Source organism: Cupressus sempervirens, chromosome 10 (genome assembly GCF_028749045.1).
Source record: "Cupressus sempervirens isolate cs-2001-9-10 chromosome 10, ASM2874904v1, whole genome shotgun sequence".
Taxonomy (NCBI): Eukaryota; Viridiplantae; Streptophyta; class Pinopsida; order Cupressales; family Cupressaceae; genus Cupressus; species Cupressus sempervirens.
The window spans coordinates 367,052,238-367,124,326 of record NC_143127.1 but is presented as its reverse complement, the minus strand read 5'-3'; the positions used below and the strand labels follow the sequence as shown (position 1 = coordinate 367,124,326).

The window sequence follows — 72,089 nt, the reverse complement described above, 5'->3', positions numbered from 1 at the left end:
ATTATTTAAATTAGTAAGCATGGTTATTAGGAGTTAGTAATTTTTATTGATAAATTAATATGTTATTATTTTAATAATTTAAGAATTATTATTTTAATTTTTTTACTAAAAGATTGGTTACAAGGTTATCCTTAAAATTCAAAAATATAATAACATTTTTAATTAGAGAATTTGAACAGATATTGGTGTTATTAAATTTATAGTTTTTTTTTTTAATAAAATGGGGTGTCATATTTAAACGACTTTACCTGACCATGGTGATGTGTCACATGTTTTCTATGATGAGATTTGATATGTTGGTTGTTAATGCTTTCCAGTTGCTTGTATATAACTGAGGTGATAATTGGAACTTCTTGTTGAAACCTTTGAGTTTTTTATCGGTTATCTTCTAGTGCTTTCTAGTTGCTTGTATAGGACTAAGGTGATTATTGTGATTTGTCTTGTGGTGTTTTCTAGTTGCTTGCAAATAACTGAGGTGAATGTTATGATTGGTCTGTAGGCGCTTTCTAGTTGCTTGTAAAGGACTGAGGTGAATACTTTGTTTTATCTATACGTGCTTTCCAATTGCTTGTAAAGGAATGAGGTGAAAATTGTGATTTTATGATTTGTACTTTTTATGAGCATAGGGTAGGTACTCTATGTGTACGTTGGGAAGTGACTTGCAATGGAGGCTAGAGCCCTAAGTGGCTGCCAGGGTAACCCATTGTAAGTTGTTTTAATAAGTGATAACATTTCATTAAATGGGAATAAAATAAATTAATAAGAGTCAGTGTTTTTCCTTGCTCATGCCTTGAGTGCTAGTACAGGCTAGGATGGGATCGTTAGTATGTCTTGTCTATACGAAAGGATACTAGTGTCACATAGAAACACTAGGGAGGCAGATTCTAGAGAGGCTACTAGTGTAACCTTAGAGTTGGATCATGCAATGACACTTGTCCACTTACATAGTAGATTTCCTATGTGCCTTTGTTGCCTCTAGGATTAGATGATACTTGTGTTCTTGGTACCCTTTGAGATAGTTTACTTTCAGGTGCTTCCTTGACCTAGATGTTGGTTATGACTTGTGTTTTGATATCTATTTGAGACTTAAGACAATCTCCTCATCACGGTGGGATCAGACCATTTAGGTTCCACGAGGTCATGTGGTAGTGCATTTTTCTTATATCATTGAGACTCGACAATTGGATGTCATTGTTGGATGTCCTTGTGCAGATGATCCTCTCTTTTTTATCTTGTATTAATCTAATGGATGATTAAACTTTGTAGTACTGTACTTGATTATCAAAGATCTTATGACATGATTTATTTATTTATGATGTATATTCTTTGAGCTTTTCATACCCCGTGACTTGTACAATGGATGATTATGCATTTTGATTAGGCCAATTGGCATCCTATGTAATTGTATATTATTTATATGGATTCACACTTGTAGTTATTCTTTGATGTGGATTTTTTATCTTTTGGATTTAGTATTAATAAAACTTAAATGTGATTCAATGTCATGGAACCCTTAGGAGATGTAATTTGTTTTTGATGGTTGTATGTATGTGAGCTATTTCTTCTACTATATTATATCTGTTGTTGTTATTAACTTTAAAAAATTGTTTGACAAACTTAGTGAAACTTAAGATTAATTTATTTTGGGTTCCTTGGTAGGGTGTTACAACTGGCTATTCATGTTCTACATCAAATAAGAAATCAATGAGCTTGGCAAGATGGAAGAGATGGGGAGGCCTGATCAAGGCATGTTTCAATGATCAATAACCTTTTTTTTGTTTCTTTTTGGAAAATAAAATGGTGAACATGATGGTTATGATGGGGTGGTTCAAAGACATCAATGAGAAGGGGGTTTTTTTAATGAATGTTGTGATGAATGATCGATGCTGGTTATGTGCAGTTTCAGTAGAAAGACAACTTTATAGCCCTATATAGGAAGATAAAACAATGTCTATTTTGGAGAAGGTGAGGTGCCTAGCAATTAAGGACCGAGGATGGGTTTTTTGGGGTATCAGCATGACAAAATTGGAGCGAGGATGAAAAATATTATCGATGGATGATGTAACACTATTAGATTTACTTTATAGTGATTTCGTATTAGGGTAAATAGTTAGTCTTAATGTGTTAAATTATGCAATGTGAAATTTTTGATATAACCAAGTATAAAATGGCTAAGGATATTATATTGATAGAAATGGATGACGCTATTAGGATGTTCTTATATTGATGTTGCATGTATTATTTTATAGATATTAATAAAATATAACTATTACTGACCAAAAAAAGAAAACTATCTTGCATGCATTTGATTGAAGTTGGCATCTCCATACCTCTTCCCAAGGACATGGTTCTCATAGTTATGGATGGGCCTTGGACTTAATCATTGGATAATGAGGGTCTCCCATTTTGGTGTTGTTTATGCTTCAATATTGTTCACTTGGCCACATATTGTTCCCTTGCATCATAAATGCTCTACTACCTAGTGGAAGTATACTAATGGTGATCACTTAACTATCCTAGATTTTGATTCTTCATTTGATGACTTTACAAGCTAATTTTGATTCCTCTTAGAATTAATTTTTTGCCTCCTACTAGTGGTATGCCCTCCTCATGCTCCATGAATCTTACTTTACCTCTTATAGCTAGTGTATCACCCTCTGGCTTAGTGGACCCTTCTCCACAAGTTTCTCCTTCTCTTCTCCAACCTTTAGCTCTTGGCATGTCACCTTATCAGCATTCTACTCCTTGTGATGATAATCTTAGTAGTGTAATAAAATTGCACCTTATTTACATTTTCATTTTGTGATTCTCCTACCTTATCCAAAAAATAATCTATATAATTTTACATCTCCTTTATCCTCTTTACCAATATTCTTAACCAAGGAACTTGGTCACCATAGTACATATGTGCATTGTGGAGATGTTTGTGTATTGTGCACTCATCCCAAAAATTTGCAAACATGTAGTGAGCTATTGAAATGTTAAATCTTCCACCCCTATAATTTTAGTGCCTCTTATCATTATCCACAAATGTTGAGAATTTTCCTACCAATTTTTTATTTTATTTTTTTTAAAATCTTTATTTCACTTGCTTCCACACATTTTTACTCTCTCTTCACAACTTGATTCTCTTCTACTACATTTTTACATTTCCATAAGCCCGTGTTTGCTTCCTCAGACAAATATTTTGTAGTATCTTGGTATTTACAATACACGAATTTCTCACCATACTCAGTTTTCCTTTACTCCATTGAGCTCCAACTACATGGCTTTCAAGGGGCGTCCCTCACTACATTTCAATCCATTGATTTTAGCATATCATACAATCTTAATCACTTTCTTGTTTTTTTATTTTCTATTACTTTTTAATTGTATTTTTTTTTTATCTGTCACTAATTAATTGTCTATCTACTTTTTTTGTAGGTGAAAACACCAAAGGAGAGACTTGACTAAGGCAAGTCTTTAAACAATGCCAACTTTTTAACATTTTTCGTGTGTGTGCATTTCAGAAAAGAAGAAACAAGAGGAGCTATTGGGAGTCTTCAGCCTCCTTCATTGCAATATTATTCATTTTTTTGAATATTTTTTAATTTGCATTGCTTTCTACCATATAAAGTTTGCATTTCTTACTTCCATTTACTAGTGTAGCTTGTTTTGTTAATATTAGTTCTTATCTCATTTTTTTGTCTTGTTCCCTATGCATTGTCTATATAGAATAAAATGGTGTTGTTTAGATGTCCTACATTCACTTTTCCATCCCGAACTTGTGGAGGTGTCCAAGGAAGTTATCTTGCAAAGTTTGGCAGTTAATCTTGATAGTTGTCTCTCTAATTTTTTTTTAAAATTGATCTGTTATACTTATTTGGTTAAAAAAAATTGTGATTCACTTATTATTTCATTTAAACCTTAAAACTCATCTTACGTCAATTTATGTGTCTGTCACTATATCTCACTAGAGCACTAGTAGAAATAAGGTGGCATTAGAATCAAATTTTCTCATTGCGGATTTCTATCAATTTCAAGGATGTTGAACCCCTTCTCCACATTTTGGTGGCCCTGATGTGAACTAGGGTCTTCTACATCATCCTTATTGTTGATTGATGGTGCCTTCATCAAAATGGTGATGATCATTACCATATTGCCACCTAATCTGAGTGTATGTACTAAGAACATAATATTCAGTCATCTTGATGCCCCTTATAGCAAAGAATATTCTCTTGTATATATCCTAGTGTTAGTCAGCAGGATTTTTGTTAGGGGTGTGAAGGTTAATCCTACTGTTGTATGGATCTTATCAAAGAGGGTACTTTTTGTAAACAGGTTGCATCATGTACAATATGATGGGTTCTTGGAAACCAATAGAACTCAAGAAAGACTATTATTTCCTTCTTTAGGGTCAAACACCTTTATGATTTAGGTGAGATCCATATGAAAAATTAATCTTCATTATCATATGTAAGTTTGATCTCTTTCATGTCAAGCTAGGAATCCCTTAGATAGTCTCCATAGGAATCATTTTCAATGTATAACATAAGTGCCTTAATATTTCTCATGGAGGTATCATACATATGATCTAGGACATTGGTTATCAACCCCTAGTATCTCATGGGAGATTCTTATTGAATCACTTATGGTCTACTCTAATCGGGTCTCTTCATTCTCACCAAAAAAAGATATTTCTTACTTACAATAAGTACAATGTAAAGGAATTTTCTTTCAAATTTATAGCATGTATCCCCCATCTTGTGTTTGTTCCTTTCATTCAACCCTCTCAGTTGGCTCTTTATACTATGTTTTTTATCCCTATTTTTAAGGGGCACAAGGAAAACTCGTGTCTCAAGAAAAGTCTCCTTTACCACCATGTATTTTGTAGCCTCCACTTATGTCTTGTGTTCATTCATATGTTCCTAGCATAGATGAATAAAAGACACCCATGTAGTCCAAGTCTAAGGTCCACCCTGATTGCCCATTCCTTATCCTCATATACATTCCTTTCCCTATCGTTTAGGGTAGGGGTAAGAGATCAATAAAGACTTATCCATCTCCTTTATCCTTCAAGGTATCCCTCTATTTCTCCTTCTACTGGCAAGGAAAAAAGGGGGAGGTTGCCCATGGTTGACCTCATAGTCTCTTCTTTGATGACACCTCATGTTGTCTCAATAGGCCCTCTTATTTTCTAATTATGACATCTATTTTCGATGGGCTAGGGCTCTAGAGCATAATACCACTACAAAGGCAGAGACTAAGTCTTTTGTTTTAGTTCATTCATTTATCCTATTCAAGAGCCTACCCCATATCTTACTACTCTAATCTCTCAACTGGCCACTTCCTTTATCTCTCTTCCTACTACTCTAAGAGTAACTATTGTACCCCACACCAAGTGGGTCCAATTTTTCACTTTCCTTTCTCGAGAACATCTTCTAAACACTTATTTTCTCAATAATCCACCATTTCCTAGACCTCTAAACATGTTGCATAGAAAAATCAAGGCTAGTGTGGTTATGTCTACTGATCCTGCACCATATGTTAATTACCATCATGAAATTTTTGGGATGTTTGGGCCAATTATAATGGATCAAAGGGTCTCCCCTCCTTCCTTTATAAGGAAGTTTAAGAAAGGCCACATGTCTAAGTTTTTATATACAATTTCACAACAGAAAATGCCCATTTTGTTTAGTTTATTATAGTGAAGAATGTTCCAACTTCTCTTGATTTCATCAATGCCCCTTTTACTATGGTTGGAAATGCACTTTCTTCATTGTTGTCTTAAATTGAATTTCATGTGTTCTATTAGGTATGTCCATTTCACTTGCTTGAGATTTTTTTTGCATTAATGATGATCTTTATAAGATCCCTCAAACTTTCATTGGTTGGGCTATTAGATAAGGATGTTGAAGGGGTGTCATCCTTAGCCTTGGTTGTGAGTGAGATTCCTAGCGCTATCATAACAATTGTACCATTATGTTCTCGACCTTCCTTCATGTATGATCAATATTGAGAGGACAATAATTTATTAGTTGAAAAATTATGGATGTAGTACCCACTTCAATATTTTCACATTTATGTTCCCTCATGCTTGTCTTTTAATGTTCTTCCTCTCTAAATGAACCTTGTATTGTCTTGGTGTACTTGGAAACAAATCTCCTAGTTATCTATCATAAAACTTATTCTATTTTTCATCATGTTTTGTTATTTTTTGTCTATTAACTTTTGATATTTGATAACAATGCAAAGTGTTGGGGGAATTTAGGCCATATTAACCCAAAAAAAAACTCTTTGCCTTCTTATGCACTTCTTCGGATCTAAAACATGTCAACCCTGAGAAATACCCAAAAGAATTCTTATATCATTTACCTTTTTCACTCTTGTGGGTTATAATGTTAAACAATCAAATTTCCTTATTTTTACTTTCTTGTTTGGATTTTTGGATATCATGTGTCACCTATTGTGGAGTGACATTTATTTGAAAATTCACATATTAACATTAACAAGATATAATATATTAGAATGTCTTGTGTTCCCCTTTGATAAACATGGTCCATTCTCGGAGGGGTATAGTGCCTTATTATTTGATTGTCTCTATATTATAAGTTTTCTAAAAATTTCAAAAATTTGATCTATTTGTTTTCCTTTGTAGGGTCTCCTCCACTTATAAAATATTTTCACCCTATAGTGTACAACCATATAGATAGTCTACTTGTACTGATGTACATTTCACCCTTTTGTTTGACTATGTAGTAATACTACTTGTACTTGCATTATCATCATTTATCTCCCTATCATATGACTATTTAGCATTTTCTACTCATACTAGTATGATCAAGTTTTTCCTATCATACAACTATCTATCTTGTACTACTTGTATCAGTGCATGTCTAAAGTTACCCTATCTTGTGACTATCCAGCTTTTAGTTTCTCATATTGGCACATGAGTAAATTTGTCCTATCATGCAACTATCTAGATTTTGTTACTCACATTGATGCACTTAAAATTTCCCTTTCATATGGCTATACAACATAACAAGACTTCCTCCTCATATTTGCATGTTATTTGTAACCTTTCTATGTCTCTTATAAGTATATCTCTTTCATATAGCATTCATGTCTACAACATACAATTTAGATATGATCTCACAATAATTTAGGGTTTCTCTTGGTGGACACATTATGTGGATGAAAGACTCTAAGGTGAGTGTTCTCTATTTTTTTCTTTCTTCTTCGATTATGGTATCCTTGCTAAAGTGGGTGGGGGGGTTCAAGGTCTTAAACTTGCACCATGAGTAATTTTTCATTTTGTGATGCTCCTACAACTTGCAAGTTAGATGTGGTTTCACAATAATTTATGGATTTCCCTTTAGGAGAGATCTTATGTGAATGAGAGACCTTTAGGTAATTGTTCTCTACTTTAGTTCTATCCTTAGATTATGATATGCTTGCTAAATTAGGTGGAAATTCTAGTGTCCTAAAAGTGTACCCTGAGTAATTTTCCATTATGTGATGCACATACCTTATTAAAAAAATTCTACATAAGTTTGTACATCCTTTCATCTCCCTTGTCATTTTTTGAAAAGATTATTGACCCATCCCTTGGTCGAGACAACAATTGTCCCACAGATATACAAACATGTAATGAGTTGTTGAGATGTTACAACTCCCACCCTTGTGGTCCACCCACCGACACCAAGAGCATCCTACCATTTTAGAATTATATCTTTTTTCTTCAATTGGCCTACTTCTACATATTTTCAATCTCTCTTGACAAATTTTTTCCCTTCTCTAGCATTTCTACATTTTCTTGAGCTAACATTTGCATCATGAGACAAATGTTTGACAACTTTCTGGTTTTGATAACACATTGGCTTTGTGTCGTCATCATTTTTCCTTTTACTCCATTGAGGTTCAGCTTTATGGCTTTGAAGGGGAGCCTCTCACTACATTTCACTCCATTATTTTTAGCATATCATACTATCTTAATCATTTTCTTGTTATTTTTATTTACAATTATTCATCTATTATCTTTTTTATTAGCTACCAATAGTTATTTATCTATTTGGTTGTTGTGGAGGTGGACACACTAAAGAAAGGACTTGACTGAGGCAAGACTCAAAACATCCCCAATATTTTTCCTTTTTTCATGTATGTAGGTTTTGAAGAAGAAAAGAGAGGAGTTCTTGGGATTCTTCTACCTCCTTTATTACTATATCATTTCTTCCATCCTTTTTTAATTTTGGTTTTCTCATATAAAAACAATTCTTACTTCCAATTACTAGCATAACATGTTTTATGTTATATTAGTTATTATCTCATTTTTTGTCTTGTTCCATGTACTCTATTAGTATAGAAAGAAAGTGCATCGTATATATATCATACATCTTTGTTGTAATCCTAGATGTACATGGGTGTTCGAGGTAGTGAACCCTCATTTTTTGGTAATTAATCTTGATAGATATCTCTTCATATTTATATGTTAGTCGTGTTTAGTTATTATAGCTCTTGTAATTCATGTAGTATTTTATTTAGATCTTAAAGAACATCTCGCGTCATTCTAGTCATCTTAATCAAAAGATATTTCATATTTAGGAGGATGAGCTCATTTGATCCATTAGAAGGTTGGTGTGAAATGATGGAATAATGGACATTTGCATGATAATGAGGTTAACAATATCTTCTTTTTCTTCTTTTCATTTTTAGGTCACATTCGAGAAGGACAAGTGAAGCTCTTGTATTCTTTCTTTTTGTTTCAAATTTTTTAATGTGGATTAAAATAACATAAAGCCTTAAAATGAATCTGGCTATGTTTGAATTTCATTGGAGGGTGTTGTAGACCCCTCATATTGTTGTTCAAGATCTTAGTGTTTTAATGTAGTCAAGATTTTAAGTTGTGATTTTTCAAGGCATTCTTGGTATGAATTAGCATGACTTGTCAAGGCTTGTAATTGTGATGTAACAATTTTTTTATGCATTTATGTGTGTACTTTCCTAGGGAAGGATATTTAGAGGTGGGTGAGCTCATTGTGCATATCCCCATCTTCTACATGTTCTTTTATTTAGAGGTGGGTGAGGTCAATATGCATCTCCACATTCTCTTTATAGTATCATGGTTGAGCGTAAAATCATCATGTGGGAAAAAATAAAAGGGAAAAGTGTTAAGGTGTGGGTAGATTTCAAATCAAAATATTCTATTATTAATCATGGTGTTACTATTAGATTGTTGGTTGAAAAAATATGAAATATTCAAGTTGATAAGACCCTTTACTGTTTTGTAGAATTTAAAAAGGCCTTTGACACAGCACCACACAAAAAAAATTGGGATAGAATGGAAGAAATGAAAATCCCTATTGAGATTAAAGTTGTGGTATATAGGCTTTATGAGCAAGTCGAGGCTAAAAAAGAGTCATACATGGGGTGTAAAGTGCTTTTGTAGTGATATTGGTGTTGAACAAGGGTGCTCTCTTTCGCCAACTTTATTTGAGCTATTTATTGATAAGTTAGGAGAATGGTTGTTCAAGCCTACCAGTGAGGGAGTTCAATTAGCTAAATATGTGATAAAGCTACTTCTCTATGTGGATTGCTATAAATGGTTGATGGATTAAGGGAACACTTCAATGTGCTTGAAACCTTTTTGTTCATGAGGTGGAGATGCAAGTGGATATCAGAAAAACCAAGGTGGTGACTTTCTCTTTGAAAAGAAATAAGATGTAAAATAGTTTTCTATTCAAAGCCAACTCTTTAATGATAGTGAAGGAAAAAATATATATTGAGATCATTTTTTACAACAAGCGCATTTGGGAAGTATTTAAAACAAAAAATAATTTAGGGAGACTAAAAAGAGTTATATTGCTTGCCAAATAAATGCTAAAATGTTAGATAAGAGATGGAGGCAAGTACAAAGAATTCAAAACATATCATCATCAACAATCTCAAAAACAAAATTTTTGTTCCTTATGAGATCTTATTGGTGGAAATAGGCATCTTCCCTTTAGAGGCTTTGACAATGGTTTGATTGTTAAGCTTCCTAGAGAAAACTCAAAATATGGAAAAATATTATTGGTCTAAGTTGAACATGTAGAAAAAACTAGATGGAAAAAGAGCATGTGGATGAAGTAAAATGACAAATGGATTAAAAAATGATATGCTAATATACAATAATGTTTGGATAACAATGAAGAAATAAAGGAATTTTTAGGGAAAAAAATTAGGAGTATCATATGGTCAAAACAAAATGGACATTAAATTTTTTTGATGCTCTGCAACCCGTTACTGCTCAGATTTTAATTTTGAATTTGTTCATGGCGGGCCCTAGGCCTCCGGATCCTCCTTCCTGCCCGGATCTACAAATGGTGCTAGCATTACACAGGGATTTGGAGGACATGACGGATGGAGGTGGGTCCATGGGTGAAGCTGGAAAAACATTTTCCAACACTGTGGTTTTGGGTAGTGGGGGACCTACTAGTTGTCCACTGGAATGTGGTCAAAAGTTAAAAGATGGGACCCTGAGAGGTTGGAAGAATGCACTAGTGGGTTCTTCAGTGGCTAATGTTTCAACAGAGGATCCCAAGATTACTCATGGCATAGATGGGCTAGTTATCTCCCTCCTCGATACTTTGGTGGATAGTGTTACCTCTGGCCTTAAACTTTCTGTTGTGGGCAAATTCATTGCCTTCAAACCTATAATCGAGATGGTTCGTAAATGAGTGAGTCAGAAACAAAAAATTAGGGGTAGTGTGGGTGTTTTAGCAATGCCAAGTGGCCTCTTCTATTTTAAATTCACGTTAGAGGAGGATATCAACCTCATACTTTTGGAAACTTGGTACTATGGGAAGCATTGTCTTGCCTTAACAAGGTGGCACTTGGGCTTTGATGCTAGTGCAAAGCTAGAAAAGCTAGCTCCAGTCTGGGTAAGGTTACCTAGACTACCCTTTGAATTTTGGGATGAGAAGATCCTAAGATGGGTGGGGAATTCTTTTGGACACTTTGTTACTATGGACAAAGTGACTATGCAAACATCATGACTAGTATACGTCAAATTCTGTGTGAATGTGACATTGAACCGAGCCATCACGACTGTGGTCACACTCAAAACCAAATGGGGAGAGAAAGTTCAACCCATTGAATATGAGAATGTGGGCCTATTCTATCATAAATGTGGTCAATTTGGACACCTTATTGTAGACTGTAAGGCCCAAGTGGAGAAGGATATACAAAAGGAAGGTTCCCCAAGAATTGTAATGGAAGCTATGGGGGAACCCTCGGAAGCCCCAAGATTGGAGAATACTAATGCACACAAAATGGAGGATAATCTGGTGCAGACCACCCCGAAGTAAAGGACCAAGGGGGCATATTGATCTTGAGGAGGGGGAAACTTTGGAGGATAAGAAGAAAATGGATGATTATCCCTTTAGACGTGAGCTAGAGGAACTATTGTGTTCACCAATGGGGGAACTTAAGGAAGGAGAAATGATGGAGGAAGGCGAAATAGTGGCTAGCCACACTCTTCCTCACTCTACATTAAAATAGGGAGGAGAGGACCTCCAAGAACTAATGGCCACTGAAGGTGCTACCCAAGAGAAGGTATGTACCCCCATAAGGATGATAAATGCCTCTCCGGCGGAGATAGCAGCTAAAGTAATGGAAAGCATTGAAAAGGCTAAAAAAGAACTAAGCCCCACTTCACCAAAAGAGGGGGATAATGGAGAATGGGAGGTTCAAAAAAGGAAGAAAAGGGGGGGGGGGGAACCATATGTAGGGGCATGTGGGACAGTTGGAAGACCGACTAGTAGAGCAACCAGGACCAAGCAAGCAGCAAGGGACGTGGCCAGCTTACACTGGAGACTGTAACTAGAGGTAAGAAATGAAATTCCTCTATTGGAATCTAAGGGGATTAAATAATCCCTAGAAGCAATATGCTCTAAAACAGTGCATATTTCAGGAAAAGATAGATTATGTGTTAATACAAGAAACTAAAATGTCTAAAGCTAATTTTGATAGAATTGCTAGTCATGTTTGGTCGAGTGCTACTTACATGCATATGGATGTTGAAGGAGCCTCGGGGGGCATTGCTACCCTATGGAACTCGTGCTCTATGACGGGGGTTGAAGTATGGAAGGATAGAAATTTCTTAATAACAGAATTCCAAACTAGTATTCAACATTGGGGGTTTATAAATATATATGCTTCTAATAGTAAGGTAGGGAGAAAGGAAACATATGACAAGTTGGTAAAGATTCTGGAAAATATGAAAGATAAACAATTAATGTGTATGGGAGTTTTTAATACCCCCCTTTTTCACTTGGAGAAATTAGGAGGAAACAGAGATTTCCTTGAAAGTTTGCAACATCTTAATGATTTTATGAGAAAAATGGATTTTATTGATGTGGAATTGAAAGGGAACCCATTTACTTGGACCAATAATAGAAAAGGGAGTGATCTTATCTAGGTTAGACTAGATAGGCTGATGGTGACAAGGAACTGGAATCGACTAGACAATTCCTTGTTGGAGAACCTTACTAGAACTATTTCAGATCATTCCCCTTTAATCTTTCAGTGGGAGGATGGTTTAAAAGATGGACCGAAACCTTTCAGGTATGAAATTATGTGGCAATCTCACCTAGAATTCAAAGATCGAATTCAGAAATTATGGAATATAAGGTTAGATGGCACTGCAATGTATAGACTGACCCAAAAGCTTGATAATATAAGGAGAAATGTTAAGGGTTGGGCTAAAAGTCCCTTTGGAGACTTGTTCAAAATCAAAGGAGAAGTCAAGGAAAAACTTAAAAAGCTCCAAGGGGAGATTGCTGAAGGAAATAACCTTGAAAGTGCAACTCAGGAAGAAGAGGAATATTAAAAAAAATGGAAGGATATTATGTTGAGGGAGGAATTTTTTTTGGAAACAAAGATTAAGAGTCCAATGGTTAACTGAGGATGACAAAAACACTACTTTCTTTCACAGGTCAACCTCCAATCATAAAAGAAGAAACACAATCAGCAGATTGGAAGGAGAAGGAGGAAGGGTTTATAAAGACCAAGAGGAGATGGGAAGACATGCGGTGGAATATTTTAGTAAGGCTTTTATTGCTTTAGTCCCCAAAACTCCGACACCCTTGAGCCTAATGGATTTTAAGCCTAATGGATTTTAGGCCTATAAGTCTGTGCAATATAGTATATAAGATCTTTGCCAAATTTCTGGTCAACAAGATAAAGCCATTTCTAGAAAAATTATTGGTACTCCAAAGAAGGGATTTGTTCCGAGAAGACAAATACTGGTTGTAGCAATAACCACACATGAGATCATTCATTCAATGGAAAAAATAGAAGACCTAGAATGGCCTTCAAGTTGGACATCTCCAAGGCTTATGATAAGGTGAAGTGGGACTTCCTCTATGATGTACTTGAAAGAGTGGGGTTCAATGACAAAGTTATAAATCTTATTAAAATGATGGTAGGCTCAGTTCAATTTTCTATTCTTTTAAATGGCTCCCCTTGGGGCAATTTGGAGCGGAAAAGGGACTAAGATAGGGTGACCCACTATTGCCCTACCTTTTTATTATGGTTGCTAAGGTTTTGGGGAGGTCTTTCTCTAAATTGGTTAATAAAGGATGTGTTAGAGGGATTAAGCCTACTACCATTGCTGATACCGAAGTGTTGCAACAATTTGTTGATGATACTTTCCTTTTTGGAGAATCCTCGATTATGGAAGCTGAAGCTTGGAAGGCTATTCTCTTTAATTATGAAGAAAGTTCAAGTCAACAAGTTAATTACTATAAAAGTAAGATCTATTTCTTTAATACTGATGCCTCATTACAAAGGAAGATAAGAAACATTTTAGGTTACAGTCAGTCTACCAACCTCTCGGATACTTATCTTGGCCTACCGTTAACCACTAAGGAGGTAACTAATGGCTTTTGGAGTACTATAGTGGAAAGAATTCAAAAGAAGCTGGCAGGATGGAAAGGGAAAATTTTAAGCAATGCTAGTAAATTACAATTTCTCTCGGTGGCTCTACAGGGCATTCCAATTTACTTCCTGTCCCTTTTTAAAATTAACCAAAATATGGTAGACAGAATTGAGAGAATACGAATGAATTTCCTATGGTCAGGGACGGAGGAGAAGAATAAATTGAGCCTGGTTAACTAGGAGGAAGTTTGTAAGGCAAAGGAGAAAGGGGGGTTGGGAGTAAGAAGACTTTGTGATCTGAATAAAGCCCTCCTTATGAAGATAGGCTAGAGACTGGGAGTAGATAAGATAGACTGGGGTAATATAATGAAAGCTAAATATTTGTCAAATTCCCTTTTCACTTGGAATCTCTTCAATAATGATCTCCTAGGAGGCTCCAAAATCTGGATGAATATTGTCAAGAGTAGAATCTTACTGAGGGAAGGGACAAGGTGGATTGTGGGGAATGGGCATAGTATCAAATTCTGGGAGGATAATTGGATGGGGGGGAAATCGCTAGTCTACAGCAAATTCAAAAGACTAATGGAGTTACTAAAGGAAGACATGGGAAGGAAGGTGGAGGACTATATTGACCAAGGGAGGAAGTGGAAGAAACTATGTAAAGACACTTACTCCCAAGAGGATATTCAGCTTCTTAAGGAATTGGAAATGTTGTTAGGAGCACAAAGACCCCCAATTTTGATCCAGAAGGATACTAGAGTTTGGGACTTAACTCCTAGTGGCAAATTTACAATCAAATCAGCTTACAAACACCTCTTTAGTAAGGATTTATGCCCACCATTATGGAGTAAAGTTTGGATTAGTAATCTACTCCCTAAAAAAAAGAAATTCTGGTGGGCTATTTAGCATGGTAAAATTTTAACTCTTGACAATCTGAAAAGAAGGGGTTTTATATCACAAACCCATGCTATCTCTACAAAGAAAAGGAGGAAAGTATCTCTCACATGTTCCTTAAATGTTAGTACACCTTAAGGATTTGACCTACGATGTGGGAGAAATTTGGTTTGAATTGGGTTCTAAAGGACAACTTATGTCAATTCGTGGAGAACTAGAGTTGTCCCTTCTACCCCCCAAAATTGGTTTTTCTGTGGAGAATTGTTCCACCATATATTTGTTGGCATATATGGAAAGAAAGAAACAATAGAATATTTGAGGAGGTGGGAAAACCTGTGGAGGTGGTTATGGGAATCATGGAGAAATTGTTGAAGGAAAATATAAGGGTAGCCAAATGTAAATTACCGAAGGAAGAACCAAGTAGGCAAAAAGGTCAGATTGCTAAAAAATGGGGTTTTCAAAAGGATTTTTATCTTTTTGATAACTCAGAAGTGTTAAAGAGACAACAAACGAGATGGAAACCACCAACACTAACTCAATTTAAACTAAACTTTGATGGTGCTGCTAGAGGGGGTATAGGAGTGGTAGGCGGAGTGCTGAGAAATGGGAATGGTGATGTGTTGTTAGTCTACTCTAGGAAGGTGGGGGTGGAAGTAATAATTTGGTTGAAGCTATGGCTTTACTTTGGGGGTCTTCAACTAATTAGTAATATGCAAGTTAAGGAAATAACTATAGAAGGGGACTCCAAATTAATTATTGATATGGTGAATGGAGTGTCCCAACCAGGATGGAATATTTGAACTATCATCACGGACATTAGGCAAGAGAATGTCCACCTACAGCACATCTATAGAGAAGGAAATAAGGTGGCCAATGCGGCAGCTGCCGTGGGTTTTGAATTAACAGCAGTCACGTGCTGGAGAAATATGGAAAATCTAAATGAGGATATTAAGTCCTTTATACGTAAGGAAAGAGGGGGCAATATTAATTAATTATGACTACAAAATTTAAGGCTAGGGCCAAATTTGGCAATTTCTTCCTTAGAAAGTCGAAATTCACTAAATTTAATAAAAGTTTTAGGGAAATGAGGAGAAGACGTGGTCGTACAAATGGAAGAATGAATTAATGCAAATTAAGGAAAGTGTCATTTCACCATTATGGTAACATACTGCAGAATTCAAATCACTTCCCCTTTGAAAGTACGAATAATATCATTATTCAGATTGTTAGAGATTTTAGGGGTGTAAAATTATGATGTTAAACATGCACGATTCTCATAATGAATTTGCATGGGATTTTGAAGTGTCTCAAAAACATGCTTGTAAGATTATTTCACTCTTTGCAGAGAGGCCCACGGCTAATAGTATTAACAGTGATATTGAAGACAAGGATATTCATGTGCGCATCACTAAGGTGGGGGAATCGGAAGAAGACGGGGAAGATATGGGTGGAGACTTGAATAGGTTGGAGCCTACAAAAATTGAGAATTCCAAAGACAGGATGGCTATCTGGTTCCTATTAAAGGAGGGGGGATTTCTGCCTTACATGTAGGCAATGGTGGGGTATGACGAGAATTGTGCCCTCCAATTCATTAATGGGTGGAACGATTACAAGGTAACCATAAATGGTATTACTTTTCAAGTAAATGAGGAAGTGATTGCCATAGCCACCGAGCTGTCTATGAAAGGGGGAAAAAATGGAGAAAGGTCACGAAAATGGTAGATGAGGCCAGTATGAGCAATTTTTTTGCGGATGACGAAGAACCAGTGCACTACAGAGGAGGATTTAAGAGGGATAAGTTGCTAGTTCCGTGGGGTGATGTCTACCTGGTGCTCATGAAATACCTTACGCTAGAGGGCAGGTTTGGTGTTTACTACTATTACCACTTTCCCCTCTTGAATCATTTTAGAAATAGGGATTTTATTTCTATCTCATTTTTTCTGCTACATTCTCTAGAGGATATGGTCAGTGATGTTAGGGAGAAGAGGAACAAGGGGCATAACTTCACCATTATTCACCAAGGCCTGATTTTTCGCCTATATCAATTCCATCTTGCCCTTTGCCCCCCTAGGGTGGTGGTGGTTGACAACCAGCACCACCGTCAGAGTTCTCCCCCGAGTACTAGCATTGGTACCATAATTCATACCCCACGACCTTCCCCTAGCCGTGAAAATAAGAAAAAGAAGAAATCTGAAGTGGTTGTGGAACAAAAGGGTAACAAAAAGATTAAAGTTGAAAAATCGGTGGAGGTGGAAGAGGAGGATAGGGAGGAGGAGGGAAGCAGTAAGGGTAGGAGAAGGTCAGGAAGACTTGCTCAATCCCAGGCAAGGCATAAGCAAAAATCTAATAGATTCAGGGTTGAAGAGGTGGAGGAGGAAAGCTCTGAGAATAATGAAAGGGAGAGGGAGGAGGAGAATAACTCTGACTCCAAGAGAGAAAAAGGGAAAGAGGAGGTAGAAAAAAAGTGAGAATTCTGCTGACAATTCTGTTGATAATGCCCAGATGTCTATTGGAAATACTCAGGTGTTGGCTGGAAATGCCATCACTATGGAGACTACCCATGTTTCAGCCAGCTTCACCTCGCAACACATTACCTTCTGTGAAGATAGTAGTAAAGTGGATACCTCCCTCATTACCATTTCCTCCCCAGTCAAGAAAAATACAAGGTTTTTACTAACCCAAAGGTTTTGCAGGATGATAACCAGGCAAAAAAAGCTAAAGAGGAAGTTAAAAAGGAGGGAACTAAAAACAAAGAGAAGGTCGAGGAGCAAAAGGAGGTGATTGCCCAATTGGATCAAAGGGTTAAAACTTTAGAGGAAGGATTCTTCACCTTCTCTAAATTTGCCCTAAAGGTCACTCATGTTGTAGCCACCACCCTCCAATTGCTGGCACAGGAGAAAGAAGAAACGGGGCTGGACATGGAGGATCATAAGCTCCTTTTTAAGTTTCTTGTTGATGATTGGGCTTGGGTTTTATTGGTTGGGAAGGGAAAGGAAAAAAAATTGAGAAATAAGTCTATAGTTTTAAGGGATCATAGGATCCTAGTTGTTTTATGTTATTACGTTGTTACTCGGTTTACTGGTATCTAGCTGTTACTTAGACTTGGGTTGGTCTGACTATGCCAACAGTTTTTATTATGAACTTCAGTAGTATGGTAAACTCTATAGAATTCTACTATAGATTAGTTGTTTCTATTCATAGTAGTATATTGGTTAGTAGTTTGGGTAGAAATATAGTGGTTAAGTTACTTCTTGTTTTGTTTTTGCTTCAGTAATGTTCTCTGTTGGTTTTTGCTAGTGATGTGTTGGTTACCAGCCTTTTGGTTGTAAGGACCAACCCCCTTGTCTTTGGTCGCTTTTATTTTCAAAAACAAAATGGACATTAAAAAGCCTATTATACCAAAGAATTCAACCCCACTATAGATCATGACGAAGAAGCACGCATAGAAGAAAATACTAGATGAGCAAAAATGCTAATAGATCAACTTGGGACTAGTTCTCTCCATTTGAGGTGTGAAACATGAGAATGGGAAAAATGAATGTGTGTATGTTGCAACATTGGAATGGTAGAGATTGGGTGACATTTTATCTTAAAGTGCCCAAAACACAATAAAATTTGTTCGAACTATGTGGATATTTTACAAGTACACAATTTAAGTACTCTATTTAAAGAAACATGGCTAGATAAAACAACAAACCTAGTGATCAAAATTCATTGCATAAGAGTTGATTAAAAGAAAAAGTTACAAAGTGTTTAATACCTTATTCTCATGGGGTGGGTGCTACGTAGTGGGTCCCATTGGCTATTTTGACCTCAAAAACATTATTAAAATCTTCCATTTATTCAATCAATAACATATAGCATCTAGGAAAATGTTACGTTATCTCCTTCATGTTATGGTGCCATGTCTCTATCTTTGGATCACTCACTAGTCATGATAGATGCATGTTTGACGTATAATGACATAAGTGCTAGTATAGCATCATGTGCTAGTATTCCTCAAGTATGATAGTGCCTTGGGTGAGGGTAGGGGTCTAAGTCCATCTAAGGCATCATAATTCTTACTTTTTTTTGGCTAGTGGACCCTCCTTGTGTTGAAAGTGTTTTGCTCAAATTGGTTCACCTTAGTTTGATATGGATTGGAAGCCAGTACTTCCAACTCATCCTAGTGTCTTTGGTAAGAGGATGCAATCTCAGTGTGTGTAAATCATCATCAAGGAATAATCCTCCCTCTCCCTCTTATGTCATTTCATCATGGTGACTTGTTCTACATATCTTAGACTTTTGTTGTAAACTTGCTTGTCCATTGATGAGGTTTTGTGTAGCTGTTCTACATGGTTGAAATTTCCCAATGTCCCTTATGAAGCATTAAATAGTGTGGTTCAAACTAATGATCGAATAGGTCGTTAACAATTTTGATTGGAAAATTATTATGACAAAAATGTAGATGAATAGTTGAGTTAAATTCTACTAATTATTTATTGTTTCAGTCTAATACACAAAAAAAATGTAATATTATTAAAATTTAAAGACATGTTTGGTTTTTAAATGAATAAGCACCTTTCAATCATTTTGGATACATATCACCTAAAACTAAGGTCAATTTCTAAGGACTTTAAGCATTAATCTTTTTCAATTGATCTTGTCAGATGAAGGGTGGCTAGAGCTTTTTTACTATGTCTTCAAAGGCTGGATATTCTTACACAAATGTAGTAGTGTCAAAAACAGACTTGGTTGATAAAAGTTAGAACTATGTTACCTTTTCTAAATAAATTTTCATCACTTTTATTTTGGAGTGTTAGGAGTGTTATTAGTAGTTGAATATTTTTAAGCATATTTAATATTGTCAAAAAGAGATTTGCTTAACAAAAGTTAAAACTATGTTGCCTTCTCTAAGAGCATAAATTTTCATCACTTTTTATTATTAAGAGTGTTCTTAATAGCAGAATATTCTTTTACAGTTCTGTAAGAAGATAAATCTTCATCCCTACTCTTTTATTAAGAGTGTTATTTATATCAAAGATATTATACTTGACAGTTCTGTAAGAAGATACATTTGTATCCCTATTCTTTTATTAAGAGTGTTATTTACAACTGTCCCTGGTATCAATGATGGTGTTTTGAGTAACAAGAAGGATTTTCCTTTTTTTTTAAATATATAATTTATAAGAGAAAAAGAACCCACATTAATAAATGTTATGATACATAAGAAAAGAACCTAGATTAATCATCAACGATGAATATGAATGTTCAATTGTAAAGCGGTGTCCGCGATTTAATAGTGAAGCATAGTGCTAGAGAATTCAAATTTTCTAAAGTCAAAATCCTCAAAACAATATATTACATTGTAATAGCACACCCATAAGCACATAAACGTGCTCAAGTTTTCGAAGTAAATATGATTAGTGATAGAAAGAGACACGGATTTTGTAGCTACCAACCTCAGTTGCTCATGTGGTAAGTAGACCATTCCCATCCACAATTCAATATAGATATTTTATATTTGAGAATCGAAAAATTAAGTGGGATTTCAGCACAATTTTGTAACGAAATGTGCCCATAATTCAATTATGGTCAAAGGGAGGAAGGCATGACCCTTAGAATGGCAGCAATACAAAATATGCCACCTACTAAATTGCATTAAGGTATTAAGGTATTTATTAACATAATCAGATTTCCACAATCCATTAGTATGTGAGCAATGTTTCTGGATTAGATTGTGTGAGCAATGTTTCTGGATTAAGGTATTGCTTTTGAGATCAAATAAACCCAACAACATAAGTAAATATAGAAGGGTTTCCTATGCTTATGTGCATATAACATGTATGTCATCAACGTCTAACTATTTGACTGGTCATCTATACTGATTTTGTTGAGTAAATATTTGTCGACTTTGAAGAAGACACGACCTTCCATAGTCTCACCCAAGGGTCTCTAATAATCTCAAAGAAATAAAATGTGACTATAGATTGATGTGAAATTTGCAATTTATAGATGACTCAAGACTACTATCTAGATTACAATTTCTATTCCAATTACAAATCTAGTACTTGAACAAAACAAGGTGTCCATGTACTTGTTCATAGGGGGGAATAATCCAAGTTGACGGCAGTATCTTGTTTTACAAGATATAATTAGTTATGACTAGTGTTAGCGTGCAAGAGAATTGAATTGAATTGAATTGAGACTATGTTGAATGAAGTGACACTGGGATAAGTTTGAATTGTCCACAAAAACCCCCAAAACAAACTAACAAAGAAAACAAGGACAATTCCATTACAGCCAAGATACCTAGATGAAGCAAGGAAACTAGAAAGGCAAGACAGAATTGTGAAGTAGATCTCAATCAAACAAATCGCCCAATTTCAAGCTTTTAGTTCAATGCCATGTTAGGCAGTCGTGGGACCGTTTCCTTTTAAGCTAGTGAATACATAGGGGCATCAAGCGAAGTCCACATTAGGGCGAAGTGACATGTAATCAAAATGTAATGAAAGACGTCAACAGACAACAGAGCAGGTGGAAAGATCTTTTCATCCAAGCCAGCTAATAAATATGAGAGATTTGATTATCCCTACCCTATGCTAGAGATACAAGTATGTGTCCTTTCATCGCAAAACATTTTTGCTCTAAGAACGCCTTCCTACAGTTTTGCTTCAATAATTTCAGAGATAAAGCTGCCAGAATATTTTGTTACAGAAAATAATTTGTTTATCAGAATGGTTGCTTGAAGAATTTCCTTCTTCCTACAGTTATGCTCCAATGATAGTTACTAGCAAAGGGGAAAAATCATTAGTGCAAAATTGCAAATTACTAGGTTAACAGGATAGTTAAGTGAATAAGTTCATTTCTTCCAATAAGAATATGATCTTTTCTTTAGAACACAACATTCAAATAATATGATTTTATTAATACAAATAAAATCTTGTGATTGGTTAGCCCTTTATTGGTATTTGAAAAATACATTTTCTGAAATTAAAAACATAACTGCTTTTTAACAACACGGAAACTAAATGTATGACAACAAAGTATACAAATGCTGGACTTTGTTCAATGACAAGAATTAAAACATACAAAAATATGAAATAGGTCCTGCCCTTTAATAGTTGCTAGACTTTGTTCAAGATGACAGAAATAAAAACATCAAAAATATCAATCTCCATTGCTTTGGCAGATACATTGCCTAAATTAATTAAATTGCATAGCATAGATAGCATAGGCCACAAATGTGCCCCAAAACGTTTCATCCACTTTTATAGTAGCACTGGTTGACATTCTTTTTGTCTATGTTGATTTCCATCAGAATCACAGAGAATTCAAACTAAGAATGTCAATCGGTGCTGCTAAACAGATAGATGCGATGGATCTTATTGAGTGTAAGTCTAGTTCTGCATGTTGGGCATTTCTTCTGAGACTTGATAGCACTTGTGATACACTTTTTACAGAAAATATGACCACATACAGTTGATGTCTCTTCCTTCATCGCAGACATGCAAATTGCACAGGTAAGTTTGGGTTCTTTTGATTGGATCGGTGCAGCAGCATTTCTCTGCAGATACAATGTTTCAAATGTTAAGTGTGGATTCTAAACTAAACTTCAATTTAATGTTAATATACATTTCTTGAACTGTCATGTCTTACGATTTTATATGAAGTTAATTTTTCTCCAACTCATTTTGTCCTAAATTGCATGTGAATCAAAAGAACATAGACCCGACCATGCAATTATGACTACAAATGGTGACAGTTTGCCTTTCACAAACATTTCAATGGATATGAGAGGGGAGTAAACAAAGAAAATGTAATCCGATGGTGTTTACTTACTGTTAAAGCACTAGGACACATCCACTGGTATTGCCATGATTAGCTCAACTACTGTAATGTGTGCAAGACGTACAGTAGCATCATGGTAAATGGTAAAACCCGTTTAAAACAGAGACGATGCAACATTAAACTAGAAAAGCATATGAGACAACGGTGTAGCTCATCCAGCAAAGAGAACCACCATTACGAGAATTTCAGAAATAGAAAAAGATCCTTGCATGTAATTGACATCTAACAAAAAAACAGTGAAAAACATCAAAAAAATGGAATGAGCAGTGGTCAACTATATACAACAAACCAATCATGGGAGAAACCAAGTAAACAATTTATGGTCTATGTAGATGTTGAACATCAAATCGCTACACAAACCAGAAAATTCACAGAAGACAAAAGTAGCAGAAAAAAGTTTTTTTTGACCTTTTTCCTTTATAGAAAAGCCCATATAGATTTATTTTAAAAAGGACTCTACACTTATATGCACAATGGTAGGCAGTATTCTAATAAATCCTCCAGACCAAATCTAAGATTATACAATATAAAAGCTTCGACTACGAAAATATGTTAGCTATTAATATAAATTATTATTCAATTCACACACTTTAATCTAAATCCTTATTTACACCTACCATATTAGATGTTAGTATTATATCCCATTACCTACTAATACAATACATACGAGACCTGTCCATAAATACAGTTTTATAAAAAGATCAAAATAGAATTTTCAATGACCTTAATCAATATGAATAAAAACTGTAAAACAGAAAACGTCCAAGTGACACTAATGACTGAATAAAAATTGTTAAACAACTGTAAAATGGAAGAAGTCCTCACTAATGACTAAAGAAAAATGGCTCTCAGAACATTGGATCCCTGTGGAAATACACAAACAGATACAAGGGTTCCTTTGTTTCTCATTTTAAATGTTTCCGTGCATTCTTCACTTCTATTTCGTAACAAACTTATATAGATTGCAACATATAGATTTAAGTCTATATATGTGCCAGCATGCTTACATTTAAGGCATAAACAAACAGTGTGGTGCACACATATACAAATTTATGCTTGGTTAAATAAGTTCTAGATGCATGCATATCTATCATTGACATCTCTCTCTCTCTCTCTCTCTCTGTGTATGTATATATATATATATATATATGTATGTATATGTATATGTATGTATGTTTGAAGTATGAATTTTTGGCATGATCTCTTCTTTGGTTAAAAACTGAAGTCTAAAATTGAAAGCAAGCAGAACAAAGTATTTAAATAGAATTTAAGTTTTAAGACAAACTAAGGGAGAGGGCCCAGTAGTTGAGCACCGTAACTACACACCTCAAAATCTCGTGTGGAAATTTCAAATCATTCCCCTTTTTTACACCAGCTTACTTGGCAAAGTCCCCTGCTTATAACTAAGGTTTCACGGCCACAGCAGCATGCCTTTTACCAGGGTGGTCCAAAACAGCCCAAGAATAAGTGAGATCAATGGTTGTACAAAAGGGACACCCATAGTTGTGCAGCTGATGTGGTATCAATAATGGTTGTTGTTTTAAAAATAATGGATACATTTCATTCAATTATGGGTAGTCATCATCATCAATTAACAACTTAAAAGTTGCAGTTATAGGTACAATGTTGGCAGAAAAAACTGAAGATTATGATGGAATCAAGTACTAAATCAATGCTGCTATCACAGGAATTGGACTGTGCTCAGGTGCTAGGTCCTCTCCCCTAGTTTGTTTTCCATTTAATTACTGTTGATAAGTAGAAACTGTTTGCCCGCACAGAATGTAGGCTTAACAAATATAAAATAAAATAAACATTTACAAACAATAATATTATTTACCTTGAAAAAATTTTGATTGTTGTCACCTTTTTCATCAGAAATATCTATTGTGTTGCTAGCAGGAAATCTAAAATGTTTGTGATGCAGACCACGATCTGTCGATGTCCTTTCTGTCCCAGTAGTGCCTGCATTTTGTGTGATTGCATAAAATACAATGTCCATTGATAGGAATAGCAAAAAATAGGATAATAAGCATACATATAAGAATTATAACATTAAAAATATTGTCCTAAAATATACAATAATTAAGCAGAACAGAAGACAAATGAAGATAGTTGAACTCCAGTAGCAAACAATTAGAACCATGCATTAGGACACAGAGAATAAGCTGCTCCACATGCAGAAGAGGAACAACAACAGAGAATAGATAGTACAATTTTTATCTTGATTCTTCAATAATTCTTGGCTGCTTTATACCAAATTCTATCATGATATCAAAGGCATACAACCTTGTCTCTCTCCCTCACCAAAAATTGTTATGGTTATTTTGCTGTTTCTGGTGCATATTGAGAAAAGCATAGTTGCCAATAATGCTTCGCTTTATACAGAAAGCCAATACTATTTGTCTCCATACCAACAATTATGATCAATACTGATGTTCCGAAAAGTAAATGTTTTGCCTTGGCCGACACTTTATTCTCACCATTTTTTCCCAAAAAAAAGTTCTCTTCTGATTTCCAAAATTCTCCTCTATGGAAAGGGTATCTAAATGCAAGGAAAGCAATAGAAGGTTGAGGGCAGCAAAATTGCTAAACTATAAAACGCAATGCCTCAATGGCATCAGTGAAAAAATGCATGCCTTTCTGACCATATAGAAAATTTGAATGTTGTCAAATAATACAACTTGCATGTGGCAAGAAAGATTTTCCTGAATGACATCACTTATCAAAGACAAAGCAATCAGCTGTCAGAAGGGAGTGCTAGACAGCAGAGTACAAAGACTGAGCTGAGTCTGGTCTCATGTCAGTTAAGGTCTTGGCAGCAGGTCTTAGCATGTTTTTGTCGCAAATTTCACTTGTCCCAAGCCATGAATAAGCCAAACATAAATAAATAAATAACAACTATTCTAAACCATACAAGTCAACCATAAACACATTAAAATAAAGTCAACCTTATTTACAACCATTCACAAAAAGAAAACAAACCAAAGAGGAAAAAAAAAAATTAATTGATTTTTTAGGCAAAAAACAGTAAGCATAATTGGCAGTAACTGTTGATTAAATAAAACATGTGGAGGTTTATCGCAGCCTACAGTGGGTCCAAAGGAGTCTACAGTACATTTGAAATATGCTGAGATTACCTATGTTATGTGAAGAGAATATATCATTGACATCTTTGGTTAGAGCTATGCGTGCCTGCCTCATTAAAGATCTCTCTTTTGCTAAGAGGGAGTGTTGAAGTTTGTAGCAGCGATAGAGATTCTTATTCTGCTCTTATAAAATAGAAATATGTTTGTTATAACCGTTATGGTCACCTTCATTTGAAAGAGACATTTGTGAGAATATTTGAGTTAATATTATATAAAAAGACGTGGCATACGCCATGCAAAGAGGCATGCATATGGAAATGTGAAGTGTTAATGTGTAGAAATATGAAGGGTCTTATTTTTGGGAATCAAAGAGACCACCGTGTGAAAGATGAAGAGACTTGTGCAATCTATATATGTTTTGCTTGGTATATTCTAAATCAATTAAGTGAAATTGTACTATTAACATTTCTTGATCAATAAAAGAGAGATTTTGCTGCTGTGGCTGGGTTTTTCCCTTCAAGTGGAAGGGTTTTCCCAAAGTAAATGTTTTGCATCTTTTGTGTATTGTTTATGCAGTTTTATTGCTGTTTAACTCTATTTTTGGGCTGAAACATTTTTTAAAACAGGATACAAACCAATATAGTATTAGAGTATTTGAACATCATGTATTTCTTACACAGCAATATGATCTGAATCAGTTTTTCAATTTTTATCTCTAATCTGTTGAGACAGTTTAGGAAAAGAGGGAGGAAGACGAATCACAAGAAGAGGGAGGATGAGGCAGCTAAGAACAGTTTCATAAGCCTTCAAAAAAATTATCTAGGTCCGAGGGAGTGGGTGCCTCCCTTGGAAAACAATGAAGATTGTTTCATGGAGTGTCGGGGAAATATTGTCCCCTGACAAGAGGTGCTTAATAAAGTGTGGTATGGAAATGACACAGGCAAATATTTTCATTTTTCAAGGAACAAAAATTCAATCAGAGTCTTCTGAAGGGGTAAGTAAATTTTTTATTCAATGGAAGTGCTCTTTTATGGATGTGGCTGGTCAGGCTGGAGGTTTGGCAGTATTTTGGAATCCAGATATGGTGGAAGTATAAGTGACTGAAACTAATCCACATTGGATGTTTTGTAGGGTGATACATAGAATAGAATTGTCTGTTTTTTCCCTTTTTAAAAATTTAAAGTTTATGGGGCAATTAAGAATGAAGACAAAAAGAGTGTTTGGAGTTGTATTTTGGATAGGAAACTTGTAGTTTGTGGCAATGTCATTCTGAGATTTCAATGCAGTTTAATGTCCATCAGAGAAAAAAGGAGGAATCGGTGCTAATATAAGAGCTATGAATGATTTTCGGAATTTCATAATAAGCATTGAAGTAGTGGACTGTACCCCTAAAAGTGGTGAATTTGCATGGACTATTAGAAGGGCAGGCTCCACCAATATTGCAGAAAGACTCGACAGTTTTCTCTTTGGCTTCGAATGGTTGAAGAGCTGAATAATCAGTAAATTTTTATTGATCAATTTTCAGCCTTGGATTTCCGCTAGTGCTGGATTTGAAGGAAGTACCACATTTGCTAGGCCCGTTAAAAGATTGGTGGAAGGAGAGTGATTCTTTCAAAGGCACTTCCTCGTTCTGCTTTGCTAAGAGACTTGGTGTACTGAAAGTGACGGGCTGGGAACAGAAATTAAAAATATGGAATGTCGAGGTTTTAAGAAAGTGTTTACAGAGGAGAGAATTGAAGATGAATTGGAATCATTGAATCTGTTGGTGATTGGGAGAGCAATTTTCAAAGAAGACTACCATAGGAAGGAGTTGAAACAGGAACACATGGAGATTCTAAAAGGACAAGATCTATTGGAAGGTAAAAGCATGTGAAAACTAATTGAAGGATGGTGATCTTAATACAAAAAATTCCATGCATCTGTGAAATGCACAAGGGATAGAAACTGGATTTCAAGAATAGAAGATATGGACAAGTCCTAAATGAGGAGGAGATAAAAGGGGAACCAGTATCCTTTATTCAATCTCTGTTGTCCTGCAACTCAAAAGTGGCAGATCCAAGATGTCAAAATCTGGCAGAACTGATTCCAATTTTGATCTCTCAGGAAGACAACAAATTCCTTCTTGGAGTTTTGCCTTCAAAAATTAAAGCAGCAACCTTTGCATTAGAGGAAGATAAGTCTACGTGCCTGGATGGCTTTCCAGCCAACTTTTACCAAAATTGCTGGCATTTTATGGGCAGAGACATCATGATGGTGGCGGAGGATTTTCAAGTCAAACAACGGTTTGTAAAAGCCATAGCTGCAAATCCCAAATAAGACTTCTGCAAAAACTTTGGTGATTATAGCCAAATTTCGTTGTGTAATGCCATCTAGAGAATCTTGGCTTAAGCATTAGCCAATAGAATGAAGAGTGCCCTGCACAAAATCATTTTGGATGAACAAGTGGCTTTGTACCTGGCAGAGAAATTATCAAAAGCATCATTTTAACCAATGAGGTGGCCCATTCAATGAGCTTGAGTAGACAAAAAGGTATGATCATCAAACTTGATGTAAGGTGTATGATAGAGTTGATTGGTCTTTCTGAAAGAGATAATGAGAAGATCTGGTTTCGCGGACAAATGGATAAAATTGATTAAGTGGTGCATTTAATAGGCAAGATTTTCTATAATAATCAATGTCTCTTTGTGTGGTTTTTTCAGAAGTCAAAATGGGATACGTAAGGGAGACCCTCTATCCACATTCATGTTTGTAATTGTGGCAGAGGCTTTGGGAAGGTGAATCAACTTAATGAGGAGAGATGGTAGATGGAAAGGGATTGAAGTGGCAGATGGAATCCATACCACTCACTCCCAATTTGCTGATGGCACTACGCTTTTTGCTAAAGCATTAGTGAGGGAGGTCAGGCTGGTCAAACAAGTTTTGGAGGAACATGAGGAGAGTTCTGGCGAATTTATAAATTTAGATAAATCATTTGTAATCTTTTTCAATGCGAGCAGAATGGAACAGCCATGTTTTATAGAGATCTAGGGCTTCAGTGTAGATAAAATCTTCCCTAAAAATATCTAGGAGTTACCTTTGTGGGAGGAGATTGTAAGACAATTCATTGGGAAAAGATTTTTTTTCACACTAGAGGAAAAATTGGTCTATGGAAGTTGTCTTGGGCTGGCAAGATTTCATTAATTAAATTGGTCCTGTCAGCAGTTCCCATTTACATTATGTCATGTTTCAGGCCACGGCAAAAGCAGCAGGGATTTTAGAGTTTGTAATGAAGCAGTTTCTGTGGGCTGACAGCGTAGTAGGGGAAAAGAAAAAGTTTCATTTAATTGGATGGGATAAGGTGGGTCTTCTAAGGTGTCTAGGAGAACAGGTATTAAAAGGATGGTGAAGCAAAACTTGGTTATGGGGGCAAAGCTGGTTTGGAAAACATAAAAAGAGACTAATAAATTATGGTCCAGAATCAGTAAGGGAAAATATCTGGATTTGGGAGAATGTGAGAGAATTTTGACTATAGCAAACCTAACGGGTGGCTCAGCAATTTGGAAATTAATGACAGATAACAAGAACATTATTACAGATAATTTGTCATGGAAGATTGGGTATCATTGGAAGGCAAAATGTGGACAAACTCCTGGAACAGGGAAAAACCATAGGAGAGATACGAGGCTTGCCGGAGTGGATTGAAGAATTAGAAAAAGTGGTGGCTTCCTTTGTGGCAGATTATGTGTCCAAGTAAATGATCTGTTTGACAAATGGTTGGATGTATCCACACACATCCGGGTACAACAAAGGGAAAGGGTGTTCTAGCTTGTCAATAACAAAAAATCGAATCGTCAGAAAAGGAAAATGAAGTGATTTGGACGGGCAGCATCTAGAGACTACTCAGCAAAAATGGTATATTGGATTCAAAATGAGCAACATGTGACCGGTGAGTGGCCTAGCAAGCTATGCTGGAATAAATTTGTCCTGCCTAAAGCAGGGGCATTTTTGTGGATTGTCTTGCATAACAAAATCTTCAAAGCTGACAAGCTGCAAAAGCTGGGTGTGGAGGGCCCTAGCACATGTCATCTTTGTAAAGAGGTGTGCGAAACAGCTAACCATATGCTTTATACTTGTGACTATGCGAATAAGGTTTGAAATTGGTTAATGGAATCTCTAGATTGTTATGATGTCAGACCAGCATCAATTCAAGACTTCCTTATCAGTTGCCAATGCAGAGGGAGCGGATGTACGATAAGTGACATTTGGATGTCTACCCCTTCATTACTGGTATGACATCTATGGAAAGAAAGAAATGGGAGGATATCTGAAAGGAAAGAATTGGGAAGCAAAGATTTGATTGAGATGATTATTGTGGCTATTTGTGAAGTGTCAAACACCAATCAGGTGGGGGAATAACAATAAGTTTTTCTCTTCTTGGGATCAAAACATTCCAAATAGATGGAAGCTTCTTCAATCCACGGGAAGCTTAGTTCCCAAAAGAGGAAATGAAAAGAAATTGGTGAACTGGTGTTTACCAGAGCAGGGGTTTGTAAAACTAAATTCTGACAGGACAGCAAAGGGTAATCCTGGACATGCTGGAGCAGGTTGTATCATTAGGGATGACAAGGGGTTATTTTTATGGGCGTTATCCAAGAGAATTGATCAAGCTTCTAATAATGATGCTGAGATGGGGGCATTGGCAAGCGGAATACACCTTTGTTTACAGAACCGATATAGGAGAGTCCAAATAGAAGAGGACTCGTTGGTTTGTATTAATGTTGTGAATAAAGACGAGGCACAGAGCTGGAAAATCAGAAGATGGGTCAAACAGATTATAATATTATTATCTGAGTTTGATGCATATAGATTAAGTCATTTCTACAGAGAGGCGAACAGAGTGCAGATAAATTGGCCAATATAGGAGTCTTTCAAATCGAGGAAACCAAAATTGTTGAAGGCAATTTTCTGACACAGGATGAGAAGCAGCAGCAAGGGTTTCAAATAAGCAACTAAAAGATAACCAGCAAGCAGAGGATAGAAGGAAAAGAGCTTTAATGCAGGGCAGTTTCATCCTTCCTTTTTTTTTCCAATATTTTTCAAAGTTTGAAGCATGAAATGTCTAAGAAAATTGTTTGTGTTTTTTCAGTTTAAAGTTGTATTCAATCTCGAATACACATGAACAGCGGTAAGGATGACAGTAGCAATCAGAATGAAGTGGAAGTAGGTGGTGGAAACGCAAGTGCAAGCATTGAGGCTGGCAGTGGACAGCAACCAAGCCCATATATGAACCTTCAACAATCATAGAAAAATATACAACAGGCCCTTTCAACAATAAAAAACATCTTCTCCAATATGTTACACCCAAGGATAAAAAGCAAAAATATCAGGTGGGAGATTACGTTGTGGGATTGTCATGTTTGTTTGATAGATTTTAGAGGCAGCTGTACTACAAGGGTGAACAATCATCTATGCCTATATCCACAATTGGTACTAGTCAAGTTGGCACAAAAGGAAAGGAGAAGATGAGTAGTGGTGACAAGGGAGCATTGATTGTAGCTATGTTTAATGTGCAAGCCAATGCAGCTGCAGATTTTTTTGGCCAATTGTGGTATTGATCAAGAAGCCTATTGGCACTTTCAATGGTCTCCTCAATGGTCTCCCCTCTTTATACGGTGGTAGTTTGACCTCGTCATAAAGAATCTTTATTTATATAACAATTGTGCAATGGTTTGACCACTTTGATCAATAATCTTCAGTCATATCAATGAGAGCAAATCTTTACAGTGGTGTTCCTTACTCTAGGATGGATCAAGCTCTTTTATATAAATCAATATTCTTGCTTGACAGCATAATTGGTGGAAATTTTTGCAGCATTTGGTTCCTTTATATTACAGCAGAAAGTACTATAGTGAGCTAATTTTCCAAGGCATAATGAAGTTATATTAATTTCATACATGTAAAGCCTTCTCAAATTTGCAATATGAGGTGGCTTTAGGTTACTGCATTGCATTGGTTGTAATGCCTTGTAAGTTGGTATTGCTGTGTGTTTGTGAGCATGTCATTGGGTTAGCTGGTTGGATCTCTGGCATGAAGGGACAATTAATATTGATATAAGACTTGAAACCCTTACATGGAGAGAGTTGCTTTCAAAAATTGTTTGCTTTCTGTTTTTACTTACAAAAACCCAACAACATTCAGGTTTCTTAGATCCATTTTACACAATAATAGTTTGGGGATATCAAGTCTGCCACACTCTAAAGTCTCCATCACAGAGGATTTCATCTCCAAATTACCACAAACTATCTCAGCTGCTGCAAAAGAGAATCTGGAAAATTCACTTGTTGTCTAGATAGTTTTGTAATATCATTAATCTGAACTAGAGTTGGAGAAAAGGATTAAAAGAGAAATCATGTTGGTGGGGCATGTTGTTCAATTGCATGAAAATGAGTTTCCAACTAGTTTGCCTAAATGTTTTTGAATTTTTTGTATTTCAAAATTTAAAATTTTCAAAAATCTAGTGTTCACTTAATTGCATTCGAGTCTTGAAGAATTTTGAATTTTTTTTCACAAATACACTTGCTCTTTCAACTCCCTCATTAATCAAGTGATTTGCTTTGATAATATTAACTCTCCAACTCTTGGAAGGACTTATAATACATATAAACAGCATGCTTGGCCAAATGATAGAGGTAATTCATAGTAGGGACCCTAGTATGGCATTTTTAGCGAGGAGCATATCCTAGTCATTTTAACACAATAGTAAAATAATATGACCACTACAATACAAACTCAGCAGTATGCTAGCCAAATAAGGGATGAAATTCATATTTGGACCTAAAATGGATTTTCTATGAGGAGCATACCTTGCAATTTTAACACAATGATGGAACACCATGAATATGCTTCTTTGTATGGAGGTCTGTGTTCTCAATCCCAAATGGTGTGCACCAAGGGCAAGGACAGTTCATCCCAAAGTTAAAGAGGTAAAAAAAGACTGTAGGAACTTCAGAACATATATAGCACTATGAAAGTGTCCAATCTTTTATAGAGCAGTGGATCATTTATTATTGTCATCAGGTGACACATTCACCAAACCAAAGGCCATGCCATATAGCACTACATTAGTTTAAATGACCCAATCAAATGGTGGGCATGGCACGAACAGGATGCGATGTATTTGTGTGGATACCATGAACACGCTTCTTTGTATGGAAGTCTGTGTACTCAATCCCAAATGGCGTGCACCAAGGGCAGGGGCAGTTCATCACAGAGTTAAAGAGGTAAAAAAGGACTGTGTAGGAACTTCGGAATATATATAGCACTAGGAAGGTGTCCAATCTTTTAGAGCAGTGGATCATTTATTTTTGTCATCAGGGTGACACATTCACCAAACCAAAGGCCATGCCAAATAGCACTACATTAGTTAAAAATGACCCAATCAAATGGTGGGCATGGCACAAGCAGGATGCAACATATTGGTGAATGCTTGCCACTCATCCACCTCCTTTCACAAGTTACCAATTCCTAAAAGACATTGTTCTACATAAAATTTCATTCAATTTGGTAAGAGGGGTGAGTTTGTCTACCAACATGCAAATAAGCTAATAATCATCATGCATATTTCATCATGACTTCTAGATCGACAAACACCTAAGAATCCTCAAACTCGAAAGGACCTGCCTAAAGAATATGACATTAAATACAAATATGATATGATACTCATATAAGAAGATAACCTTTCTTATAGCAAACTATGGTTGAAAATAAGTACAAAACAACATCATGCTATAGGCAAGGAGAGCACAAAAACTTCTCCAAAAAAGTCAAATGGTTGTGAAAAGATAATTAAAGGTTTTAAATTGACTGTATGAAAAAATAGCAAAGAATACAGTCCAAGAAAATATGATGTAATGGTAATGGATGCCTGACAAATAATTCTTTCCACAATAAGGAATCCTATTAATTTATTATTCCAGCAAACATGTAGCAAGGCTGTGTTGTGTTAATTAAATGCAAACCACAATCAAGAATCTTAGGAATTCAGTCCAAGCTAACTCTACACCATGTCAAAAACAGTCCGCAACTTAAAAATCTACCAAGGTAAAAATATTTAAAGAGCGCCTGAATCAGAAAGTAAACTAACCCTGTTCTAATGATTTTACAAGAATATATTAGATTTCACTCAAGAGGTCACACCAAAGTCATGATCTATAAGAATAAATGCTTGACAACATTAACTTGATTTCTGTTTGAAGGTAAGGAAGTACTAAAACAACATAACACAAGCACCATAATACTCTACAGATATGCTACAGCATTAATTCACTTTTGGTCAAAACTTAAACTCCTCTGAACAGCCAATAAAGTCTGCAACACCCTACAAGCCTTCAGGAACTTCATAGAAACAAGTAATAGAAAAGTTATCATAGAAGTACCGGCAAGGCCAAGTCGGAGCTCCAAATCTTCTTCCCTTATAACTGGTTCATGAACATTTTGCACAGAAATAGGATTTCTTGCCTGTTGATAATAAATTTGAGTAAATAACAGACTGTAATGTGATACTAATCAAAATCAACTTTGTATAATCTAAAACATACAAGATGTGATACTAGTCAAAATCAACTTTGCATAATCTAAAACATACAAGATGTTTATGCTAGAGTAACATGACACATAACAAATATCAGAAAAAAACATATCAATTAGACACGATAATTCATTACAATGATTACCTATCATTAGGATAAACCATGGTTAAATCTTAGTCAATACAGACTGATTTAACTTGCTACAGCTAACATCTATAGAATGTTGACTAAGATGGAGGCAAACTCCAATGACCAGATATGATAGAATTGAAGCAGTATAGAATCATAGATCTAACAAAGAAAGACTCCCCACATAAAAACAAGTAAACACAGACACACAATGCCATGTCACTTTGTTTTATCTTAAAACAAATAAATTTTGGGCCTACTAAAAAAAAATGCTTAGGTAGCATACCAGATTGAACGGCCTTGAAGTTGACATTACAACATCGTCGTCGTCGTCGTCATCATCATCCAAAACAAATATGGGGAGATTTGAGCCCATTCTCCAATTGATTGCCAATGTGGCTTAAGTGACTTTGACTGCCCCCAACCTCAATTCCACTATACAATTGTCCTTTGTCCTCAAATCATTCATGACAGTGTTGTTACTTGATCATTGCTACAGAGATTCAACCAAAAAAGTCTCAAATTTGTCTCCCATAAACTTGCAGAGCAATAAACATGAAAAACATGTGAACTCAAATAGCACAAAAATTGACAACAGAATCCACATTTCGAAACACCACTCAAAGCAAAATCAAAAAATAATCTCACAAATTAGAAACCTTGCAAGAAAGAGAATACCTAAGACAGCAAAAGAAATTCACCTGCCAACCTCAAAATATTGAACCATCTCAATGTATTCCTGATAATTTCTAATGGAAAATCAATAAACTTAGAAGGCTTGAAAATGTAAGAATTGTACACATGGTTTTCAAAATTCTTGCTGACATATCTGCATGTCATCTTTTAAATTACTTGGTGAGAGTTTGTTTTTGGGTCTGACATCCATTTACAAGTTACAACATGTCTGTTAATGTTCTTACAATTTCAACTTGCAGAGAAACTGCTCCAACTAAAGGAACTCCACTCCAATTGCACTAAATATCATAACACACACTGTGGACTGGAATGTCACCTGGGAGAATTAAACCTGTATCTCTGACATGAAAGCCCTATGGACCAACAAATTGAGCTCAACCTCCCAGATGGTAAAAGTGCACATCAATCACCAATTAATTTGATATTCAGCACTACTTCATCTCATTATCAATGTCCATAGTCTACTACTGTTAAAATTGGAATTTACAAAGCCACAAGGAAAATTTATTAATTTCTTTAAATTTGAAAAGAAACCCACTTATTAGATCACTGTCAAATATACACTGCCTTTTCCTGAGGCATTTGCATAAGATAAAAATGTGATTGATTTAGAAGTGCTCTAACGTACCACTAACTTGCAGCTCAATGGACCAAAGGACACAAAACTTGCATTGTAAGATATAATCTTCAAATAGAAATGCATAACAAATAAAGCATCCCCCCTGTAGAAATTTACAAACCTTGACAGTTTACTAGAGCTTTACTTGATGAGCTAATAGTAGTTTTGAGAGAAATTTCAAACCAAGATGCCTAACACCCCATTAGAGTGACCAAATCAGGTGATTCTAGTAAAACTTAAGGCAAGACGGAAGTTGTCTAAGAGTTCGAGCAGTAATAAATATGGGCAACACTCATTAGCATGATTTTGAAACTTCATAAATCCTCAAAAAGTACCCCAACTTCCAAGCTAAGTCAGACATAGTGAGTCCAGCATTGAGAATTCCTCAATAAAACACCAGAAATGAAAAGGAAAGTACAGGTATAATCTGTTAATCTTCTGCTCTTGTTCATTTAACATCTAAATTCTTACATACTCAGGGAAAATACAGAAAGTATTACTGCTTATTGGAATAATTTTACAAATTTATCTGATTCTAATAAACTTTTGTCTAATTTTGATTGAGTTTCAACAGACTTAATTCTACGAACACTATTACTAAAGTTTTGACAAATTCTGACCCCAAAATAAGTTTCCTGAGTTCAAGATGTTAGTCACCGCCTCAAAGCAAGCATGCCTAGTCCAAGTCGAATCAAAATCTTGATGCTATGCAACTTCAGAAGCGCGTATCTCGGATTTCAACCCGCCTCACAAGGTGTCAGCGCATAAAACTAGCAGAACAAAAGTTACCCCACACCATTTTTAAATGCATAAAAAACAAGAAAACCCACACTGGAAATGATTGACAGACAATTGAAGGGAAAAATAAGAGAATTAGGTGCGCAAAAATAGCTTGTCAAATAACAATATTGCCTGCATGATCCCGGACATAGTCAATACCAACCTGTAGTCGATAGTTTCACCCGAATAAATTCGCCAATGCAAACCCTAAGAACAAACCCTGAAATGACAGAAACAGAGGCTCATCGCAAACCCAATCAACCGAGAAAAAGAACACGAGATCAAGAAAAACATACAAAGTTGATTTCAGAAGCAATCTGTGTAAAACTTATGTCATCTATAACAAGCAAATCCTTTAACCAACAGCCGCATTAAGCATCCAATTTAAAGCACCGGTCTTAAACCCTTAAAAAAACGCAATGGGCTCGGGCATTGCAACTTACACCAAAGAAACGTGTTAGAAGCCATTATACCTGATGAGAAGAAGATTGAATTGATCAGAGAACAACATGAACATGATGAATGTAGGGCAAAGTAGAAATCTAGTAGCGCTCCATGGCAGAGCATATGCTGAACGACAAAAAGATTGTGTCCCTAAACGCCTTTTAAACTGTGGCCGTCCTCGCCCATCCGAGATTGGGAAGAGCAACGGATGTCCATTTCTCTGTTTTGATTTTCCAACGCCAATATCGCCAAGAAATTTTTTTATTTCTCGAGACTTAAAGTCAAATCGTGGCAGCTTTTTCTCTCTATTTTCGGGCCATGTACAAACACAATCTGGGATTCCACAATAATAATGTGATTGGGTCCATCCAAGAGAGCTTTGTGCGTGCTGGACTTTTAAAAAGCTTTTTCTTCCCTTTGTTACCCGCCAAAAAAAATAAAGTGATAATTTTAAAAATATTTTTTTACAAAAGTCTGGATTGGAAAAAAAAATTGCTCAAAGGAAGGCTAGAAAAGGAAAAAAAAATATTATTATTGATTTTTATTTTTTTAACAATTAAGATTTCAGGAATTTTTTAAGTTATGGAGGCATGATTTTGATCTTTTTTTAAAGTGTTTTATATTCATCAAGTTGTGATCTTTATTGGGTTCTTCTTAGTCAAGCATACTTCTTATTGAAGGTTGTCTCTATTTGTGATCTTTGGGGAGCTCTTAAGGGAGCTATACAACTGATCTTAACCTTTTGAAGTGTTATTATCTATATTCCCCAAGATGTGATCCTAGGTACCCTCTTAGTGAGCTATATAACTAATTCTTGTAAAGTGTTATCTCTATCACATGTGATGTTTAAAGACTTTTAATGAGTCATATAACTCAGAACAAGTAACTATCTACAAACTCTTTGCATTTTGGAGCAGACCATTACTCACCAAGTCGTGTGATAGCCTCGTACTAATTCATGTAACTAATTTCTTTTTTGTCTAAAGTGTTAAATCTATTTATTCACCAAGATGTGATCCATTGAACCATACACCTTTACTCATCGCTAACTCTCAACAAACAAAGAAGTTTGGATTGTATTATTTTAACGTAATAAGAGAAGCTTGCTAAATAAGAAAATATTGTTTTATTGATTGATTGTTATTGTGAGTAATTGTCTACATACTAATGAAATTAATATATTTTTATTTAAAATTCGAATTTAAGAAAAATATTATTTCTCAAAATAATTAAATAATTATCTCAATTTTAATCTTTTAGAATGTGAATCTTTAATAGACTCTTAATGAATTTCATCACTGACACAAATAATTATGACATTTTGAACTAATCGCTATAATCTTAATATAAATATTCTATATTTTCTTCTAATCAAATTGTTATGCTAATTAAGCCGAGAGGCTTTCCACAGTGACAACAATCTTCGATGTAAACATTGTGCCTTTTTCAAAAAAATGGTGGCCAGATAAATATTTAGTGTAGGAGTTGGAAAAATAAAAAATAATGCATCGAATAAGACACACAAAAGAATAATGCATCAAATAGGATAGGTGTTAGGAATAAGGTGTCTCAACCTTGTATAATTCCTATTCTTATTATTATTTGTTTTGTAAAATGTATTTTTGCAAATAATATGTAAATGTGAGTGTACATGTCTAGTTGGCATGTTGATCACTTACATGTGTCGGCATCTTCAAGTGTGTGAAGGAGATCATGGCTGAAATGGTTATGACGGATTCCTATGACGCGTAAGAGCTATTTAAGGAATGAGCTATGACAGGTGTAAGAGCATCTTATGACATGAGGCCTATTTGGGCACCCAAGAATGAGTGGTTGGTGTGTGTAAGAGAATATGCCAAAAATAGGTTGGTATGATGGATTCCCTTACACTTCTCTTGTGACCGCTATTTTTGGCGGATTCTATGACACGCTGTCATTGCCTATTCAAGGGATGGATGCCCTTTTCTTGGTATTGGATGTACATGTGGCATTGTGCATGTTTCTTGGTGGTTGAGCCATAAAAAATGCCCAACTCCATTATGGACATGTTGTTGGGTCTTAAGATGTTCATAAAATGGGTATTGCATGTTGTAATGCAATAGAGAGTGCAAGTGAGAGATGAGAAGTTATTTGTACAGGGTTATGCTGCCAGATTTTCTCTAGAATGGAGCAAGATGTAAATCTCCATGTGAAGGCTGAAAATGTATTGTAATTTGTTACTGAATAATACATTAGCTTGATGGTTTGGAGGGTGGGGTTTTTTACCTGGACAAGTTTTCCCCATGTATATCTGTGTTCCCTATTCTGTCTAATTCTTCTAGTTCTATGATTGTAGAGTAATAATATGTATGTCGTAATGCTGCTGAATTTTGTTTAGATAAGTAAATTGCAATCACTTTCCTTTAAGGTTTTAATTGTGGGAAATCAACTATGTTTGTTTCCGCTTTTATGACATAGTAGTATGCACTTGTATTTGCTGATTAGATGTTGTACAAGGAACTATTGCATACAGGATGTGCATACTGATATGGGATGCTCTCATTTCCCTTCAATAGGATGGGATAGGATAGGATAGATTTTTAACATTCACGAGGCTAAGAATAGCTTATGGGACAGCCTTTTGACTAAACCAACTTTAGTAATTCAAATCTTTTTTTGTGCAAGCTGATGATGAACCCCCCTAGCTTCTCAATGTACTCCTCGTTGAATAAATTGTGCCAAGAGCTTCCAGATATAATTTTGCAAACTTGAACCTAGTGTCCTTGTACGCATCACATTCTAACATAAAGTGTTGTTCTATTTCCACCTTTCCAGCATTGCAAAATTTACAAATTCTCTCTTCCCAAAACTCTTTTGGCCTCTTTCATCGACTGGTCTCACATTGTAGTTGATGAGAGTTGCTTTTGAGCTGTGCAATAAGACTATTAGCTCTCCAAGAAATGTTGGACCCTATGTATGCCTTTTGGAGTTGAACTCATTGATATGTGGGGTTGAACTCATTGGTATAATAAGCTTTTTTTCCTTCCAAATCTATTACCCCAAATCTTCTTATAGAATTTCTCCATAACAAAGAGCTTTATTTCTTTATTATTAGCAGGGCACATATTAAAATGGATATTCCATTTGCACATCTACTTGATGTTTTGTTGCATCTATGTCTTTTTTACGTTTGCACAATGTATCAGTAAAGACCATTTTAGGTCATCTATCTTCACACATATTTTCAGTTCTCTTTAGGTAGCTAATGAAGCGAGCCATAGCAATCATCTCATTAGGTGCAACACCCACTTCACTTAACATAATATCATATGAGACAGTGTTCTTGATTTTGAACTTGCTTCTGAATTCTCTCAATTTATGTCCACTATAAGGTTGAAGTGTTGTTGGCCCATATTTCACATATGGTAGCACAAGAAGACCAAACAAAGTAACCTCTACCTCCCGACACCTATTCTGAAGCGCATAAAATGTCTTCCACCCACCCAATAATCTTTTCTTTATACAACCTTCCCAACTTAGATTTTTTTTGAACTCTTTCCCAAGGTATTTATACTATGCAACCTCCTCGAGTGTGTTGCCTTCAAAATATAACTCATGCTGATGTTGCTTTCTATTTTTCGAAAAAAAAAACATGATTTTAGTCTTATTGATATTGACCTACATCCCAAGCATTTTGCAAAAGTGCTCAAGAGAAAGTAGTTGTTCTTGCAAAACCTGAGCAGATTTCACAACCAAAATGAGATCATCTACATAAAGGAGCATCTTTATTAAAAATTCACCTAATTGGATACCCTCACCATTTTGCATGTCTAACCATTCATCAAGTTTGTCAATATGTAGGCCAAACAAAGTAAGAGATAATGGACAACCCTGTTTGACCCCTATATCACTCCTAAAACACTCTGAAATGTTAATTTTGACTTTTACCTCTTTGTACATTCTATGAACAACATCTCTAAGATTCATAAGGATCCCCAATTCTTCCATCTTGAGCCAAAGATTGTCCCTAGGGACAGTGTCAAAAGCCTTTTTAAAATCAACAAAGCAATAAAAAACCTTGCACTTTCTCTCCTACATTTTTTCGATGCTATGCCTCAAGGTGATACAGTGATTGATTGTTGAGTGCTTTGGCCTAAACCAAGTTGCCCTTTTGCACGTTTATGATTTTCCTCAGCCCATTTGTTGATTCTATTTTCTAGCATGCCGCCAAAAAGTTTTGCAAGCAAGGGGTTGATCGTTATGGTTCTATAATTGGAGGGATTATTAAGATCTTCACTTTTGAAAAGGGGCATAGCAAGGCTAATGTCCAATCTTTAGAAAATCCATGTTGGCTAATATTATTGAAGATTTTTTAATGTGAGATGTAAGGGTTTTCATGCCCCACTTGAGATACTCTACTTGAAGTTCAACCAAGTCTTTTGCCTTGCCTATACCCAACTTCTTAATACTTAACTCAACCTCTTGCACAGTGAAAAGATCTATCATGTTGTTGATCAAGGTTGGCAGATCCACCTCAACCTCTTTTTCATAAAGTTTCTTAGCATACTTGAACCATTGATTGGTTGTAATAATATTTCTAGTTTGTTTGTTTCTTGGTTGTAATTCTCTCCAAAAAAAAATGGGGTTGTTTTTACCAAGAAAGATTAGCTCTTCTCTCCTTGTGATCATAAAGTTATTTTTTCTTCTTCTTTAGGATATGCTTGTACACTTTAATGTCAAGGCTTGTTTTGTTAGACTCTCTTAGCTTTCTCCTAGCTAATTTGCAATCTTTATCAAATCATGCATTGGCTGGAAAATAATTTGCTTCATATTTTCTTTGTTTTGATCTTTTGCACTTGGAAAGAACCCTATGAACGAGATTTACTAATACATGGCTATAAACATCATGTTTGTGCATGCTCTCGCCCTTATATATTCTCTCGAGTGTGGCGATGAAGATGTCCCTATTTTCTAAAGTCAATAGAATTATGCCCTGTGACAGAGATTGTTGAGGACATTGGCCTTTTGTCCCAAGCTGGTCATTTTCTACCCGCAACAATTTTATGTGCAACAGTCTATGATCTGATTTAATTTCCCATATGTGTTCCCCAATCATAACTTCTTTGATTCTCTCATGTAAGTTGTGTGAGCATAATGCATAATCAACCACGCTTGCACCATTGTAGGTGTTGCAAGTGAAATTGCCTGATTTTGCCCATCTAGTCACACCATTAAAAATAATTAAATCAAAAGTACCACATAAGGTGATTAATTTTTCCCCAAAATGATTGTAGCCTTTAGCATCGTCTAATATTCTTTCCCACTAGTGTTTATTCTTTTATGTGATCCACATAGGATTATCATTTGCTCCACATCAAATGAGCCACATTCTATGTCAAGCAAATGAGATGAAAAATATGTCAAGCAAGCAACATGCTTTCTTCTTCATGTAACAAACATTTATATTCCAAGAACATTGCTTGATATTCGAGGTTATTTTAGATGGACTCCAGCCTATGTCCATTAATTGCAAATGGCCATACATTGTTCTCATCTTTCTCTCATTGCCAAATTCTCTATAACAACACTCAAAACCCTTCCATTTCACAAACTTCCAAATTTGTTGCAGAAACTCTAAGGAAAGTAGGTATTTCCCTACAAGGTTAAAGATGTATTTGTTATTGCCTTGCTTTGGTCTGAGAAAGAGGGGTAGAGAGACAGAGGTTCGAAACTTTACATGAGGGTCTATGAAAGTACAAATCACAACAAGATGCATGCTAGAGAAGGCCTATGCAGTGGGGCTTGGTTGCACTGAGATGCTTAATCACAACAAAATATGTGACTCGGTCATATTTTCCATTGCATTACAGGTCAGTTCCTTGTACTACTCATAAAGTATGTTCATTTCTTTGTTTATCTTTCAAATTGTGCAAATTCATGCATATCCTTCTCCTTTATTGCACCACGTCCACTACAATTCTAAATGATTTGATGTTGAATTTGTAGATGGCAAAAAAAAGGGAGTAAGAAGAAGATGTCGATAACTAGGCTAAGACAAGGAAGGAGAAAATTGCAAGATGGCAATAATAAAATCAGACTCCACAAGAGTTACAAGCATTCCTCCCCTGTGTATGAAATTGGAACCTTTGAAATAGGGTATAGATATTCATCAAAGGAGAAGGATTATTAAAATAAATTGTCAGATCATAGAATATGGAAGCATAAACAAGACATGTATGACATAATGCATGAAAGAGATGTCATATCATGGAACATCATGATTGCAAGATGTGCAAAACTATGAAGGCATAAGCACAAGGTATGCAAATTGTATAATACAATTTCTTTAAGTTATGTGCAAATGTCTTGATTGCAGAATATTTACAAAGTGGATTTGTTAAGAAGGCTCTACAAACCGTCAAGCAAATCTAGATGATAGGTGTAAAACCAACGTTCTCTTTTCATATGTGAAAATGAGATATCTGGACAAAGCATAGAAATCCATTCAATTGATAATGAATATTTTGAGATGTTGTAGTTGTAATCCGTCTTGTAAAAATATATGAAAAAAATATAGAAGCAAAGATCATGTATGTGAAATGTTTGATGAAATGATTACGAGCTATCTTGAAATCGGATATTTCTTGACTTATTCGATACAAAATTTTATTTCAAATTTTAGATATGCTAATAACAAGACCATTACTATCATAACATTATCACTACGAATATAAATTTTATATCATATTATTATTACTTTATACCTTGTCTTGCCTTGATTATAACACTCCAAACATTTAAAAAATTGTTTAAAAAATATAGAATTTAAAAACTAATATATTTATGACCAGCAATCTTATTCCACTCTCACCACCTTTTTGCATAAACATCATGATAAAAGGCACTGGCTAAATAGCCACGAAAATGCACCCGGCTAATAGCCAATGCCGTTAACTCCGTCTACTGAAGAGACATTAATGATCGTCACGGACCTCAAACTAATTAACATTGCGTGTAAGACCATCTCTGATTTTGTCCGGCTGAATTTGTTAAACAGAGCATTTAAAATAGCCGGTGCATTCATTGTCAATTCAGACCAAACCGTTTGAATGAACCATGAAAGATTGTTGCTGCCTGTGCCGTTGCATTTATGTTGTGAACAATGAAAGGAAGACTTTATTTCATTAAAAAAATTTATATTTTTTATTACTTTTTAGACATAGAAAATATGTTTATCAACTTTATCATAAATTTAATAAAGTGGATAGCATGTAGAGATAATTTTTTCAAATATTAGTAAACAATTTTTAATTCTAAATAGAATGTTTAATTCTCAATCAAATATATGTTAATTTTATAACGAGTAATGCATGTTCTCATGTTTGATATTATTTTTTAATTTTCAATAAATTTACAATTAATATCTTTGTTACAACTTGAATTATTATTATTATTAAATAAAGTATTTATATAAATAATAATTAGTATAGATTTTAATTTTAAAAATTATATATTAGTATTTATATTTCAAAATATCATTTTCCTCCATACTATCCTCCTTCAATCCATAGACTTAAATTTTAAATTTTTTAATTTTCAATAAATTTACAATTAATATATTTGTTGAAACTTAAATTATTATTACTATTAAATAAAGTATTTATATAAATTATAATTAGTATATATTTAAATTAAGAATGTATATAGTAGTACTTATATTTTTAATTTAAAATGTATATATTAGTACTTCTATTTCAAAATGTCTTTTTCCTCCATACGATCCTCATTCAATTCATACTATCCTCATTTAATCCATATACTTAAAATTTATATACTAAGAAAATTTTTAATTTATGAAGAAAAATAATATCACATTGAAAAAATTAAATAGAAAAAGCTAGGTCCCCATACCTCCTACTTATTAAAAAATAGAAAAATTTAATTTAAATGTTCAAAATTTAATTTTTTTAAAATCTACTTATTTCTAAAATATTATCTCACTATATCAAATACTTCTATAAATTTATTTTATTTTGATTATATTTTGATAAAACTTTTAATCTTTGTTTAAAAGCACACCAATGCATTCCACTTCTAATCAAAAGAAAACTAGAAGAAAAAAACATCTTTAGAACCTTCTAGGTTTAATCAAATTATCTTTGGTCAAACCTAACCAACAACTGTGAGGTGTATTGAATGGACTATGTCATCAAAGTCTCTTTTATTCATTATAAAGGGTTGAGCATAAGTAGGTGGGGTTTGTCAATTCTATGTTCACATTTAATTCTAAACTTGATGATAAACTCACAAATCTAAAGAGGGTGTTTTGATTAGGTAAAAACAGGTTTTTAAAGGACCCGAAACCTTTTAACAAGAGGCAATAAAGATATAACACTGAAGATCAAATACAACTGTGGAGAACCACCCGACAGAGCAAAGGGACACACCAAAGATCCCAACAAAAGAGCATACAGACCAAGAAATAAAGCGACCAAGAAATCTAAAGAGGGTGTTCTTGTCCACCAAGTTTTTTTTTTTTTTGAAACATCCTTGTTTTTTATACTAAAGCAACAAAAAAATAAGGGGGGTGGCCCTTATAACAAAACAATGGTTAAACCATTCACTGCAGATAACCAGTAACTTAGAAACTACCAGTGCATTCACAAACCTGTCCCTTCATATCAAAAGCACGGGTCCCCAAAACTTACACAACTAGAACAAGTTATTATTTAACATAGTAGCAAAATTACTAGCAACCAGAGCAATGGTCTTCCAATTAATAGAAATGTATAAACATACCATCTATACCTACTTAAAACGTACCAACTGCAACTACTCAAAAAGTTATTAAAGTTTGTTAAGGTCATTGTCAGCCACTCTAGAAAGTTACCAACTAGAACATCAAGCACAACCAAAGCATAGTAAATAAAACATTTTATGATTATAGAATAATATTTTATATTTCTACATTTAAAATATATATATATATATATATATATATATATATATATATATATATATATATATATATATATATATATATATATATATATATATATATATATATATATATATATATATATATATATATATATATATATATATAGACTATATTTAGATAATATTAGATTATAACTAGATTAATAATTATCTTAGGTGGTTGGTTCAAATAGCTCTTCACATTTTGACCTTTCTTTGGTCGAGGATTCTGTTGTTGTTTCTAGTGATTTGTTGGTTGCCTCTACGTGGGGTACGCATCCGATTGATCTTGCTGACCCATTTCCTGTTGTTGTCTCTACGTTGGTTTCGAATCAGACTGTTGTCCTTGACTCGTTACTTGTTGTTGTCTCTGTTGATTTAACTGTTGTTCCTTTGTTGGCTCTTGATCGTAATGTTGTTGTTCCTTTTTCTGCTGCTAACTATATTGATGAGGGGGTGTTGGGGGTTAGTGGCAACTGGTAGAAGGCTGCTAGGATGGTTGAGGATGGCTGGACATCTGTTAAAGGAAAAAAGGGCAAAGGCAAATCCTCCTTTGCGATGTCTTTACGATCTCTAAAGACTGGACCGAAATGTAAATCTTGATGGTCCTTTATTTCTTGGGTTGTATGCTCTTTGGTTGGGATCTTTGGTGTGTCCCTTTGCTCTGTCGGATAGTTCTCCACAGTTGTATTTGATCTTCAGTGTTATATCTTTATTTCTTCTTGTTAAAAGGTTTCGAGTCCTTTCAAAACCTGTTTTTACCTAATCAGAACTATCTTATTAAATATGCTTATATTAGATTTTCTATTTTATAAATTCATATAAGAATAAAAAAAATTATAATACAAATGATTAAACTTTTTTATTTTTTATTTTTTAATAAATTGAAATTAATATATATTTTAATATCCTCAGATCTATATTTTTGTACCTCTTTAACATTATTCTTTATTCTTTGTGTTTAACATTAATTACTTTAATTTTATAATTTTTTAGTTAAAATTGAAAAATATAATATTCAAAATTTTACCATATATTTAATTTTTTTTAAAGATAGTATAAACCTTTAATATTATATAATAATAAATTTATGTAAGAATTAAGAATTTAAGTTGAAATTTTCATTTAAAACTTATTTTAATATTTCTTTTACTTAACCTAATTTTTTTTTAAAAATATTAATCTACATTTTATGATTATATAATAATATTTTATATTTCCACATTTTAAATAAAATATAAAAAATTGTTTAAAACAAAAATCTATTAAAATATTATTAAAAAAAAAGCAAGTCATTCTCATTAAAATTTAGTTGAATATGTGAAGGATAAAAACTAAGTGTTTGAGGGCCAGTAAGAAGAAAAGGTCAGTAAGAAAAAGTAATTGTACAAGCCATTGAATGCAACCGCTTCTGTGCACAAAGTTGCAAAGTATGTTCCACGTGTGCTACAATCTAGTTGTAGACGAAGTTAACGGCACTGGCTATTAGCCGGGTGCATTTTCGTGGCTATTTAGCCAGTGCCGTAAGTAAATACAGAATCACTTAATGCATCTAAAAGGTTTTATGAATAAAATACTGAATCACTTAATGCATCTAAAAGGTTTTATGAATAAAATACTGAATCACTTAATGCATCTATTTGTGTTTTGACAAAAATAGGCTATTTATTGCTCAAAATAGAGGAACTTGTTGATTCTAGGGTTCTCTCATCATGTGGTATTATCCATCAATCAATCAAGGTTGTGATTTCATTTGAATTCATGGAGATATTAGTATTTTAAGGTTATCGCTATAGCTACAACGATAAGAAATTAGATTTTAGGATGCATTGTAGCGATTGAGTTTCAATGGTGTGAAGTCCAACATGGTGTCGCTATAGGCAATAGTGATTGGGTTCATCATTGAGTGGAGAAGGTTTAATGTGTGTGTGAGAAATGTGGATGATGTATCTGCAAGACCAACATACTTCAATAAGACATTATATCATAGGGTTATCATATATAATAAATCAAAATTGAGCACAAAAGCTATGAAACCACCTATTGCTCTCTAACTAAGGAATGAGTATATAAATGGAATTAATTACTCTCAGAATTAAGACCGAATTAGTGACAATAACACCCCTAGAATGAGAGATTCAAGCTAGCATGAATGCAAAATTCAAATATAGAATTGAAATATTAAGCTAGCATGCAGTACAATCAAGCTAAGAAAAAAATCAATTAAGCTAGAATTGAAATAGAAAAGAAATGAAATGAATTCGAATTGAAATAAAGAGTTCTTAATTTAACAGAGTTTCTTTGCTCTAAAATTGCCTCCCTTAGCTCTTAGAATGCCTTGTATTTATAGATTTTTCCAAGGGCTTGGGGTAAAGTTTGATCAAACCATGGTGAGGTTGGGGGTTAATTATTTTATTCATGGTGAAAATCCCACTAGAATAAATAATGCAGAGTGGAGATCCCACTCAGAATAAACAATCTGAAGTGGAGATCCCACTCAGAATTGTTTAAGAACATCCTTGGACCCCATAAAGAATAAAATATTCATTTATGGATAGGGGGTCCCTTATAAATATTAAATTGATTTCCTAAATAATGACTCATTAATGCTTATTCTAAAATTAATATTCATGTGCTAAAATTCAAATGGGTTGTAATAGTTGATTTGAATCAATTCATTTATTCTTTGATTCAATTAATTCAATTTGAACCATCACCATGAGATATAATTCTTTAATTAAAGGATTGACCAATTTTGGGTGATTACATTTGCCCCTCTTTGAATTGATGTGTGAGTAGTGCATTGATTCAATGAATAGTTTGATTTGAAGTGTAGAATGAGAATTGAGATTGGTTCCAATTTTGATTGTATGAAGATCAATTGCTAAGATTTTTAGGACTATCTCGAGAACAAAGCTTAGTCCTCCAGAGTCTAGGTTAGAATGCCCCAATATCAGTCCATGAAATAGATGACAAGACCTATCAGGAGTCATAGGAATATCCCCAAAATGAGGCTTAATCCTCAAGAGTCAAGGTTAGAATGCCCCAATACTTGTCCATCGATCTATGATTAGAGTTGTCATAAGTTTGATTGAGATAACTGACATAAATTCAATTAGTAGATTTATTGATAGGATAGATAGAAGATGGTTATCTTTAATTCAATTTCATCAAAATCTTTAATAATTCAATAATTATATAATCCATTAATCAATTAATCTTAATTAAAATTATATTTAATTATATAATTAATCTTATTAATAAATTTACCACTTTAAACAAATTCTTCATTAACTAGATTTAATCAAACTCATTTTTAATTAACTAATGAATATCAACTACAAATTTATATTAATATCTCAATAAATATTAGTCATAAATAATTAATAAAATTGTCATTAATTTTATTAATTAAAAGTTAACTATATAAAACATTTTACCATTTTCATCAATAAATAATAATAACGCAACTTTATTAATAATTATTATTAGATAATAAAGAATCATTAAAATCTTTATTAATAATATTATTAACCATACTTAACAATAATATTAATTTATATTTATATATTTATATATTGATTGTTAAGCAAAACTCATTATTAAATTTTATAAGATTAAAATTAATATTAAAACTTTTATTAAAATTAATATTAAAATGAAACTTTATAATATTTAACAAAATCTTAAACTTAAACAAAATCTACCATGCGAATTTGGAAAATCGCAGGTTTTATATAGCCATGTGTTATAATAAGTTTGTCGACCTGTAGATAAATAGATAGATAAAATTTTAACGTCCACGAGGCTAAAAATAGCCCATGGGATGCAGCGCTGCAATACGGCAGCCCTGCACGCATGGGAGAGCCAATAAGGAAAATGTTAATGGTGGAAATAGACTGACGGAAATAAACGCCCGGTGCATTTTCGTGACTATTTAGCCAGTGCCATCATAAAAAGAGGTTCATGATTATTCTGAACGTACATGTCCACGTGGCAATAAATATAACGCGTTTGTAGATTTCGTTACGTCGTTTTCCAACGAATCTTTGCCGAACCTAATTTTTAAAGATTTTGTTACTAGGATTTGTCTTATTCACCTACAATTCTATACTTGGCGTAAAAAGGTCATGCAAAAGTGTGGATATCGTTATTTTAGGATTTTCTTTTCCTTTTCTTTATAATAAATTTGCAAGCAAATATGCGTGCCGTCCTTTAAAGCTGATTTTCAAAAGCATTATAACTATTAAATGGGTGGATACACTTGGTCAAAAAGCTTTTTGGTTGGAAACTTTGAAAAACGTTTTTGAATGAGAAAGTATTAAATATTAAATTAAATTTGTGAAAATTAAAGGTTATATTTGGTTTAAAATTTGATGATAATTTTGGTTGTGTATTTCTTTTTAAAAAATGACGATGATAATATGGTATATGATGTCAAAAATGGTTTGTTGAAGTGTCAGAATTTAAATATTTTTATAAATGATTATAAAAAAATAATTTGAATCTATTTTACTTTGTTGTATTTTAGATATTCATTTATTGATTGCTATAATCGATATAATTTATAAATTATTTCAAGGAATTAAAATTATCAAATTAAATCCAATAGACAGAGAATGTAATGGGGTCTTTCCCGCTGGTGGAAGGTTGTCGTCTCTTCATTTATTACAGCCATTGGAATTAAATGGGCTCCCTATCTCCAAGTAAAGGAGCAACAATGAGCAACCCATTTCTAGTTGATACTAGTAGTAATTCTAAACCAATGGAGGTGACTTCGAAATCGTTCAAGGATGCATTAGAGAACTTGTTGCCTATCCTAGACGGAGCAAGGTTTTACCAGCAAACCGCAAGGCCCAACCAAGCATCAAATGAAAGATATAAAGGTACGGAACCCTTTGTGAATGCTCTCATTCTTAAAGTTAATTTAAAGGATGGCTCTTGCAATTAAGACATAAAGAGAAGAAAAAAGAGAAAAAAAAAAGGTAGGTTAAGAAATAGTGCAATTTTCCTTGTAGTCTTAGATATTTCTAAGCTTCCATCTTGTAACATTTTGAATGAATGGTTGCATTCGGTTTGAGCAAGTCAATCTAGGGTTTCATTTTACTTAGTGTAGAATGCTTCAAAAATGATTGTTTGTTTTTTCCTTTCCAATCGTAATAGCCAGAAGGAGATTATTAAACATCAATTCTAGAGGGTTGGTTCTTGTAATTTTAGGGTGATAGTTTGGTCGCCAAAAGCCATCCAATATGAGATTCTTTCCCTCTCTAGCTCTTGTTGGCTTACCAATGTCAATATTCCCCCTTATATCTGGAACTTGGTTTCATATGCACTTAAACCCATTGAAAATGTGTTAAGGGTGGACAAAACATATCATCTCCTCCCTTGTATCGATCCCAGAGTTTTCACTTCTCTAAACCTAACCCTTAACATTATGAAAGAAATCTTCTTTGACCTCGATGACTAATTTGTTGTTTTCTATATCACCTTCCTAGATAAATGCATGTTACTTATGTAGGAAAGAGGGTTGTTTGAGAAACTTGCGTCCTCTACTCAAGAGGAAATCTATTCCTAATGCTAACCATCCTTTAGCTAATCCCAAAACAAGCAATTCTTCTTAGAAATGACTTCCTATTGATTTGTGGTGACTGCTCAGACAAGTATAGTACACTTTTACAAAAATGGTTAACTCTTCAAGCATTTTTTAGTTGACTCGTCAAGCATTTCCCAAGCTTGACTCGTCAAGAATGTTTAGGGCTAACTTGTTAAGATGATGTAAGTCATGTAATATTGGCTTAGGGTTTTTGAAAGAGAATATATAGCTTCTTGTAGTGGAATTGAACTATAAGGGAAATTGAAGATTGTAACAAGTTGAAGTTACTGGATAATAATATTGGACTCTTTGTTTGATGGACTTAGCCTAGGATTGGGTGAACCATATTTAAATCTTTTGCTCTATTTATGTGTGTTATATTCCTTTGTGATTTAGTTATATTTACATGTGACCATTATTTTATCTCTAAATAATCATAATAATCCCTCCTTCCATTTCCTACATACCTCATGTCCATAAAGACATCAATGATAAACTAGACCAACTTAAGAATGCCCTCTCCAAAACTAGTGAGGCCCATGTTTACTAAAAGGAAAAACCTCTCCTTGTTGCGTAGAAATTTCTTTGTTGTTTTTTCTCTTACTTTTGGCCTTGATCCTTAGGTTCCTCATCCCAAGCATGGGACCAAAAATGCTCAAAAACTTTCTTTGGAAAAAATCAGAAGGATCTCATATCCTAAGGCTACTTGCATCAGTTAGCCTAGTGAAGATGATCACTCTCTTCCTCAAATTCTCCCTATTGTTCAAACTACCCCTGGAGATGCTACTTTTTCTTCTTCCCTCATGAATGATGGGAAAAATGGGGGTGAGGGTGCCCCTATTGGCACATAATCATTGTGCAAATCTGGGGAAGGGTTGAGCTATAGAACAGTACTAGTGAGATTGATGGCATTGATAATGGCTTGGAAGTCCATCAAAATGCTTAATTTGATGAAGACAAGTTATCTACATGGTTAACTTTAGTGGAAAATATTTGCTAATTGGCAAAGTTTTATAATCGGCCTATGTTGATTTGGCAATTTTTTTCCACATATGTGGCAGCGTCGCCCTAACTTTACCAAAATTGGGTCACACCTGTGGGCCTATCACTGAGGAATTTATGCCATTGACTCTCCTTTTCACATGAGATGGCCAATCAAATTTTTTTTTTTCACATGAAAAATTAAACACATTTGCCTATGATTTTTGAAGGGAAATGTTTGGATGACCCAAATTTTCCTATGGTTTTTAAATTTTTTTAAGGAGAGTCATGATATTCGCCCCACAAATATGTGGACACGTGTCCCACACTAATTCAATTTTGTCAACTATATTATGCATGGCCATATAATGGACGAACCATATTCATTGTGGAAATTACATAAGATGAGTTTTTATTACGTGACCTTAACCAAATATTTTGTATATGCTATAATATTCTCATGGTATTTGCTAAAAAATATTGGTATAAATACATTCATAGATCAGTAAGTTCTCAAATTTTGATCGATAGCAAAGTCTCAACTTCTCAAACTACCAAGAGCATTAGCAAGCGATGACTGCAATTGAGGCAAAGGTGAGTAACTTAGACCCCTATCGGTCTAGACTCTACAATTTTAGTTTTCTCTTATTTAGTAGGTACAAGTTAGACTATTATGGTTAGTTATCACCTAGGACCAATGACCATTGAGTCACCTAGTAACTAAGGAGACCTAAGACATCTATGTTTTATAGTGTAGGTCATACAACCAATGAATTCTATTTAGATAAATATATGCAATGGTCGACTATCACTTTTTCAACAAGTTGATTTTTTTGGCAACCTAAATGTCTTTAGAGATGTCAAACGTGAACAAGGATAAGAGTCCTACATGTGGTGGAAGCCAAGAAAGGCCAACTAAGTGCACTCACAAAACCTTGTCATCATATTTTAGTGGTTAAAACAATATGATACCTAGAGTAACTAGAATAATATAATTGACTTGGATGAGAATTCCAAAGATGGTGATGGTGCATGGGCAAGAAAGGGATAAAGGAAATGCAAAACAAAAAATGATGCAAAAATCCACAAAAGAATGGAATTGAGATCTATCGATTAGGAATTCTCAAATAGAGTGTGCCTTAAAGTATCCATTCATTGAACCTATATGCAATCCAAATGAAGGTGAGCCTCTGGTAGAATGCAAATGTATGATATGCACAAGGATAAATAAAAAGGAAACGAGGTTGTAGCTAAAAATCAACACCATAGAAAAGCATGTGGATAAAGTTTATGAAAAGAAAATCGTAGATGGAGTGAAAAAATTAGTGGCAAGATGGAAAACCAAGGAGGAGTGTCAACATGTTAAGAATGTAGAAATCTTAGAATTTCAAGAGAAAATATAGACAAAGCCTACTAAAGTAAAAGGCTCAATTAAGTCTCTTCTTAGAAAAGCAATGGAAGTAGAAGAGATGGGTAAATCTCTTTAAAAAAGTGTTATCCTTTATATTTTGAGCAAAGGGCGTGCCATGCCAGACTACCCACCATAGAGTGCTTTATTACACTTTCTGAAATATTGTTATTATTCAAGGAGTCACTAGTTAGTAAAAAACATATGGGAATGGGCAAGTTTTCTTGTTGGGGTTGAAAAGGAAAATGTCAAGGCAAAAATTTAAGAGTCAAATGTTATTACATTATCTTTAGATGAGGTGATATAAATAGACAATACTTCCTAGGTATGCATGCATATCTATACTGTACACGATTTTGTCTATCATCCCAACCTACTATTGTTGTTAAAATGAAGGATAATTCAACAGTGGAAAACATATTTCAAATAGTAAAGAGTTCTCTAATTGAACATGGAGGTATAGATGGCATGATGATTTCCCAAAAGTTGGTGTGTGTTGGAGCAGATGGAGCTTCAATGATGTAAGGCCACAAGAGTGGTCTTGTCACAAAGTTAAAAGATTTTCTTGCACCTTGAATTGTTGGCATTCACTGCATTGCCCATCAAAGAGATCTATAGACACTTATGTCAAAGTCCTAAACGATTAAGGGAATTTCAACAGTCTATCAAGGGACTAACTAATGGGAGGAAGCTTCTTAAGGCTAATGATACCAGATGGATCTCTTTGGATGGACCAGTGCATCAATTTTTTTCTAAATATCCATCATTTCTTGGTATAATAGATTCAACTCACGATAATGGTAGCCAACAAAAATATGGTGAGCTACTTGAAAGGTTAAGTAATGTAGAGACACTCTTAACATCAATAGTCATTCTCCCCATGCTACAGGAAATGAGGAATATAATGAAGAAGATCCATCAAAGATTTATATTTATTGCATAATATAATATGCTACATATAATGACATGTGCGACCCTCAATAATCTCTATAGAAATATAGATTCATTTTATGTGGATGAAAAACATTCAGGGTGGATGAGAAACATAGATTTCGATAATCTTGATAGTTTTTTGAAGATTGATACAAAAGGGGAGTTATGTGCCAATATGTGAGGTGTTGAGATACCAATGCACTACCATGCAAGGCTTGTGTCCACGAGAAAAGGAAAAAAATCTATGCAACCAAATTAATTGTTACAAAGGAAGTGTTTGACAAGATTGTTGAGTCTATAATTGATTCTGTGAAGGAAATTACTTATAAGTTTTCCTAAAAAATTAGAGAAAGATTGCCTTGACATGAATTACTTGAAGCGATGTGTATTGTGTTTCCCCATTAGTGGAGTCTTAGATGTGTGAAAGATTTTAGAGATGAGTTATTTTTGCAAAACCAAAGATATCAATGAGGTAATTGTAAATGGAATTTTAGATGAATCTAATTTGAGAGAGAAATCACATCATTTTGTAGAGATGATGAAGGAACAATATGATATTATGTAGAACCCCAAAGAAGAGGGATCGAAAACCAAACTTTGGAGAAATCTAGCTCAAAGTGAAGTGTTGAGGGATTCAATATCAGAATATTTCAAACTTGTTGAATTATGTTTGACCATGATATTGGGGTTTGTTGAGGATGAGATATTTTTCTTATGAAAGGACACTAAAGTTGTGGAGGAAGAAATGTCAAAGAAGAGGGTTGGGCAACATTTGAAACAATTAAATCAGTAGCTAAAGTAATGGTATTAGTAGTGTTGATGTTGAAGTTGAGGATCAAGTAAGCGGAGGTATGCAAACTAGAGAAAATATGGAGCATAATGAATGACTCTTTGAACTTGATGGTGACAAATCCAAAGATTCAAATGAAGAGATGCAGTGGTAACTCTAACAGTTATGGTATGATGTGGCAATTTTGAATTGATTACTTATTAGTAATTACTACAGTCTACTTTTTGGATTCTAGACACTATTCTCTATATCCCACCATTTGTCATGCATAATAAGTTATATCATTTTCTAATTGTCTAATGTCAAACGAACATGTACATTGTATGTTAGATTACGCCATCAATTATTCAAGTTTTACCAATACTATTAATTTTTAATTGCATTATTACACTCATTGCTCATATGGTACATTGTTATGGTACAATCCTTGATTAATTTCATTAGTTTTATGAAAATATAGAAATTCATATTGATTCTCATTACTTTATTTATGAAGGATTTGAGCAATACAAATCCACAAAGCCCGAAGAATACCTCTATGTAAAAACCTATCACGGAGAAGAAAAAGACAAGAAGAGGCAACAATTTGCTCTAAAAATATGTATTCTGTATTCTCAAAATTGAAAAAGATAAGAGATAATTACAAAAGTTCAATCCTTATGGAAGGAGATCGAAACCCGAAAAAGGGTAACCTAAAAGGGAAAAGTCATTTAATAATTACTAATTCATTATTAAATGTGAATGCATAAGTGCATAAAGTGAAATCTTAAGAAGGGAGAAAAAGTAATTTAATAAACTAAATTAAATTAACCTTTTTCTCTAACAATATACACATGATAACTGATACAATTCAAAGAAATCATTTTACAAAAGTGAATTTCAAAACCCAATTTCATAATCATGAGTTATAAGTACTAAGTTTACAACCATTTGATTTAGTAAATGACCTTGAATTCCCTTATAGAGAAATAAGGGAGAAACAATAGCTTTAAGTTGATTTTACTCATGGGAAGAGTAACACCAAATTTAGTATCAAAAACATTTTTCACATTTGCATTTGATAAGCCTATTCAACGGAATAACATTTGGATTTTGCTATGTTTATCATGTTCAAGAAACAAAATTCAAACTTTAAACTTGTAACAAAATATTAGAAATAGAAATAAAATAAACACTATAAAGATGATTAAAAGTACTTTCCAAGTTTCACATACTGTGATTGATGTCTTATGAGATGATTGAAGATTCAATCATCTTTTTAAGGATGTTGAATTACACTTCATTTGGAATTTGAACACTTGTTATGTTATAGTAGATAACCTACAATTTCATCAAACATCCATATTTTGAATATTTACTTGAAAGCAATGCTACATCCAATAGTGCTTTCAGATTTGCCAATGGCTTGATACAATTCACAATGCCTTCAGAAGTTGTATCCTAAGAAAACTTTTGGCCTCCAATTATTCTTGGCAAGCTTCCCTTCCAACGAATTTTGTTGATGACTTAGTAGGGAAAGGATTAGGCGAACCAAAACTTATCATTAATTTTTCTGTTTCATTCATCTTGCCAAGCTTTCTCCCAAATGAGTTCAAATATTCCTCTCCTTCCCTTATACTCTAGCATTTTTTAATGATAGCTAATGTCTTTATTGATGCTTGAATGCTGCCATGAATTCTATTGCTTTCCAAAAGCCTATCATTGTTTGTGTTGATTATTTGTATAATCTGTCTTACAGTCTTCTCAAGGTTAAAAAGGTTTGTGTTATTCTCAACTTTCTTTTTGATACTCTGATAAATAGCTCGAAAACTTTGGTACAATTCAAACCAATCACACAACCTATCGTAGTCTCCCCCCCCCCCCCCTCGCCTTTTTTCTTTAAATTGCTTTATTGAGTTTTTAATTTTTTCATTTGACTCATTCATGCAATTTTCGTAGGTTGTGATTATTTTATTTGTCTTCTATACTCCTTGCACCATTTGTGACAATTGATTTCACTTAATTTATTTATTTTCTTTGCTTTCTCTTCACAAAGTTTTTATTTTTACCTCTCATTCTCCAATTCCTTATTTAATTGATTGATTGTATGTATAGCAAACTCCAAATTTTTAAAAATATCTACTGAAGATTCTCTTTCATTCTCAAGTTGTTTATTGCTTTCTTACAAATTTTCCTCGAGTTCTTTGAATTTCACATCTACATCCATATTAACACGAGTATCACTAAGTTTTTAATTACTTTCTTCCAATTATTCCTTCAACTTCTTGAGTTCTTTTCTCTCCATATTTACATTACATAGCTTTTTGTTGCTTTCTTCCAATTGTTTCTTTAGAATTTTCATTTTTGCCACCGTATTTTTTGGTTGTGCAGTTGCTTCTTGAGAGGAAGCATTTCTTATCCTTTTATCTATTTCTTTGCACCTGTTATCTGCTTCTTTCTCCTTTGCCTTTACATTCGCTAGGTCTTGGTGTAACTTTTCAATTGCCTTCTCCAACTTTTTTCTCTCTCTCTCTCTCTTCATCTTGAACAATTAACTATAAACCATAGAGTTGGCATTTTTTGTAGCGTTGACTTCGTCTACATTTTTTTATTTTGGAGAAATCCATTGATAGAGTGCTAACATGAAAATCTGGTGGATTTATCTCACTCTTTAGTGGATTATTATCTAGTTGTGGGGGTAATACAATCATGAAATCCAACATTTCTTTATTTGTGTTATATGTTGGAACTATCCTACTCGATGCAGGTTTTTGAAAATGTACCATGTCAAGTACATCCTTCTTGAATGTTTTGTTATTTTTTCTATTCATTTTTTGGGTTTGTTCAAAATTTGGGTTTGCTGACATAATACAATGTTTGAAAGGAGAAAGAACACTTAAAGGAGAAAGAATACTTACAACATTACACTTGTCTCCACCAATGCCCAAGGTCATAATAATTGCATTATGAGGATTAGTTATGACATCACCCCTTCCTAATCCTTCCTTGTTGTCACTAACAAGTGGATTGTGTGGACTATTCTAAGGGGTTTGTACTAAGGGAATTGTGACTAGGATTATATTGATATGAGTATCCATAACCTTTTTCTTCTTTGCACTGCTTTGTTGGTTACATTCATCTATAGTATTCACATCAAAGTGCAGTTGTAACATCCTTTTTATATATCTAGAACTACCCATATCATACCCATCAATGGTAGTTAGAATTGAAGCTGGGATGGACAATGTTGCATGGGTTCACCTTTTTTTGATGAACTTGATAGGTCATCTCCAATAACTCGATTATGACCATGTATTGGTGGCTTTTCTATGGGATGTGGATACCAAGATCCTTGACTTGTTGGGCCCAACCCATTGTCACTTGAATAAACTATTTTTCTATAATCGTTGACTCTTTGCTATAATTTTCCTTTGTCTATTGGTTGAGTGCAAGATATGGTCCAGGTGAAGGAACTCAAAATGTAGTAGTAGTAGTAGTTTGGAGAGTGGATTGAATGGAACTAGTATTGCTGGTGGTGGATGTAGGATCCTCAGAAACCTCATACTGATTGTCTTCATCCTCAACATCATGTTGTGCAATTGCTACATCTAGATGCTCATTATCCCATAATTTTCTAAATGCTTCATCCTCTGACAAGTCTTCAAAATTTGTAGTGGTCTTAGGGTCACCAAGATTCTTCCTTATTTCTCATAAATCATTAATTTTTCCTTGAGGCCAATGTGCAACTTCACAGTCTTCATTAATGGCACTTGGAATAGATTTCTTACTTGGATGATTTTCTTTCTGGTAGAAATTGTAGGATGTCACGTGCTGCACTTTTTCAATCTGTTTGTGCAATTGCTTTAATTTGTGTTAATAATTCCTCTATTGAAATATTGTTTTCATTGGCGCATTTCTCCATCTCTTTTTTTACTGCTTCCCAAGAGTCCATGTTTTTTAATTTTTCAATCAATGACATACTCTCATGTTGACATTTTCTTGCGGAGTTCCCATTGTATACAAGATTTGTACCAATTATCTTTAGTGGATCATACTGCTTGGCAACATCAAATTTAAAAACTATAAAAAAATCTTGTGCTAGTTTGAATTTTTTCTCTCAAATGTGAAGGCTCTGCATGAGAAAGACAAGGAAGGAAATATGGTTTTATTTTGCTAACCATGAAAGAGTACATCTATGCTTTCAATTTGTCATACATATTCTAATGCAAATACTCTCTCTTTCACGTGTATTATAAGTTTTTTAGGGTTCTGTCATTGAACCATATAACCTTAATATAGTGTACTCTTCCATATTACCAGTCAACTAATTGAATTTGACTTCCTAGTTGAATGTATTGTTTACAAGACACATGCAGTCTAGGCATTGTAGTGCCTATAATTTTATGATGCATAGGTACCAAAAACAATTCAACAAAGTGGTTGTTCTCCCTTTGGTTATCACTCATTCTTATCATAGGTCCATTCATTTATTGTTTTATCAAAATCAAGTTGAAGCTTGTTTATTTCAAATATTTGATGATGCTTTGATAAATAAGATACCATAAGTAGGTTGTGTATCTAAATGTCTTCTGTGGACCTCTTTTAATCATTGACAATTGTTCTTGCATGCAATGAACAATGTGCTCAATAAAATTATATCTTACTAGTAGATAATGAATATTGAAAATCATTTCTAGAATGTTGGCACCTACTTTCTCGTTACTTTCAAAACCCAAACATATTGATAGTAGGGATATATTATCCTAAACCCATTGTAAGAAATTATCAAATTAATAAGGTAATTTATTATCATGAGGCAGGTTGAATCTATCTACTAATCATCTGATTTATGAATATTTTTTATTTGGTTGTAAGTTCTCATATGTTTATGCTAGTTTTTCTTGGTCAATGTGGGTTGAGTTTTGTGCTTCATACACTAGGGCCAATACACTAGCAAATTCACTCTATGTTATTGATAGAATTACCTCCTGCATATTTCTATTGACAATTGTCTTTCTATTTTCATCATAGTTTTTGTCACAAAGCATTACAAATTATGGATAGGGTAATAATAAAGGTAACCCCAAGCAGGTCGTTCCCACAATCCACATTACAATTTTATTTACATTTAACATATTCTGACTCCTTTTGTGGATCATTCCACTTATTTTCAATTGCATATATGATTTCCTTCATACTCCTTCCATAGATAACAAGATCACAAATATTATGAATTCATCAGTGAAACCTGACATTTTAACTAGTTTGTAAAAGTCTAAAATTGGTTCCTTGTCCCCTGTATTTTATTTTGGATTGCACTTCCACTACTAGTGCCACTCCTCTTGTATGTTTTCATCATCATTGAAAATTTTAAAGAACTACACACAACCACAAATTAATATTATCCAGGCGTGATTAAAATTAATTCCTAAATTATAATTCTATTATTTTACTTTGCAAGTCAGCTAGCTGCTAGAATGTAAACAATTTAGGCTTAGAATGCACAATCAATTCAAAATTAAACCATAAATTCTACAAATGATACTACTCTTATAGTAAAAAAATGTGGTAAAAAAATGTGTTCAGGATTTTACCTAGAAAGTTGAAACTCAAATTGATAACTATAGTTTGTGAGTTGTCTTAGAATATTGAGACTATGTTGCAACTTGCAAATCATAACCCCTTTTCTAATAAGTGATGCTCTAATGTTTTTACTAAATCTTGGTAGTTTGTGCAGAGATCCAAGATTAAGCAATGAAAACTAAACCTTATGGTCTACACAAATTTTTTTTTTACAAATTGTAGAATCGAGAAAGTTGAGACTGTATTTGATATTAATTTGTGTTACGTACATTGTACATTGCACAACTAGTATTATAATTTGTTGTGAAATGTGCAACATTACAGTACAATTTGTGATTGACTTTACTAATTATTGCTAATATATGAAGAGTTAGAGACTTCTTTTTTGGGGGAATTTTGAAAAAAAAATCAACTATTGCAAAAATTGGTCTGAAATACATCTTGAGTCATTGATCTTTGAAGATCCAACGATGGTTAGTGCATCAATCGTTGCCTTTGTAGATATCACATCACCACACCATGTCATAATAAAATTATGAATAGTGATTTCGCACTTGACACATGTACGCCAAATCTTCTTTTTGGGGGAATTTGTGAAAACAAGTGGATTGTTGTTAAAATTAGACCAAAATACATCTGGAGTTGTTGATCTTTGTTGATCAAACGGTGGTTAGTGTGTCCCCTTTATGGTACAATGTAAATGATGTTGACATTGTTTCATTGTGTGCCACTTTGATATTTACCACGTCTAAATTAATAATGATTAGTCACATGTGATACGTGTATGCCACATGTCTCCTTTCTATGGTCATTTGGGAAAACAAGTCAAGCGCTACCAAAATAGGCCTAAAATACATCATGAGTCATTGATCTTTATCTATCCAATGGTGGTTAGTGTGTCCCCTTTCTGGTACGATTTAAATGATGGTGACATTGTGTCACTATGATATTTACAACATATAAATGAATACTGATTAGTCACATGTGATACGTGTATGCCATGTGTCTTCTTTTTGAGGTCATTTGGGAAAACAAGGTGAGTGTTGCCGAAGTCGGTCTGAAATACATCTTGAGCCATTGATCTTTGTTCATCCAACAGTAGTTGGGGCATCCCCTTTATAATATTAAAACTCGTCACGCAACATTATAATAATTATAATATTAATTATTATAATAATTATAATATTAATTATTATTATAATAATAACAAAATTGTATTTTATAGAACTATAAATAATTAAAATTGAATTAGATTGTTTCATTGATTAGGAGTTGGATACTAAGTTATGGTTAATGAATATATATATATATATATATATATATATATAAACTTTGATTGTTGTAGTTAGTAAGTTACAAGTAAAAGCATAATTGGTATTATTCACAAGATAAAATCATAATAATATATATATATATATATATATATATATATATATATATGGCAAATTTAAGATAATTAATTATCGTATTTTAAATCAAATTAATTTAAACTAAAAATAGCGGCATTTAATTTTTTAAAGATTAAACGACAATAACATGTTACATCTTCTTCGCTCTATGTTATTTAATTATATATATATATATATATATATATATATTGGTATAATAAATTAATAGAATAGTTCTTAAATAGATTAGAATGTTTATAACATTTAAAATAAAATTGTTTTCCAATGACACTTTCAACAAAAAAATAAAAATGTATAGAGCATTAATAAGCATTTCAATGATTCATTTTAAACCCATCTAATGGAGAAATAAATTTGATTGTCCAATGTCATTCACATTTATACACTTGAATTGGTCACACTAAAATAAATATGGTTTTTACATATATAATTTTCATTAAAATCTTAATATTATTATTATTAATTATTAATACGCATGATAAGAGAGGTAGCATAAGAGATAATCATGAATTCATACTTGACACTTGTATGGTAGTAATTATATATTTCATCTACTAATCTTTTTTTATCGACAAACGACCGAAGCCTCAATTAATTATTGTTATATATTGTAATTAATTATTTTTATGTGTTGGACAACAAAGTTATGAATGACATTCAAGATGAAAATGGAAATATAATATCTCAAAAGAAAAAGGAAAAAATGTTGCAATGAGGAGTGATGGAGGCGTACTAGGCTAGGGCTCAATCCCTAGAACATGTGGTTGTTGTTTGTTTTCCTTGCCGAAATTATTTTCTGTTCTTTTATGGATTGACAATGCTGGGAAAAGTTAGTGTGCATTCCAAAATTTGGAGAGCATTTGTAGACATTGTTGGATTGGGGTTTTTATTGTTTGCATGACAGGGCCTGTGATTTCTTCTGTGTTGGTGAGGACATATGGTTCTTCTCCGACTATACATGCAACAAGATTTGAATTGTTTTATTTAGGTGAGAGCTCCAAGTTGAAAAAAGTTGATGGTTGTTTTCTGCGTAGCCATGATCACCCTGTTCTAGTTATTCCTCTAGTGACAATGATGGAGGATATTGAATATTTGACTAAGCATCCTTTGATATGCAAATCTCTTGGAATCTGTATTTCCTTATTTTCTCTTGAGGCATAAATTTGTCACTCATGGTAGGTGAAAGGAGATATGGAGATCATGCTGGCTGGGAATAGTTTTTTTTTTTTTTTTTTGTATTCTCATACATGTCTGATCATGATTGTGTTTTTGAAGGATGACCTTATTTCTACAACCATGTGGAGTTATTTGTCAAACCCTAGCATTCAGGATTTAATTTTGCTATGGATCTCTCTTCAACAGTGCCAGTTTGGGTTTGCTTGCCTCACCTTCCCTTGGAATTCTAGCAAAGAGACATTCTCTGCCAAATTTTTTCTTTTCTAGGAAAGCCAATTGCGATTGCTTATCAATCCCTCAATAAAAAGGTTATTTATTTTGCTAGAATTTGTGTTGAAATTAATTTTAATAACCTATTACGAGATTCTTCAAAAAATTATCTTGGGGCTTCTTCTTGGGTGTAGTAGTTAGATTATGAATCCCTCCCTTTCTATTGCTGGATATGTCATGAATGTAAGAATTTGCCTTAGGGAAAAATCACCCAAGACCAAGAAGCTCAACAACTAGCACAAAATAGACCAATAGATTATGATTAGAATAACAATATGAAATCAATTGATGTTTGTATTGATGTTGATGTACACCAGGAGTGCCTATATATAAAGGCCTCTAGAATGCTTCTATAATGACTAGGAGTTAGCAATATGATAAGCCTCACAACTAAGCACATGTCTACTAAGAGTGGATTATCCTTCATTAAGCATAGGAGTTAGTGTGATGATGAGAGGATAAGCCTACAAAGGTGTGTCACATAAAATTATATTGTAGACATCATGTGCTTAATTAAGGGTATGAACAATTGTGTTGTCTACATGACAACTCAATTGATTATGCAAACTCCAGTGTTGTAGACACCATGTGCTTAATTAAGGGTATGAACAATTGTGTTGTCTACATGACAACTCAATTGATTATGCAAACTCCAGTGTTGTAGACACCATGTGCTAAATTAGAGTTGCTTACTCCTGTGTTTTCAATATGACAACTCATATGAGTATGCAAACTCCTAGGTGTCTAACCTAATAAATAATAAAATAATGCATTTATCCTAAGTAAACTTAAGTAAAATGTAAATAATAATTATTTACACTAAAACCCCCCTTAATTGCAACTTAGGGGAATGCACTTAAGCTCACAAAAGCTATGATGAAATGCATGATGGGTCTTGGCTACTAGGCAATGTTAGGTACCCATGTACAAATGCAATGTTGAAATGCAATGCAATGCAATCTCTCTGAAAACAGAGAAAGAGGGAAAACCTCATGGGAAAAACCCTCCCCCAAAAAAAGAGATAAGTACAATAAAGAAAGATGCATGTATGGATGGAGTAATCAAGACACCCCTATTATGACATACATCATGCATATACAATAGAGAATCCTTCCATGAAATCCCCCCCTTAGTGAAGGATATCATGATGATGAGTTCTTGAAGACAAAAGAAAATCCAATGCTTACAAACAACCTTTATCCCTTTAGGAAGAAGATACACCAAGTATAGGTGCAAATATTCTTACCACTGTGGATAGGAAGATGGAAGAGCGATCCAGATGTAGAATGGTGTTGATGCTACCTTTCAAGTTTGCTCGTATGTTGACAAGTCCTTGATGAATGTAGATGCCACAAACCAATCTAGTGAATTCTCAAAAGAAGGTGGTGAACAAGGTAATATGTCCATGTATAAAACTGAATTAACCTCCAATGAATCATCCATAGGAAGATGTAGGAAGAGAAGCAATGTCACCTCCCTTCAATAATAAATGCACACCCATGATAGAATCTCCTTGATGACTAAAGAAGTTTCACCATGAAAGTTGAATGATATTCCTCCTTATAGGAAGAAATGGTGTCATAGGTGTTCTAGAGAATGCTCCCCAACCAGTAGGAAGAATCCTCAGAAAATATGATGTCTAAGGAAACTGGAATACAATCTCCAAAAATGTCTCCTCTAAAGTGAAAGAGTCCTTCTCCATCTGCTGTAAAGAAGTGTCCACAAGTATGTTAGTCTTGAAAGAAAGCTCAAGTGGTTAAGGATCAGAGTGATCCCTTCGAACAAGTGAAGAAGAAGTCTCCTCAATAAAGAGAAGATTGATGTCATCAATGATGTCTCCCACATCTTCAATGTAAGAATCCACAAACAACCCTACAATGTTTGGAAGGAAGTCATCCCATGAAGCTAAAATAGGAAGACATGGTCTTTCCTACTACACTGAATTAAGAGCATTTGTGGTTGGATTTGGATCAGTGGAAGCTTGATAGGAGTATTAGGAGGTAGGATCTCATCTGGAGTTGAAGGTACCATAATTGGAGTGACTCAAGGTAGAATGTCCTCTGGAAATGGAGGAACTGTAGGATCTCCATATGCCTTCGAAATAGTCATCCAACTGTCATAAGGATCATTAAACTTGTTAATGATTTTAAAGCACTCAACATTGAAACTGAAATAAATGAGGTCCTTAATTATTTTGGCAGGTATATGATCATCAAAGGGCAGTTCTTTGGAACATAGATAAGAAAATACTTCCTTATGCTCTCTTCTTAGATGACCAATTATCAAGGCACTACATTTCTGATAGTTTCTTTTTGTCAACCTAGGTCTAACACCAAACTGACATGTGAAACAATAGCCACTTGCCAATTTTGGCATTAGTGATCTTCTGATTTTGATGTTTACAACCTCTGCTTATAGTTCAAATCTGGAACTTTACAATATAGCTCAAAATTACAAAAATTTTGAAGTTTGATTAAAGCATTACAATGCAAAAAAAAGACCTATTTTTGAAAGTGGTATTTCTATCTACACAAGCCTATAATCTGATTGCAGATCTAGAAAGTAGACAAAAAATTATACACTTTAAAAAAAATGGAAACTAATTATGTGTCTAGATGAGCTCGAACTAAGCCTTTGAAGTTGCAAAAATTGTGATTTGCAAGTTGCAAAAAAATTCAGGAACAAAGATCTCAAACAACTTGCACCAATGTGTAGATCATGAAATTCTACCCCAAAACAAAAAAAAATTACTTGAAAAAAGAAGTTTGTATGAGGGAGATGTCACTGTTTGAAAATCACCTCTATAATTATTTTTCCTGAATCGCCACTATCGCACCTCCAAAAATCAATTGAATCTAGATTTCACCTCAGATGTCTAATTTTGATGAAACAAAAGTCAATTTGGGGGTTTGTTGACCTTATGAATATGACGCCAATATCTAATTTGCACCAGTAAGCTCCAATCTTGTCTTGCAAAAAATCTCTCCTCTACAGGCTTGATGGCCAAAAAAAAATTGAACAAAATATGTAGATCCGAAAAATGATGCAGAGAAATTTTAGAAACTAAAATAATAAAATACAGATCTGAAAATTAATTGCACTGTTTTGATGAGATTATACCAATTTTGCAAATCGAGCCTTTGGGTTCTGGTTTGCAAATTTTTTTTGCCTCGAATCTAACTATAGCCTAGGGTAGGCAAAATTATAGTCAAAATTCACTGAATCAACACTCTAAACACAATGGTGAGGTTTGCTTTGGCTTTAGATGCTCACAATAGTTGTAGATTTTGGATTTGAATAGAGGTGTCCTTAGAGAGGTGAAGCAAGAATGGTCTCCAATGGCTATTAAATGACACTCCTATAGCTCTAATACCATGTAAGAATTTGGTATAGCTCTGATACCATGTAAGAATTTTCCTTCGGACAAAATCACCCAAGACCAAGAAGCTCAACAACTAGCACAAAATAGACTAATAGAGTATGATCAGAATAACAATATGATTGTCAATTGATGTTTGTATTGATGTTGATGTAGACTAGGAGTTCTTGTATATAAAGGCCTCTAGAATGCTTCTAGAATGACTAGGAGTTAGCAATATGATAAGCCTCACAACTAAGCACATGTCTACCAGGAGTGGATTAGCCTCCATTAAGCACATAAGTTAGTGCAATGATGAGAGAATAAGCCTACAAAGGTGCGTCACATAAAATTATGTTGTAGACACCATGTGCTTAATTAAGAGTGCGAACAATTGTGTTGTCTACATGACAACTCGGTTGGTTATGCAAACTCCAGTGTTGTAGACACCATGTGCTAAATTAGAGTTGCTTACTCTAGTGTTGTTAACATGACAACTCATATGAGTATGCAAACTCCTAAGTGTCTAATCTAATAAATAATAAAATAATGCATTTATCCTAAGTGAACTTAAGTAAAGTGTAAATAATAATTATTTACACTAACAATGAGTATGGTCATTTACAACGTCAATATCCTCACAACTTGACTTCCAAAGGAGTGGATGGTTCTACGATTGGAAATGGTCATGGTCTGGCAGATGTAGGAAAAGGACAAGCTCAGATGGATATTACAACTAAGGGGAAAAATCAACCAGATAATACAGGAAAAGGAAAGGCTCAAATGCAGGATAAGGATGGATTCACCCCTACTCACCCATGCACTAAGGGACATGGTCAGAAGAGGCCTTCGAAAGATCAACAATCTGATTTAGATTTTAATCACTTTGAGGTGCTGGATAGTATGGTTTTAGAGGAGGGTATTCCTCCTAGTATCACTTCTGATCTAATTTTCCTAGATGAGTGACTTTCACCTCATGACGCTTGTGGGGCATCCCAGGTTGTGGTTCACCAAAAGAGTGAGGTCCCTATAGGTCCTAAGCTAGCTGCTCTAGTGACACTTATGCTATCAGAGAATAATGACATTGTTATGGCCATCTTGTTTAAGGATGTGCTAGCATCTGGTAAGGGTAAGGGGTCTCCTCTCCCCTTGGGGTTGATGCATAGACCCTTTAAGTGGGTTTCCTTTACTCCTCCTCTAAGGTAGAATAGGAAAAGATTAAACTCACAAGAGATATATTGATAGAGTCTAGGTCAATGAAACCATTGGATGCTCATTTTCCCCATTCTACTCATTGATGATTATTCTCTCATAGAATGTTAGGGGGTTGAATAACACCCTAGACAAAAGGCTATTCATAATTTGGTGGTTGATCATTCTCCTAATTTTTTTTGTATCCAAGAGATTAAGATCTCTATGGAGTCTATGGTTTGATATGCCTCTAGTATTTGACATCGTGGGCAATTTTAGTGTGTTGGGGCTATGGGAAGTGCTAGTAGTTTGGCTATCTTTTAGGATCCATGAAAAATTTCTCCCCTTTGCTGGGTGTCTTCTCACTCATCTCTCTCTATTGTGACTTCTGCTTTGGACTAAGGAGAGGTAATCATGATTACTAATGTGTATGCACTTGTTGATTTTGTGGGAAATGAGGAACTTTGGAGGCACATTTAGTATGTTAGAAATTGTCACCCTTTTAATCCTTGGGTATTAGCAGGAAACTTCAATTCAGTTTTAAGTCTTGAGGAGAAGCAAGGTGGTTTGGCTAGATTGGGGCCTTCTTCTACTCTTCTTTTTTAGCACGTAGCTTTTTTGCACCTCTCTGATATTAAGCTTTCTAATGGTCTCTATACTTGGAATAATCCAAGGACTGGGGTTGATGCTATCTCAAAATGTTTGGATAGATTTCTTGTTTCTTGTTTCTAGGTTAGTGGCACCCTTATTCTCTCATCAAAAATTATGGATTGGAGGGGTTCTAATTATTGGCCAATCAAATTTTTTGCTATTAGGGCTATTGTTCCAAAGCATCCACCTTTTAAGTTCTAGTTGATGTGGCTTTGTGACTCCTCTCTTCATGATCTTGTATTATATTGGTGGAGAGATGGAGCTCTTGCACATGGTATTGCTATGTTTTGATTTTCTAAAAAGCTTCAATATGTTAAAAGGCAACTTAGGATATGGAATAGACAATTTTTTGGGAACCTTCACTCTATGAAGAGGCTTGCTCAAGAAGATCTTGATTTCATAACCAGGCAGATTAGAGATCATGGTTTCTCAAAGGATCTTGGAAGGGTTGAATCCCTAGCTTCTAGAGTTATAGAAGAATGGGAACTTCGAGAGGAATTTTTTTGGAAGCAAAAGGCTAGAGTTGATTGGTTCCAGGAAGGAGACAGGAACACTACTTTTTTCCATAAAACTATGTAATCTCACCAAAATCAGAGCAATATCTCTTCATTGGTTGATTCTCAAGGTATTCAACTATCTTCCTTGCCTACTTTTTTCTAGGAGGCCACTTGATACTTTTCTACCCTCTTCTTTGAGGACTCTCCTCCTTCTAATAATGAAGAAAATATTATTTTTTATTATATTCCTTCCCTTATTTTAGTATGCCTAAGGGAAAAGCTTCTATTCTTGATGGCTATCCACTTGAATTCTTTTAGGAATTTTGGGACATCATTAATCATGATTTTTTGGAGGTGGTTAAGGAATTCTATTCTAGCAAGCAGATGCTTCGGGCATTGAATTTTACTTTCTTGAATTGTATTCAAAAAAGAGAGGGGGATAATTAGCTGGAGTTTTTTAGACCAATTGCCTTATGTAATGTGGTTTAAAAAGTCATTACTAAGTTGAAGCTGATAGAATTAAAAAGTGTCTCCCCATTATTATCTCAGAGGAACAAGATGGTTTTTTTGTGGGAAGACAAATAGTGGATGGGGGGTTATTGCTATTGAGGCTATTTAGTCTATGGCTAGTTCAAGGGAGTGATCTATGTTTGTTAAGCTAGAAATGGCTAAGGCCTACAATAGAGTTAATTGGAGTTTTCTGAGGAATATTCTTCTTACCTTTGGCTTTAGCTATGACTGGGTGAGTTGGACTATGAGTTGTGTTACTTCTGCTTCTTTTTTTGTTCTTCTTAATGGTCAACCTTCCCAATTATTTGGTGCCTCAAGAGGTCTCCACTAGGGCTATCCTCTCTCCCCCTATCTTTTCATCATTATGGCTAAGGGCTTGGACAGATTCATTAAGTATTAGGTGTCCTAGAACTCTATTTAGGGGTGGTGGTGGGGTAATGGTTTACTTGCTCTTTCTCACCTTCAATTTGTTGATGATTTTGCTCTTACGAGACTTGCTAGGATCAAGGAAGTTGAAGTCTTTCAACATAATTTGGATATTTATTTGGTGGCTTTAGGACAAAAATTTAATGAGCACAAATCTTCCATTTACTTTTTTAACACTTGATTCTATTCAGCAAAGGATTGTTGATATCCTGTGGTTTCAGTTTGGGTCTCTTCCTTTAATTTATCTTGGCATCCCTATTGTTGTTTCTAGGAAGCCATGAATCTTCTATAAAAATTTGATTATAAAGCTTTAGGAAAAGGTAAATCATTGGACTCATAGATGGATTTCTACTATTGCTCAAGTTACCCTTCTTCAATCTATTATTCAAGTTCTTCCTAATTATAGAAGCATGGTTTAGGCTGCTCCAGTTTACTTTCTCAAGGAGTTTGATGCTCTTTCTTGGAAATTCCTTTGGAGTGGTAATTTTCATAGCTCTAAATGGAGTTTGATTAGTTGGGAGACTATTTGCAGGCCTAAAAAGGAGGGCAGTCTAGGTCTTCAATCAACTCTCTTGAGTAGTTAAGTGTTGGCTACTAAGCTTTATTGATGATGGTGCTTTGGACAACATCAACTTTGGTCTCATATTATCAGTCATAAATATTTTATATGTGTTGATCCTTGCTCTATTTCTATACTTCCTCTTGAAGGTCATGGCTCTATGGTTTGCCATACTCTATGCTCTGAGGCTTTGTTTTGGTTTGATGTTTGGGATGGATTCCCTTCCATATTATCCATGTACCCTCATCTTCAGACTCTATGTGATTCTTTTCATGCTATTGGATGGGATAAAGTGGCTCATTACAAGACTCCTTATCAATTGAGACCTGTTGTTGGTTACAGATGGAAGCACTCTTTTGATTGGCCTCCTAGAGGCATAGAGGGGCATCATCACGAGATCTCTCAGATCTTGGCCCCTAGGACATGTTGCTCTCTGCTAGGAGTAGATGTTTTGGCTTGGGGAGGTACCTTATCTAGAAAATATTATGTCTCTAATGGGTATCAGGAGATAACTAGACAATTGTTCAGGGATGCCAAGGTCCCTTGGTGGAAGCAAGTTTGGAATAAATTTTCTTGGTCCAAGTGCAATTTTTTCATGTGTCTAGTGGGTCATAACTACTATATTACGTGGGATAATATTTGTAAATGTGGATTTTAGGGCCCCTCATATTGTGTTTTGTGTGGTAACAGGGAGGAGTCTATCTCCCATCTATTCTTCCATTGCTCCTTTTCTACTCAGTTATGTCAAATTTGGTGGAGTGCTTTGGGTTTTTCTTATAGGCATGCTTCCTCTTTCCCTGAGTTTTGGGCTCACTTGGGAAGTGCTCTCTCCAAGTCTTCTCCTCTCCATGTTGCTTGGATTGCTGGCCCATCATT

General features: G+C 34.3%; 1 protein-coding gene across 3 annotated transcripts; it reads right to left on the bottom strand.

Moving 5' to 3' along the window:
* Positions 1-21,816: 21,816 nt before the first annotated feature.
* On the bottom strand, positions 21,817-37,311 carry LOC149534187 (E3 ubiquitin-protein ligase complex slx8-rfp subunit slx8-like). Of its 3 annotated transcripts, XM_089803495.1 has the most exons (6): positions 36,971-37,311; positions 36,661-36,717; positions 34,689-34,895; positions 34,121-34,202; positions 24,458-24,582; positions 21,817-22,336 (listed from the first exon to the last, which is right to left on the bottom strand). In XM_089803495.1, the coding sequence occupies exons 3-6, from the start codon at positions 34,776-34,778 to the stop codon at positions 22,118-22,120; spliced, it is 516 nt and encodes a 171-aa protein (XP_089659621.1). In that variant the 5' UTR covers positions 34,779-34,895; positions 36,661-36,717; positions 36,971-37,311; the 3' UTR covers positions 21,817-22,117. The 3 variants fall into 3 exon arrangements, with proteins under 3 accessions (XP_089659621.1, XP_089659622.1, XP_089659623.1); XM_089803496.1 differs by lacking the exon at positions 36,661-36,717 and having other exon boundaries at positions 36,971-37,179; XM_089803497.1 differs by lacking the exons at positions 36,661-36,717; positions 36,971-37,311 and adding an exon at positions 36,338-36,487.
* Positions 37,312-72,089: the final 34,778 nt, after the last annotated feature.

Bases quoted from the DNA above. Each gene is read 5' to 3' on its own strand.
- LOC149534187 (XM_089803495.1), bottom strand. From the start codon at position 34,778: ATGGGCTCAAATCTCCCCATATTTGTTTTGGATGATGATGACGACGAC. The intron at 34,203-34,688 runs GTATGCTACCTA...TATTATCAACAG, and splicing joins CTTCAAGGCCGTTCAATCTG to GCAAGAAATCCTATTTCTGT. The intron at 22,337-24,457 runs GTAAATAATATT...TTGTATCTGCAG, and splicing joins ACAATCAAAATTTTTTCAAG to AGAAATGCTGCTGCACCGAT.